At 47.2% G+C, this 60,948-nt stretch overlaps 2 protein-coding genes across 2 annotated transcripts; both read right to left on the bottom strand.

Annotated features, from left to right (window-relative positions):
- Window positions 1–3,428: 3,428 nt before the first annotated feature.
- On the bottom strand, window positions 3,429–7,917 carry BPIFA1 (BPI fold containing family A member 1; the record flags this gene model as incomplete). The annotated part of the gene is made up of 7 exons (XM_084888424.1): window positions 3,429–3,469; window positions 3,870–3,933; window positions 4,519–4,603; window positions 5,445–5,594; window positions 5,900–6,007; window positions 7,477–7,633; window positions 7,788–7,917. 7 exons carry the CDS (start codon window positions 7,915–7,917, stop codon window positions 3,429–3,431), a joined length of 735 nt encoding a protein of 244 aa, XP_084744550.1.
- Window positions 7,918–15,697: 7,780 nt separating this feature from the next.
- On the bottom strand, window positions 15,698–24,658 carry BPIFA3 (BPI fold containing family A member 3; the record flags this gene model as incomplete). Its single annotated transcript, XM_084888423.1, has 6 exons — window positions 15,698–15,811; window positions 16,256–16,340; window positions 17,559–17,711; window positions 18,805–18,912; window positions 21,278–21,431; window positions 24,535–24,658. 6 exons carry the CDS (start codon window positions 24,656–24,658, stop codon window positions 15,698–15,700), a joined length of 738 nt encoding a protein of 245 aa, XP_084744549.1.
- Between the last annotated feature and the right edge of the window lie 36,290 nt (window positions 24,659–60,948).

Below are 60,948 nucleotides of genomic sequence, written 5' to 3'. Positions count from 1 at the left end.
AGAATTCTGAAAAAGTTGGTTCTGACCATTTTTTGTTGTTGTTGCTGATTTTCTAATTGCTTTTATGTAGGAGATAATTTTTAGAGGTATTTTTAAAAAAATTTTTAAATTGATTTCAGAGAGGAAGGGAGAGGGAGAGAGAGATAGAAACATCAATAATAAGAGAGAATCATGGATCAACTGCCCATATTGGAGATCAAGCCTGCAACCTGGGCATGTGCCCGGACCGGGAATCAAACCTTGACCTCCTGACTCAAATGTTGATGCTCAACCACTGAGCCACACTAGCAAGCAAAAGATCTTTAGTCTGCCATTTTCACTGACATCCTTCTAGGTAGGTTTGGTTTTTTGTGTGTGTGTTAAAATGTTGTCACTCTTTAAAAGTAATGTGTTTTCATTAACCTGCCACCTCTCAGACTGTTTTGTATCTAGGGGAGTCTTAGACTAGTTAGTTACAAATTGAAATTGTCAGGGGAGGGGAAAGACCCATCGGTGAGCTATAGGAAGAAGTTCAGGGAGCAGTGGGAAAATGGTCCAAAATGGGCAGGGGAAGTGTGTCTAGGCAGGAATGCAATCTGGTGCCATGGTCATGGGGCAGCAAGACCAATTCTCATGATCCTACATGTGTGCACCTGCCCTTATTCACACTGATTTTTGGACCTTTGGCCAACAAAGACCCTCAGTCTTGACCTATGCCTGCCCCAAAGGAACATGAAGGTAGTTAATGCTTGGATCCTCCCTGAGCCCAATCAGGCCCTGATGGCTGTCTCTCATTCAGGAAGGTCCTCTGTACTTCAGGTCACTAAGTAGACATCCACTGTGTATGCAGAGTGTATGGAATTTACGCATCCTGAGCCCAAAGATTTCAGCGAGTGTGAAAGATGCCTCATCCTTTAAGTCCTCACCAGGAGACACATGCTGGTTTCCTACAATTGCAGTCCTAAACTCCGAACACTGGAACTGTCCTCTTATGGTGTCACGTTGGTTGGTGGCAATAGTAGGTGCAGACAGTGGTAGGTCTGGACATGGTGACAAATATTTGACAGGGACTGAGAAACACTATCCTGAATCTATGCGGTCTCCCAAAGAGAAAGGGACAAGATTTTCTGTGAAGTCTGGAATGTTTCAGTTCTTGATTTGCCTTTTTGTCACTCTCTGACCTTGTGCAAGTCATTCTTATAAACTGCAAGGCTCAGTACTCTCATGTGTGGAGTGAAAGTGTTGAGCAAGTCCAATAAGGATCTCAAACTATGGTAGCATAATTTATTTTTTATTTAAAGAGACAAACTTTCCCATCCTGGGTAGCCCTGTTCTTCATTCATGCATACAGTTTTTCATAAATCTTATCTACATTAACAGTCTCAATCTCCTTAAAACCTTCCTCTTCTTAGTTCCTTTAAGTCTTCTTCCTCCAAAACTATGGCACTCACCTGCGGCCTCAATCATCTTTTCATATGCAATTCCAATGCCCCTTTTCTATCCCTACCTTCCTCAAGCCTTTCAGCAATGAACACTTTGGACCAGTTTGTCCTTCTTCCTACACTTCTTTTTTTAATTCTAACCTGAGGATATGTTTTTATTGAATTGGAGAGAGAGAGAGAGAGAGAGAGAGAGAGAGAGAGAGAGAGAGAGAGAGAGAGAGAGAGATCCTGATAGGGTATCAAACTGCAACCTTTTGGTGTATGCGACAATTCTCCAACCAATAAGCCATCTGGCCAGGGTCCTATATTTCTCTCCCCCCCCCCCTTTTTTTTAAACCTTAACTTCCTCTTGCTGTGAGAACAGAAAAGAGACCAGTATGACTAGATGCAAGTAGCAAAGAGGAGTGATAGATGAACTGTGTATCTGTCAGTTTCCTGGACTCTCTCTTGGGGTCGCCCAAATACTTTTGAGCAGCGTGGCCACAGCTAAAGTCATAATCTTCTTGCTGGAATCAACTCACCCTCCTACATTTCCAGTTACCTTTGGGCTCCCCAACTTGAGACATGGACAGGAGTCCCTGTCCTCATCTACACCTATCCAAACCCACCTCCTGAACATTTCTCAAATCTGCCATTTTTACTTCTTGTGTGGTAATGTTGCCTGGAGGGTTACATCTACCCCTAACCTCCTGTCCTCCTATTCTAAGGGCCCCAGAGTAGCCACTCTGAAATTCACATTCATCTGAACATCTCTTGGTCCTGCTGAAGACCATAAAGAACTCCAAGGTAAGGTCCCAACTCAGTTCTATGGCTCCAAACACCCAGGCCTAGAGCCCTCCAGTGATGGTGAGGAATGACAAGGCACTCTGTGCAGACAAAGAGCAATTTTATTTGGTGAGGAATATGCAATGTAGTGGGAAAGGGGGGGGGGGAGCAGTTTCCTTGGAGAAAAGGCTGTTCTGGTCCCCAAACAGTGTCCAGGACATAGATAGCCTTCTGTGAGTCCTCAGAAGCATCAGGAAATGGTTCTGTTGGGAGAAGACCCTGATCAGAATGGTGTCACTGACTCTCATTGATATTGGTCATCGTCAAACCCTCCAGAGAAAGGTGGGGAGGTTGAGACTTTGGGGCTAGGGGTCTTGTTTCAGACACAAAGGGAGCCCAGGACTGGGATGATAAGGCTTTTTTGTGTATGTGTTTGAGTGAATGTGTGATGGTGTATCCATGGACACTTGTGTGTGGAAAGTTTGCATATGTATGCACATGTATGAGTGTGCTGGTGTGAAAGTGTGTGTCTTTGTCTGAGTGATCATGTGTTTGGTTATGAGTGTGCATCCATGATCATGCATGTTTTTGTTTGCAACTATGTCTCTCTATCTCTGTCAGCATTTATGTGGACTTTTCTGTGCAAATCTGTGCTTGTCAATTGCTTGGGGCTAATTCCAGCAGGTCATAAATGCAAGCAATTCATCAAAAGGTTGGTGAACCTTGAGGCTTCAGCAGGGCTGAAGATACATATTATTGCCTGCTGCTAGACAGCTGAGGGCTTTTCCCCAAACCTGAAAATCTACATGTTATTACCTGTGCTGGCCAAACAGCTTAACAGTTCCCCCAACCTGATACTTTACTGCTTACCAAACCTTACCTTTGATATGTGTGTTTGCTTTACGATAAGGAAAAATGTGGGAATAAAAAGCTTTGGGCCGGGAGATTTGGAGAACTCAGCACTAAAGCTAAGCTTCCCTGGCTCCCCCAAAATGTCTTCCAAATTTATATTTCATGTCTAGTATCTTTATTAATTTACTCACAACCCCTTATCAAGATTCCTGAACCCTTCTAGATGCAAAATAACACCCTGGCAGTCAATGTGAGTTGTTTGTCTCTCTCTTTGGATGTTACTGTCATAGCCCATGATGTCCCCAAGAGCAGAGCAGTAGCCCCCCAAATCCTGGGGAGTTGGGAGCAGCACTCACAGCTCAGCAGAGGCCAGGTCCTTTTCTGGAAGGCTTAGACCTTGACGACAAATTTCAGCCCATGGATCAGTTTATCTGGAAAATGAGAAAATAACCACTGAAGACCTGAGTGATCATCTCAGTGAGAAGGAGTCAGGGATATTCAGCATTCCTCCCAAGGCCTAAAGTCAGGGAACGGGAACTCTGGAAGTATGAGCAAACTCAGGCTGGACTTGGCAGGGACAACACCTTCTTCCACCAACCAGCTCACTTGTTCTCAGTGTCGGAGCTGATTCGGGGTATGAGGGGGGAGGAGGAGAGGAGAGACAAGGCTTATACTTCAACATTATCTGCATAATTCAAGGCAAAAAGAAACCATTTTTGGAGAAGTTGAGGTTGGAGGGATCTATTTGTCCCATGGTATGTGGAGACAGAGCTCCTCGGGGGCAGGCACTGGTCTTGCAGCAGGGGAGAGGGCTCGGAAGCAGGTACTTACCGGCAGTGTCATGCACCAGGGTCAGGTCCAAGTTTCTGAGAACTGAATTGAGCAGAGGGCACACCTGATCCAGGGTGAGAGAGGGGAGTTAGACAAAGTGGTACCTGGAGGGGGAATCTGGGAGCAACATTGTTTTAGGATGGATTCTCTGGGGGGTAGATTGTCTATTATTTCTCTGTGTCTGAGACTGTTTGTTTCCAAGCATTCCCACAGATTTTGCTTGCATTGGGCAGAAGGAGAAACCGAAGGCTTGTGTGTGAAGTGTCCAACCACACAGCGAGCCAGGGTTCATTCTGACATGACCTCTGTTTCTAACAAGGTGTACTGGTCTGAGAGGGCTGCACATCTGGCTAGAGGAGGTGCCCAAAGCCAGGCTGGAAGAGTGCTGTCTGCAGCCATAATGGGAGCTTCTATGGGCAGGCCAATCTATTTCAGCTATAGCATGGACATGCTCAGGGTCTCTCCCAGAGCAAGAACCAATTAATGCATTTGAAGGGTGGAAAGGAGAAACATGGATCAATGAACACATAGACACAAATGGAATTTACTTATCAAACTGAAGGGCTCAGAAAAGCTCACCCCTGAGGCCTCTTTCAGCTTGAGAAGCTCTAGGATCCCAGGGCTAGGAGCCCCTACTTTACCCACTTACCCGGTTCTGCACCAGATCAGGAAGGACCTTAGTCAAGACCCCGGTGAGGTTTTCCATAAAATTTTGAATGGGGCGGGAGTCAACTCTGAAAGAGAAAAGCCATGGGCAGTGCAGGGGCCTGGGGTTGGTATGGAGAAGCTTTCTGAGGGGTCACTGGGCCCATCATAGTCTCAGCATTAAGCTCCTGAAACTGGGCCTCATCCATCCACACCCACATACAGGCAAACACCAAGGGGCCGCTCAAAGGGAGTGACACTCTGCACAGCAATGCACACAGTGGTACATGCAGAATAAATATATAGTTCCATTACATAGCACATAATCAATGAGACTTTGTAGGGTCTATAAATGGATGAATAGTGCTTCGTGTGTAGTTGCCATGAAGATTTAATGAGATGATATATGTGAAGCACGATATATGTGTGTTCAGTAAATGTTAGCCATGATGGGGACAACTCCTGCCATATTGTGCATGACTCAATCTGGTGACAAGTAACTGAAGGAAGTAACCCAGGTAGGCTTTGTAGCTATTTTACCCCTTACCAGGACTCACACTTATTATGTTAGTGGGCTATCAATCCACAACTGCAATGTAGCTCGATATAGAGTTTGGGAAAATACTGCCAAGTTTATCCAGGAAGCCCTCCACCTCTCCTGATTCCTAAATGGAGTTTGACCTCATATTTAAAATTGGTCAGCCCAGCTAAAGAAGGGACAAGTCACTATTTATCCATCCATTTACTCCCATCCATCCATCTATCAATCCATCCATTTTCCTTCCCTCCTATCAACCTTCTCATCCTCTCATTCTCCCACCCTTCCATCCTCCCACTAGTACATTCTCCCATTTTTCTATCTTTCCAACCATTTATCCATCATCCCATCCTATTGTCTCTGGGCAGGTGAAGCCACCCCTCTGGCCTTACCCATCATGCAGGGAGAGTTCCAGTTTGACCTGGGAGTGAGTGCAGTCTCCAAGAACCAAGTGAATCCTCCCCTGTTCATTTCTCACAGCTAATACTTCTGCAGTGATGTTTAGCTTCACAGCCAGATTCACCAGATTTCCATAAAGGGGCCTGCAGAGGAGATAGTGGACCCACCACATCCAAGGAGGCAGAGGCTTTTCTCCTTGCCAGGAATGCCAGCCTCGCCCCTCCTTAGCTGTACTCATCTCATTCCCCAGTAGGGAAATCAAGGTTCAACGAGGTCAAGTAAGTTTCCCAAGTGACTCTGGGTCACTGACCTAACAGCAAACAAACTGAACTTGGAGGCATATGTCTGTTAGACTCCAGTGCTCCCCCTCCCCGCTTTTTGGCTACCCATGGTCGTCAAGGTCTCCTTTGGTGAGCTACCTTCCCATCCCTACTTGGAGCCTACTCACGTTTTCACATTGAGGACCAAACCCAGAGGGATAGTAAGGTAGAGACGATGGCCATCAGGGCTCTGCACAAGGCCAAGTTCCAGCAGCTGGGGATTAATGACCTTCACACTGCACAGGAGGTGAAGGGAGAAACATCAGCCCCAAACCTAGACATCACCTTTAACCCAATCATACCCATCCCAGAGGTGGAGCTAACCATGAGGTGGGATGGGGGAGATAGGAGAGGGGTCTTGTGGCAAAACCACACGGGTTCTTAGTTACATCAGTCCTCTCCAATCTCTGCACTGGGCCAGATCCTGACACACCCAGGGCCCTCTCCTCAACTTGAGTCTGTGAGGTGTTCTAGAATAGAGAGTGAATTATATTTTCATTATGTCTGGATTGCATGTGCATTCTATATGCCAGTCCAGAGCCTTACAAAGAAAGGAGCCACCCCATATTGGTTGACTTTATGGAATGATGAGCAGGTGAGTAGATAAATATATGAATGGATGCAGGAAAGAATAAGTGGTTAAATGGAAGGAAGAATGGACAAATAGATAGGTGGGTGGGTAAGTGGATGAGTGGATGCTGTATGGGCAACTGGAGTAAGTTTTTAACAAACATTTATAGTTGGAATCACTCATGCTGCCATGACTTTCAATGGCGGCTTAATTAACAGTGTTTGTCGTGGAGACTGAGAAGTAGGAAGTCAGGGAGAATGGAAAGATGATGGGAGGAAGCCTCTTCTCTGAGCCAGCCACTGTGCCAGGTGGTTGCATCTTTTCCAGTTCTCCAACAGTCTTCCTTTGTGGATACCATAGTATTTATCAATAGATAGAGAAACTGAGTGGGACTGAGAAACCCAGGGGGACTGAGTGCCTGGTCCCAGGTCTCCCAGCAAGTACACGGTACATTTTGAAATCAAACACAAGGCTATCTGACTGTCTCTAAGTCAAGGTCAAGCACCTGGTGGGTAAGAATCTTGGAAATTGCTTTAATCCAGCCCTATCAAGGACCCAGGCTCTGCCAGCTCATTGCATGAAGCTTCCCACTATTCCTTCTTGCTTAGTGAGCGCTCAAATGTCTCATGGGAAACCCATATGAAGTCATTCCATGGACATCACATTGACAATGTCATTGGGGAGAGTGGTTACACTTCCTTGCTTACATCAAAGGCCACCTGTGTTCTGAGAGATTCCAAAGGTGAGAAAAAATTTACCACCAGGAAGTGAGAAATGCCTTGACTTTAGAACTAAGTAAATTAGAGTTAGATCTCTCACTCTGCATCACTCTAGCTGTGTGAGCACAGGCACCTTTCTGTGTTTCAAATTTTCTCTCTGTGAAGTGGGGATTATTAAATCAACCTCAGAGGGTTGACATGAGGATTACAGATGACACTGGGGACTCAGGTTATGCTTCAGGACTGAGGGTAATTGCTGGTTCAGGAGGACTGGTCTTCCCTGCCAGACTATGAGAAGGGCCTCAGACCAAGTTCTGGCCTCGTATTCAGTCCACCCATCTCTCTGCCTGGGGAAAACAGATCTCCAACAGAGGTTCTCTGATGGGAACCAGGGCCCTACTTTAGGGCTACTCACTCAAGGATGTTCAGGAAGGAGATCGCGGAAGTCAGGTCATCAAGCAGGCCACCAACCAGGTTGCCAGGATTGTGTCCTCCAGCCTTCAGGATGTCATAAAGTGGAAGGTTTTTGAGAGTTTCCAACAGATCCCCAGAGAGGAGGGCATTGTTGAGAGCTGGAAATGGTTAGAGGGGTCCTTAGGGGTCAGATCTGACTATTGCAGATCCTCAGTCACTCTTCCCCATTCATCCCTGCCCTCCTTGGTTGGACACACACACACACACACACACACACACACCTGAAGGAGATTGTCACAGACTCTCACTTACCACTTGTCAGTCTTCCAGCAAGATCCGTGGGACCTGAGGGCAGGTCCTGACCCAAGGGCAGGGCTTCCAACAGGCCTGTAGTCTGGGTCAGCAGCCCACAGAAGACAATGAGGCCCCCAATTTGAAGCATCTTCTCTCCTTGGTTTCTGTGGATAGAAGGACAGGCCCACTGTGGCATGGATATCAGAGAGAAATTTATCCATTACCCACCCCTGGCCCTCAGAACACTAGGAAGAAAATAGCAAGAGCTAACACTATTCAGAATTTCCTGTGCCAGGCATCAGGCTGAGCTCTCCACACTCAGTAACTTTTTCCTCTTAACCACACCCTAAGATGTGGCTCTAATCACCTGCATTGCTCAGGTGAGGAAATGGGAGTCTAGTGAGTTTAGGTGACTTCTCCAAAGGTACATGTGAGGACAGGATTTGAAGTTAGATCTGTCTGACCCGGAGAATTCTGTTAAATTAAGTGTCCATCAGATTTACTCTCTAATTGGCTTGCTTGCAATGGCTTGAATCATTGTCACTAGTTCCTACTCTTTGGACAAAGCAAATGAAAAATTAAACAAGCCAAGTAGCTGAGGAACTGAACTGCTTTGCCATCATCCTCCTTAAATCTTTTGGTTGGGGTCTGCGACGGTTTGTGGAAGCCCTTGCGAGTCACAAAGATCAGAGAGTATATGGTCATAGCCACCATCTCATCCAGACCAGTGCTGGGGAAATCCTGGGCCAGTCAAAATCTTCATTTCACAAGAAGAATCAGGGGACCAGAGGAAGATAGTGAGAGCCTCAAGTTGGCACAGCAAATTGCTGAAAGAGCTGGGGTTAGAAGTATGTTTCTGAACCTGCCTCCTCCTCCTCTCTCTCTCTCTCTCTCTCTCTCTCTCTCTCTCTCTCTCTCTCTCAACCTAACCTGGATGGACTTCTGGGGAACCCTGACATCTGGCTGGCTGCCTCGTGCACCAGCCTCCTCCCAGATATCACCAACCCTCTCAGAGGCCTCTCTGGCAGCTGACAGAGGTGTCTAAAGCTGGAGCTGGTACCTATACTTTGGAAATGCCTGGCTACTTGGAACAAAATTTCATCAACTGGCCTATATGGCCAAAGCACCATCATTGCTGTGACCAACTGAAATTTAAAAAGCTTTGTGGTCCAAAGAGCCCATTGGGGCCTCACTGGGGATTGGGCCTTATGAATGTCTTTTGGGAAACAGACCTTTTAGGAGTCTACTAGTCCCAGAAAAAAAAAAAGTATCATTATGCATAAAATTGGGTGGATTTTAGGAGGCTTGTGGATGATGGTCTGAATCCACAATAGCAACCATAGTTGAAACTTGAACCGTAGAGATTTTGACTTGGGATCTGAAGAGCAAGCCCACGGGAGATTTCAGCAGTGCACACCTACAGTCACATGCTTCTCAACACCATCGAATTAATTTCCTTTTCTACATTCAAAAGCTTCCATATTGACATTACTGGTTTGGTTGGGAAGCAGAATGAATGGCCATCCTCGTGAAAATGGCAATCCTATTTCCTTTAAGAAGACACCCAATGAGTGATCCTTAGTGCAGCCAGCCAGTGCCCACCCCACAGCAAGGAGCCTGGCACCCCTGCCCCTCAGGGCTGCAGAGCAGGAGCAGAGCGGGCAGGTCTCACCTGGGCTTCTCAGAGGTTCTGGCGGCTGTCCTGGTCTCCGCTTCCCTCTGCTGGTTGCTCCTGCCAGGGAGGCAGCCCCGTTTTATAGTGTGGCAATAAGGAAACGTGCAATCGGATGATGGGTTTATAGAGAATACAGAATTATGAAATCTAGTGGTGTCTTCCAGGGCTCTCCAAAGTAAATAATTGCCAATCATATTAATAAGCCATTTGATTAACAAGTTAAACAGATCAAAACCTGAGATGGGGATGTTACTCAAGACTTCATGGTTTCCTGAGCGGGGCTGAGGCCGGGGACCCACTTTCCAAGGTGACCTGGATGATCAAATTTGGAACCCGGGGAGAAAGCACCAGCCTTCTCATTCATATCTAGGCCCTGTTCCATTGCTGGCCCAGTTCTTTTTCTCCAACTAGAGGCATCTTGTTCCTAAAGTGTCAAAAACGGTCAAATCGCCTCTGATTTCCCTTTATTTGCGGGCTCTCTGTCTCACCATAACCCTGAGAGAGAGGGGTTGCTGCTCCTCCTTTGCTGATGAGGAAACTGAGGCCCAGTGGGTATAAGTGCCCAAAGCCACACACTCATTGGAAAGTAGTAACAATAAGTCAGCGTCAACAGATAACACCCGCCGAGCCCTTGCTGTGTGCCAGGACCACATTGATTTTCACAGGCAGCATCTCAGGCATCCTCTCAGCTTGTGTGAGGTGGGAATGAGCACTCCCATTGTCCCGGGGGAATCTGAGGCTCAGGGCATGAGTTGACACGTGCAGAGTTGTGCAGTGGATGTGGGGCTGAGGCTGTCTCACTCCTAACCTTTCTCTGAGTCCCTGTGCTCCATGTTCACTGACTTGCTTTCCCACATCTGTGAATCTCATGCTGTTATGAAGGTTGATGGAAAGGTCTCATATCCTCAGAAAGTCTTTCCAGCTTCCCAGGCCTGAGGGATGCTGTGGCATCTTAGTTTTTACCTTTATCCTCTCTTCTTCCCTTCCCTGAATGAAGTATATAATGAGGCATTTGTCCCCACAGTTTGGACCTTGGCAACCTATTTGACAGATGAAAAAACTGAGGCATAGAGAGATCAAGTTCTTAGACCAGTGAGAGCATATCTTGCCCTGCAAAACCCAACACCTTATTAAGCAATAGAAAGAAAGGAGGAAATGCACATTTATTGAGCTCCTACTATGTGCTGGGTGCCCTCCATACTTTAACCTCGTCTTCCTCAGAAGTGGTTGGTATTGTTGTCCCTCAAATATTAGAGAGGGACACCAAGGTTCAGAAATGGTGACAAGGGGCACAAGAGTGAGCTGTGGATAAGTAGTGGGTCAGAACTTGTCCCCGGGTCTTGCCACTCCTGTCATCAGTGAACCACTCTGCTTTCCCTCCTGCCAAATCCTCCCAGGAATGGCTACCCCTTCCTGTGAGAGTCCAGCGAGGCCTCCATGGGGCCAGAGCCCTGGCTTGAGCTCAATTACCCATTCAAGCTAGATTATTTCCAGAGCTATGTCTTATTGATCATCCTTAAAGGGGTTCCATTTTTTTGTTTGTTTGTTTGTTTTTTGTTTGTTTTGTTTTGTTATCTTGGTACAACTCTCTGGGTTGGGTCTGATTGCTACTATCTGCGGGAAAATGAAGGCAGGTAAGTCAAGGGGACTGATTCAGGCTTTCCAGCCAGTTACTGAACAGGTGACAGACGTTGGTTTGAAGAAAGAGGCTGCATATGTCTGATGGCAGAAAGGGATGGATTTGGGCACAGATGTTCTCTGTCCTTGACACCTGCAACTTGGGGTATCTGTTGCCCCATGATGGGTTTTGCCTGGACAGTAGCAAGGGCACAAGACACTTTCCAGAACCCACCAGAACTATGTTCTCAATTTCTCTTGGACTCTCATACTCTACCAACATGGGGACTTTTCTAGATGTGGGGCAGGAAACCTGGCTTTAATTCATTATATATGTGTTATTCTTGATGTCTCCTGTGCCCTGAGTTTTGAAATGGAAAAACCCAGGTTTGAAAAAAATATAAAACAATCAACCCACAGTAAAATTGGCTTTTTATCCTTTGGTATGTAGCTCTATAAATTTTAATGCACATGTAGCTCTGTCACCACCATCATAACCAGGGAATCGAACATTTCCTTCACCCCCAAACACCTTCATGCTGCCTTTTTCTACTCATTCCACCCCCACCCCCTGGTGAGCACTGGTCTGTCCTATGTCACTACTGCTTTGTCAAAGGCCCGGTTGCTGGAAACTCAAGAGCCTTCTGCTTCCGAGATTGGCCTTCCTTAAAGCCAAGGTGCTGCCTGTTCCATTGCCCCAGGCAGGGCAAGGATCAGGGGCCATCAGGAAACATGGAAGGACAGGCTGCTGGCACTTCAAGTCAGTGCTTACCACGTTGGTGACTTCAACGCCTTCCCAGAGTATTTCTCAGAAGCTGTAGGCGGTGCCCTCTCCTTCCTAGGTATCTGACTGATTGTGGTTGGAGCCTTTCTTGTGGGTGCTTTGTGAACCGAGAGGCCCATTTCTAAAGGGCAGAGTTAATCTTCTCAAGGGGCCCTGACCCACCCACGGCCTATTCTCCAAAACCTGGGAGTGTCGGGACATTGGTTCTGTTCCCAGAGCAAGATCAGGTGGGGATCGAGTTTAAGGGGGGCTGAGTTTGGGGGCCTTGGAAACCCCAGTGGTTTTCTTGGGGGACAGAAGGCAAAAAGGGTTCACGGGGAGCTACATGCCCTAACTTCGATGAGAAAATATGTTTGCTTATGACAATTCCACTAACCTTGAAGATTAATCTTCCCTCTTATATTTACAGCTAATAAAAGCTTTTCATGGGACACTAGAGCTTTTCTAATAACTGTGGGGACACTGAGGCTCAGGAAGGACAGTCAGTTGCCCAGGCCACTTAGGCAGGAAGAAGTGAACTCAGACCGTCACTGGGGCTGTCTGGCTTTAGCGTTTGTAACTTCAAGAGCAAATTGGTGTCACAGAGTCTTCAGGTCAGAAAGTGCTGAGAAATCAGACAGCACTGAGTTCAAAACCCAGCTCAGCCGATGACCGCTGGCAAGATGCTTCTCCTCTTCCAGCCTCGGTATCCTTGCCTGCAACAGGGAGCTGGTGGCACCTAGCTCCCAGGGCTGCAGATAGGGTGAAATGGGGAAACAAATGCAGTGCACAGCCCAATAGCTGGCACAGTCAGACCTCTGCAAAGGGAGGGCATGAAGTTACGGGGCACAGATAATTTCTGAGCATTTGGGGCTGAATTTCTGCTTAAATCACCCTCCACTCCAGACCCCAGTCTCAATACAAAGGTCCATTGTGCAATGAGCTCTTCTAGGAGAACACAGTGTGTCCACAGCTCTGGGAACCTCACACTGAAACAATGCATGAAACGGGAGGAGGTCCCTTGAGGACGAAGGTCCCTTGGCCACCCCTGGAGGGGTCAGGAGGAAGGCAGACTAAAGCCAACTTGGCCAAGAGATCAGGCAACCTCATTGGAGGATGGGGCCCACCCTCCCATGTTTGCTCTTTCATCATGATCAGGAAGAACCCCACAACCTCAAGGCCGCCAAGGGGATTCATCTGGGTGAACATGGGCGTTTAGGGTTGCAAATCCCCGCTGAAGCATTTCGGATTAGGGAGTCTGAATTGAAAGATGGGGACATGAGTCTCTCTTGCCCCTGTTCTCAACTCTGAGATGTTGACACTTCCTTATTTGAGCTTCTTCTCAATTCAGCTGAACGCATATTTCATCACATTCGTGTGTGTATGTGTGTGTGTGTGTGTGTGTGTGTGTGTGTGTGTGTGTGTGTGTTGGGGGGGCTGATGTTAGAAGGGAGGGAGGGAAGATTGGATGGGGAATTCACAGTGGTCAGGAGTATGGGCTCCAGAGTCTGACTGCCTGAGTGCAGTCAACTTGGTCATTTCATCACTGTGTGACCTTGAGCAAGTAGCTTTCTCTCTATGAGTCTCTATGTCCTTATGGGGTAAAATAGAATAAAACTTCATGGGGTTGCTGTAAGAATTTGGTGAAATGCTGATGTGAGCCTCTGGCACCAGGCTTGGCACATGCCAAGAGCTTAATATGTGTGTGCTACTATTATTAATAGGTGTGTTATTTCCCCTTGAGTTCTCAATCGGCTTTCCCTACCCTCAGGTGGAGGAGGGTGAGAATTCCGATTTAATAATTGAATAGACATTAATTAAATAAAAATGAATTAAATGACACTAAGTAAGCGTACCCTATGGAAGAATTAATAGCCATTAATAAAAAAATAATTAACAGTGAATTAAATGACATTAAGTAAGCGTACCCTATGGACTTAGCATATGTTAAACATCCTTCAAGCTGCTTTTCATGTACTCTGACAAACGTCCTGCATGGTCAATATTTTTATTTATAGATTTTTTGTTAAATATAACCTAAACAAGAGAAATACGCATCAGTGAATAGCTCACTGAATGGTCACAAACCGAGCACCCTCCCCATAATCAGCGCTCCGATCCAGAAACAGGACGTTGCCTCGCCTGAGTCCCTCCCGGTTGCTCAGCCACTCCTCAGGGGTAACCTGTATCTTGGCCTTGAACAGCATGGATGAGTTCTGCTGTTTGGCTTCACGTACATGGGAGATGCAACATGAGCTCTTTTGTATCTGGTTTCCTTAGGTGTGTGTGAGATGCATCTATGTGGCCCTGTCATTTCTGTAGAGCATTCTGCTGGGTGACTACCCCCACAAGATCTCCTGTTTATGCATTCTTTTGATGGGCATTTAGGGTTTTCTTTTACTTTGGGGGCCAATATGACCACTGCTGCTATGAGCATCTTGTACACATCTTGTGGTGCCCATGCACACGTGTTTCTGTTGAGCACAGACCTAGAAGTGGTGGAATGGTCATGTTGCACGTTAGGAGGCGCTGCCACCCAGTTTTATAAAGTGGTGGCACAACCTCCTTCCCACCAGCATTGTGAAGGCTCCTATTGCTCCACACCCTGTAGGCTTTCTACTCCCAGTTTGCAAGTGAGGAAGACCAAGAGGTAAAGTGCCTTGTCCCAAACACAGCCAGTGAGTCCTAAGACCAGGACTCGCTCACTCATTTAACCCCAGATATTGGCTGAGCTTGCACTCTGTGTCAGCCCTCTGCTGGGAGCTGGGGGGTGGGGGTGGGGAGTCACTGGTCACCCTGCTGCACATGGTCCATACCCTCACGGAACTTCTCATTGGGCTGAATTAAATCTGAACTCAGATTTGTTCGATCCCAACAGATGTTTATGCTTTTCGGCTCTGTCACTCTTTCTCTATACTCCCTTGGAGCTCAGCAAAGTGCTTGGCACACAGTAGGTGCTCAGTAAATGTGGGTTTAAATGAATGAGGGTATGGGAGATCTCAGTAAGACCCTCCCTGCACTGAAGAGCACATCTGTGAATGGTCTTTTGGCTGCAAAATCCAGGAAAAGCGTGGTATCTCTGGTATTTCTGGGCTGATGAGCAAACCCAGGCCAATTTAGTCTCAGGATAAGCCTTCATCAGGTCTTTACTTCTGGAACCCAAACTCAGGGCCCTGTCAGGGGATCTCTGCACCCTTCAGAGCTACAATTTATTATGGGGGAGGACAGGATGTTCATGGAGTCTGTGGAAAGTTTTGGGGGCAGTGGAAGCCCCACTGTAAGGAAGACTTAAGGTTACAAGATGTGGAATCTCCTTGTGATCATCAGTAGGCAGCTGGACACTCAAGCCTGGCCTGGGAGGGTTGGCTGGGCACACGGCTGGTTGGGTTCACAAGCAGCAGGCTATTCTGTAAGAAGAGTTGGTGTCAGTCACGAGCTTGTCCACTCCTCCAACCTCCAGTGCACAGTGAAGAAAACTCATCCACCCATGCCAGCCAGCCAGGGCCTGTGCCCAGAGCATTCCCACTACAACTCTTTCCAAATGACATCTGATTATTTGTTCTTGTTGTCATTCATTCACTAGACTGTGAGCTTTGTGAGGGCAGGGATTGTATGTTATTTTTGCAACTGGAGTGGGTGGTCTCAGGTTTGGGGTAGGGCTAGTGCTCCCTCAAGGATTGAGTGGAAGAGCTACAGTCTCTGGTAATGTGGAGGTCTGGGTGACTTAGTGGGGCCCAGCCTGCTTGTAGGCGTGCCCTCTGCTGTCCCAGCTCTCTTGGGGGCAGTAATGTGGTCTCCTCTAAGTGTTCTCCAAGAGTGTGCAGACACTGCTCCCTCAACAGGCCTCACTGGGGGCCCCAGTGGGGCAGCTCTTCAGCCATTTTTCCATCCTGCGCCCTCCCTGGATGGATGCAGACACTCACCCATAAGGCTTTTCAGCAGTTTCACATCCAGCTGCCTGAGGATTTCACCAATTAGAGGACATACCTGCACCATCAGCACAGAGAGAAGGGTCAGATCTGGGACTGGGTAAAGAAAACGACAGGGTCTGTGGTGGAAGCTTAGACTTTACTGGATTTTCACATGGAATCGTAGCAAGAAAGTGGCTTAGCTTCCTTGTATTGAGTGCCAACTGCATGCTAGGTGCCATACCCAACACTTCCATGTTTTATCTCCCTGAATCCTCATGACATCTTTATGAAATAGAAACTGTGATATTTCCCATGTCACAGGTGGGAAACTGAGCTTCAGGGAGTCTAAGTCACTTGCCCAAGGATACACAGCCAGTAGATGGCAAGACTGAACATTTTAATTGAGATCTTCCAGGTTCTAAATCCCAAGATTTGAAACTCTTTGCTAAACTGCCAATATATGTGCCCAGGCCCTCAGACTGAAGAATGCCCAAGGCAAAAATATTTTTCTCAAACTTACCTGATCTTCTATTTGATGTGGGATAACTTTTTCTAGGTTTTGTCTAAAATTGCGGACAAAATGTTTTATCTTTGGTGAGAGATCTCTAGAAAGAGAGGCAGATGTACAGAATAGATAAATACAGGCAAAACATTACTTGGTGCAATATATTGAGTATACCTTTACACCATTATGTAATCTGTAGCTAGCCCTCCAAGAAGCATCATTGTCAGCAGCAAAGGGGTAATTCAGAGAGGTAACTTGTCCAAGTCACGCAGGTAGTAAGTGTTGGTTAGATTAGATTCAGGTCAGTAGAGCTCCAGAGTCCACAGTCTTTTTCCTGCCCTGTCCTCTCTGTGAATGTCTGGTATGGTCTAGGAACTCAGTGAATGTCTGATGAATAAATGAATGGACATGCACTGAGAACTTTGTTGCTTTCAGCATTCTGGACCCACTTAGAGAAATCAGAGGGAAATCTTGCCCTCGAGGGACTCATAGTCTGTTGAGGTTGACAGATTTGGCCAGCCATTGTATAGATCTTCCTTTAGCTTAGGTTTTTGTTTTGTTTTGTTTTTTAATGTCTTGTTCACTACTGTATCGCTAGCATGAAGCATGCTGTGCCCCTAGCAAATAGTAAGTCCTCAGAACATATTTGTTGAATGAATGCGTGGTGAAGAGGTGCTTTAGAAGGGCATCCCAGCAAAAGGATCCGCATGTGCAAAAGCACGGTGGTGTGAAAATATATGGTGTGTTCATGGAGGGGTGGGTCCTTGAGGGAGACTGTAGGGTAAAGGGCTGCAGGTTGGGTCAGGGGAGAGGACAAGTAGGGCCTTGAGTGACATCCAGGAGTTTGCTCTTCATACAGAGGCCATTGGAGAACCACTGGTAGGTCTGAGGCAGGGGCTTGGGAACATGACTAGATTCTTGTGCTAGAAAGGTACTTCTGCTGCAGGGGAGAATGGAGTGAAGGGGGTGAGGTGCATTCAAGGAAAGTCGGAGGGGGCTCCTGCAGTGATCCAGGAAGTGGACCATGAGCTGGCACAGTGAAGGATGGAGAGCAGGGAGCAAGTGGGGGCTGCCAGGAAGTCACTGAGGGGAGCCGGGGTGAAGATGGGTGGCAGGGAGTGAGGAGGAGGAAGAGTCTGGTTTCCTTCTGGGAAGGTGGCAAGGGCCATCACTCGGAGGGGACACAGGAGAAGGAACGGATCCTGGGAAAAGGGTAAGATCTGTTTGGGGTCAGTCTGGAAGGTGGTGGAGACATGTCAGGAAGCTAGGGCCAGTCAGGAAGGGGCCCAGCCCTGGGGAGGGGCAGCTAGGACCTTACTCAGTTACAGCTGTTGTATGGACGTTGCTGGGCTCCACGTGGCAATTGCCTATCACCAGATCCCTCCGGCCAAACTCATCCTTCTCCAGCCAGAACTCCACAGAGAGGTTCATGCGTGCATGTGTGGTTGCAGTCTTGTTTTTGAAGGGCCGCCTGAGGATGAGAGAGCAGAGGAAGAAGGCAAATGGCAGGAGACAGAGAAAAGGCAGGAGGTGGAAGCAGCCAACACGAAGAGTGGCTCTCTGTGTGGATGGCACTGTCTACACTCAGAGTCCTTTTCTTTTCTTCTTTTCTTTTCTTTTCTTTTCTTTTCTTTTCTTTTCTTTTTTCTTTTCTTTTCTTTTCTTTTCTTTTCTTTTCTTTTCTAATTATGTTCAATTTCTCTTAAACCCTAAGTATTCTCCCCGCCCCCTCCCCAAATATATTTTATTGATTTTTTAAAGAGAGGAAGGGAGAGGGATAGAGAGTTAGAAACATCGAGAAACATCAATCAGCTGCCACCTGCACACCCCCTACTGGGGATGTGCCTGCAAACAAGGTACACGCCCTTGACCCAAATTGAACCTGGGACCCTTGAATCTGCAGGCCGACGCTCTATCCCCTGAGCCAAACTGGTTAGGGACCGCTCTATCCCCTGAGCCAAACTGGTTAGGGACCGAGTCCTTTTCAACAAACCAGCACAGTGGGACTCCACATTGCCAGCATGTTAAATCCTGTACTCAGTGATTAAGGAGGACACTGCTATTAGCCAGAGTGGCTTCTGAAAATCCTCTTAATAGAGCAGATTAGGGGCCTTTGGAAATTCAAAGGTTGAGTTTATCTTAATTTTCATATTTTTTACTGTTGAGCTGTGGCCTCCCTTTCCTTGAGGCAGTAGATGTTAAAGGGTAGTTTGAACAGGAGGAGGGAAAGGTGATGAGACAGTGCTTCTCTTCTTTAAGTCAGTAGTGAACTCACAGAGATTTAAATGAGCAAATGATCTGCCTCTACCCACCAGTGATTGCCATCCACATTTCAGCTGAGGAAACCAAGGCTCAGAGACGTGAAGTGACTTGCCTACAGTCACTCTGTGAGTGAATTTGGAAACCAAGAGTAGAAACCAGGTTGGAGCCAGAATGATCTGGATTCCACAGGTTACCAAATTCCCTCCCCCTCTGAGGTGCCCCCACCTCTGTCCATGCCCACAGCTCCCAGGTTCCCCGTGAGGAGGAGGAGCACCTCTTACACCTGCTTCTGTATGACTTACACTCTTAAGTCAATGTCAAATTCAAGTGAGATGTTTGCTGAGAACCATTCCTTAGGGACAGACATCTGGATCCTGCCATAGTCCAGCTTAATGTTGGTGATGTTGGCGCTACACAAGGAAAGAACAGAGATCCGGTGAGGGTGAGGGACCTCAGACATCAAGGCCCCGGGCTGACAAACAAGGCTGATTGTCTATAAAAAGGACCTGGCAGTGCATTTGGAGTCAGAGTCTTTTATAGATGCTCCGAGGACAAGAGCCACCTACAGGAGCCCTAGGCTGCAAGCTGTCCCAGAGTGCCCTCACAGTGCCACGCTGTCATACTGGTTTGTGTAGCCCCGTGGTCAGCAAACTGAGACTAGCGGGCCACCTGCGGCTCTTTGGCCCCTTGAGTGTGGCTCTTCCACAAAATACCACAGCCTGGGTGAGTCTATTTTGAAAAAGAGGCATTAGAAGAAGTTTACATTTAAAAAACTTGGCTTTCAAAAGAATTTCAATCGTTGTACTGTTGTACTGACTAATGAGTTTGCTGACCACTGGTATAGCCCATAGCCAACTGCAGACCCAGACCCTAGGCCTGTTCTCACACCAAGCCTCCCTGCTCAGTAGATGGCCCCACAACCTACCCAGGTTGCCCAGGCCCAAACCCCAGGAACTGTCTTTGATTCTCTCCTCCCTCATTTGCACATTCACACCATCAGCAAGTCATGTTGCTGTCTTCTGCTTGCAAAATACATCCTGAGTTTTGCCACTTCTCACAAGACATTAAGGTACTTCTGCTGCAGGGGAGAATGGAGATTAAGATTTCACCCGGCCCAGGTCTTCCTGTCTGGAGAAACTCTAGTTTCTCTGAGATCCTGGTCATGATCTTGGCCTCTCAATGACCGTTCTCCATGTGGCAGCCAAAGGCGCCTAACTCCCCTCTCACTCTATATTCTCCACTGGTTTCTTGCTGTTTTTAGAATAAAATCCAAACTCCACACCACAGCCCCTTAGACCTTCAGTGCCTGGCCTCACCTGCCATCTTGCTCACCCAGCCACATGGGACTTTTTCTTTTTTTTTCAAACATCATTTCTTTCCTACTTCAGAGTCTTTCTACTTCCTGCTACCCATGTCCCTTATGTCACTTGCTTCTTAATTCAGGTTTCTATCTAAGGGTTATCTTTTTTTTTCTTTTTAAATTGATTTCAGAGAGGAAGGAAGGGGGAGTAAGGGAGGGAGGAATGGAGGGAGGGAGGGAGGGAGGGAGAGAGAGAGAGAGAGAGAGAGAGAGAGAGAGAGAGAGAGAGAGAGATGAATGATGAGATGAAATCATTGATCAGCTGCCTCCTGCATGCCCCATATTGGAGATGGAGCTCACAACCTCAATATGAGCCCTGACTGGGAACCAAACTATGACCTCCTGGTTCATATATTGTTGCTTAACCACTGAGCCACACCAGCTAGGCAGGATTACCTCTATAGACAGGTCCCCCTGTCACCATCTCTATAGACATGACCTCCCTCACTCTCACCCTTCACCTTAATAAATTTGTCTTCTCGACATCTTCTTTCACCTGAAATTAGTTATTTACTTTTGTGGCCTATCTCACTAACTAGGATTTGGATCCCAAAAGGCAGTGACAATATGTCTGGTTTATACGTGTATTTTCAGTACCAGCCTAGGTCCTGGTACATAGTAGGTGCTCAATGAATATTTATAACAGTTGTTTAAGGAATGGATGAAGGGAGGTGATCATGGCTGTGCCCATCAAGAGAAACCCTGCTGGGGAGTATTGGTGCTCATTAACATGGAGAGGAAGAGGGATTTGAGTCTGAGAGAAGGGAGCTCCAGGCACAGCAGGTGTATTTTAGCATCATTGAGACTGGGAAGCTGGGGAGGCCTGCATCCATCAAGAGAAAGGCATGAAAGTAGAGGTGAGCAGGACAGGCCCAGTTGTGTGACTTTAACTGTAGCTTTGATGGCTAGGCCTCCACCATGTGCAGCAGAGAAAACTCCCAAAACCCCCCAGCGGCAGGGACAATTATTCTGCCCCTTTCATTGATGAGGACTCAAGGGTGAAGCTTAGAGACCTCAAATGCCTTACCCAGAGTCACAAGGCTATCAAGCCATAGAGTGGGTTTCATATGTCTGATTCTCGTCCTCGGTCCCTTTGGCACCCCAAATGTTTATCCAGGCTGTGCTCTGGGTACCCAGGTTATAGATGAGGCCAGAGTGGTCCAGTAATTTCTCAAGGTTGGTGGCAGAGCCAGGGTTTAAATGAAGAAATGCTTACTCTCAAGCCTTCGCTTTTAATTACCCGGCTATGCTGCCTTCCCAAATACCCCCACTCCACCCTGCTCACCCTTCTCCTGGGCTTTACATCTCCCCCTCTTCCCTCTTCCCAGTCCTTGCACTTCCATTCTCTAGCCCTGCCTTCTGACCCGTAGCTCTATAAAGAATCCCAGGGCCAGGGATGGGGTTCAGTGTCTCACCTGCCTTCTTGCTGCTCATGGAGGCTCATGCTACCACCGATTAACCAGGCCACCATCCCTGCAGCCATATGTTTTGAGTTATTCAGACTGTCCAGGAGGCAGATGTTCTGAATTCGGCCCTCTGCATTGTGCTTCATGAGGCCCTGGGTAATAACTGGAAATGGATAAGGGGTGGGTGACATTGCACGATGTCAGGGAAAAGGTGGGGGATTTGGAGTCAGGAGGCCTGAGTTGCATCTCGTGCACCCACTTGCTGAGTGCTTGGTGCCTGTCATCCCCCTGTCCCCAACACTGAGATCCACATTCTGTGAAATTATGCTCTGCAGGGGTGATCTGAGATTCCTGCAGAAGGCCTGGTGGGTAACCGTGGCTCAAAGGAGATCTTTTGGCTGAAGGTTCACTCAGAGCTGCATCTCTGAGTCTGGAGCACAGAGTCTAACCTAGATGTAGGCCACAATCACAATAAACGTTGGTTGAAGATGAAAATAAGTGGGCAGATTGGTAGATGAGTGGATTAAAAAAAAGTTATGGGGGAGAGAAACAATGATGGCAGCATAGATAAACACCTGAACTGCTGACTCACACAGCTTCAAAACTACAACTAAAAGACAAAACAGACATCATCCAGAACCACAGGAAGGCTGGCTGAGTGGAAATTCTACAACTAGAAGGAAAGAGAAAAGCACACTGAGACTCAGAGGAGCTGCAGAAGTAAATGCAGAGGCAAGGAGGCATGAGCTTGTGGACAGGGCTAGCAACTGAGTATGCGGCTGGCTTTTTCAATCCACACGGAGACACAAGCTTCCTACTGCTTTGAATTCTAGTTCCCTCTTACATTGATTTTTCTCTCTCTCTCCTCCCTCTTCCTGTCTCTCTAAATCAGTGAGGATTAAAACAATACAAAAATAAACAGTGCTTCACATACTCACAACTGTAAACCTACTTTTGCCCCACCTGTATTTACTGTATCAAGAAAAACCCAAAACACTATACATTCTCTAGGAATCAATTTAACAAAGCTTTAGATGTTTATAGGACTTTAAAGTTCTATTAGTGAGACCAAATAAAATCTGAATAAAAATGGAAAGATATGCTAAGTTTGTGATGGGTGACCTAACATTGTAAAAATACCAATTCTCTCTAAATTGACAAAAAATTCAATGTAACCACAAACAAATTTTCAGATGACTTTTTAAAAAGGAACTCAACACGGTCTAAAATTCATTTGGAAGAATAAAGGCCTATTAAATAAAATAACATTCTACCAACATGTAGTATTTAAATTACTGGTACAGAAATAGTTACGCAGGCACAGAATACAGAACTTAAAGGGAATTCTAGTCTTTGGAAACTTGATCATTTAGTAGGTTGGTGAGAAAATGGACTCATTATATGGAGAGAGGTGAGGCTGAACTCTAACTTACATACATGCATATTCATCAAGATGACCTCCAGGTGGAGTAAAAGCCTACTTGTGAAAGGCAAAAGTATAAAGCTATTGGGGAAAAAAGCAAAGTCTGGTGTAAAGAGAATGGCTTAAACTCATCAAATACAAACCATAAGATGAACTTTAGTGACTTTGAAAATATTCCTGTTCAATGAAGGACCTCCCAACAACATTGATAGATGACAGTTTGGGAGAAATGTTAGCAACGTTTAGCCCTGACAAGGATAATGTCAAGGATAAATTAACATCTCAATTAATGAGGACAAGTTTAAAAATCCAGGAAAGCAAGTAATAAAATGAACAAAAGATAGAAGCAGGGGATTTTAAAAGGATAAAATGGTTAACAAAATTATGACAAGATGCTCACACTTCCCACTAATTAAGTCAAGCTGAAACAATGTGCTATCACTCAACTACCTATCAGACTGGCAAATATTAGAAAGACAGTGTTATGTACTAAATTATGTTCTCCTCCTCCCGGTTGCCCCCACAATGAAAATACTGATGCCTTAACCTCCAACGTGATTGTATTTGGAGATAAGGCCTTGAAGGAGGCAAGTAAGGTTAAATTCAGTCATAAGGGTGGGGCCCTAATCCAATAGGACTAGTGTCCTTACAAGAAGAGAGAGAGACAGTGCATTCTCTCTCTGTGCACACACAGAGGAAAGGCCATGTGAGGACATAGCAAGAAAGTGGCCATCTGCAAGCCAGGAAGAAAGGTTTCACCAAACCAACCCTGTGGGCACTTTGATCTTGGATTTTCAGTATCCATAACTGTGAGAAAGTATCTGTGTTTCTTTTTTTTGCTTTTTTGTTTTTTTTTGTTTTTTTAAATATATTTTATTGATTTTTTACAGAGAGGAAGGGAGAGAGATAGAGAGCTAGAAACGTCGATGAGAGAGAAACATTGACCAGCTGCTCCTTGCACACCCCCTACAGGGGATGTGCCCGCAACCAAGGTACATGCCGTTTACCAGAACTGAACCCGGGACCTTTCAGTCTGCAGACCGACGCTCTACCACTGTACCAAACCGGTTTCGGCAGTATCTGTTGTTTAAGCCACTTGGTCTGTGGCATCTTGCTATGGTACAGATGCATACTCTCCAGTGCTGGGAACCATAAAGAGACAAGTATGCTTGTTTATTACTGGAGTTAGTGTAGACTGGCATTGACATTCTACAGTGAAATCTGGCAATCTTTAGTTAAATTGAGTTTGCATCTGCCCTAGAGCCCAGCTATTTGTCTTTGGGTATATCTCAGAGACATTCTCCCAGGGACACACACAAGGATGTTTATCTCAGAGCAGTTTACAATGGTGGGGAGTTAGAGACAACTCAAGTGTCCATCCCTAGGGCAATGGCCAAGTGGTGGTGAAGTGGATGAATCTCTGTGCCAGTCGGTAACCACAGATATCCACAGTGTACAGTGAAACCAGTCAGGAGCAATGAGATCCATTGGGAAATATTATTATGTCAGGTAAAAACTCTGCATGCTTCATAAAGATCTAGAAATATTTAAACACATACACAGGGCAGTGCCTGCCAAGAAAGAGGGAATGAGAGTGAGGATAAGAGGTGAAAAGGAAAAGAACAAAAAATCAAATATAATTGGTGCCTTGTCATGACTCATGATAATGACAATGTGCTATGAATTGGTGTATGATCAAGTCAACCTCAGTTGTCTGTGCTTGAGGTCTAAGAAAAAAGGAAGAAAAGAGGGTAAGTGACTGACCCAAGGCCATACAGCAAGTCAGTAGTGAGGCCCAGATGGCGCCTTCCCCACCCATCCTGTGACAACAGGCTTAGCTTACTTCTCACCAGGGTGGATTTGCTATTTGCGTGGGCCTTGGTCAGGTCAGGCCAGGGCTGCTTGTGCAGTGCTGAGGGCAAGGACAGCAAACTGAGGAGGACCAGGAGCTTCCAAAGTGGATGCATCTTGGGTTCTGGGACCTGCAGGTGTCAAGAAGGATCTGATGGCTGTGGGGGTGGCCGTTGGGATAGATGGACTCAAGGTTTTCTGCGAGAAGATTACATCAGAGTTAGCCCCCAGAATGCTGTTGGGGAGGTGTTGTGAGGAGCTCTAGCAGCTGGTCGCATGATGAAGGAAGAAGGTAGAGCCTGGGGGGAGCCCAGGGCTCTAGCAGGGCCCTTGTTGCTGGGAGACGCCCACTAGAGCCCTCTGTTGGGTCATCCAGCAGGAGTTCTCTCCCAGATCCTGCACAGGCTGGATGTCGGTGACTTTGCAGTGAAAAAGTAAATGGATGAATGAATAGGCAAGGATGGCTAATCTCAGGCTTTCTAATTGGACTCAGACTTTCTTAAGGGCAAGATCATACTCAATGCCTACCATGATGCTTGTTTGCCAGAAACTAAGTGCTGCTGAAATGTTTGTTTAGTGACTACGTGACAATATATGAATGTGTGAGGATGGTTGGTCTCTGAATCCCTCGCCAGATTATCATTTTCTTGAGGGCAGGTGTGAGTCTAATTAATCCTCATATGTCCAGTGCCTCCCATGTTTATGACATTGTAGTTACTAGTGAATTCTCATGAAATGAAATGAATGCATGAATGACTGCTGGTTTGTGAATAAAATTTACAGGACAGGGAGAGAAAGGCTCCAAAGGATGAAGCCAAAGGATTAGGTTTACCTTATTGCTCTGGGGTTGGGAGTCAGAACAAATTTAGGTCAAGTCCCCCTGTCCTTGCCATCTCAAGACAATCCACCCAGTTGCTCCAGCCCCAGCCCTTGAAGTCCCCTTGAATCCTCTTCCAGCATCTCCCATAACCCATATGTTAGGAAATCCTGCCAACACTTTCAGAATTTGACCACATCTAACAACTCAGCCACCATCTTGGCCTGAACTATTGCAGGGGCATCCTGTGTGGTCTCACAGCTTCTTTCCTTGCACACTACAATCTCTTCCACACAGCAGCCTGAGTAATTATTTAAAGACAAGCCAGGCTGAGACTGGTTTGTCTCAGTGGATAGAACATTGGCCTGCGGACTGAAGGGTCCCAGATTCAATTCCAGTCAAGGGCATGTACCTTGGTTGCGGGCACATCCCCAGTAGGCATGGTGCAAGAGGCAGCTGATGGATGATTCTCTCTCACTGATGTTTCTGACTCTCTATCACTCTCTCTTCCTCTCTGTAAAAAATCAATAAAATATATTTTTAAAAAATTTAATAAAATTTATTAAAAAAATAAAAATAAAAATAAAAATAAAAATAAAGACAAGTCAGACCATAGACTCTTCTGCTCAAAACCCTCCAAACTTTCTCCTTGCAAACAGAGTGAAAGCCAAAATTTATGCTATTCCTGGGCCCTGCAGAGTCCCCTGTTACTCTCCCTGAACTCACCTGCCACTACTCTGTCCCTCTTCCCTTCCCCTGCACTACACAGTTTGGATCCCACAAACTGTGATCTCTAAGACAAAGGTACTTTTCCCTCCTCCAGGCTGTGGAGGATGTGTGAAGTCCTTTGCAAATTTCACAGCAGGCTGGAGGCCATCTTGGGCAGTCGACTTCTGGTTTGGTAAGAGATCATAACGACCCAGCATCACAAAACAGAGTAAACAGAAAGATGGATTTGGAACCAAGAGACAAAAGCTTAATTATGAACACATTTTATTTAAAAGAGTAAGTTACATAAGGCATATAAAATACACAGAAGATGCAATACAAGCACCAAGGTAGTGACAAGGAAGAAAAAGAGGAGGATGGGCAGTTGGAGAGTAGGTTGGAGTAGTCACGCAAAGTGTTAATTGCTCATGACTTGAGGAACATGAACTCTGACAATGGTTCACTCGTGTTGACCATGAAGGAGGTCATAGTTATTTTGAGGAGTTGGGGGATGGAGCCAGATGATCTAAAACTGAGCAGTAGATGAAAGTAGAGAAGTAGAGACAGTGAATAACAATATCTTTTGAGAAGTTTGGTGGTAAAGGGAATAAAAATGGGGTTACCGGGGTCAAGATAAGTTTTCCCCCATAAACCATAATTTTGTAGACTATTCTTGCCTGAAAGTGCTTAGTTGAGGAGACCAACATTCTCACTTCACAGCTGAGCTACCTCAGGTCACAGAAACACTTCAGAAAACATCTTATACAATACAGGAAGCCTTTGATCTTTAGCTGTTGGAAAACTCTCGACCAGAGTGTTCAGGTATCTTTGACATAAAGGCTAAGTTAAACCAGTCATCTTCCCCCACCTTTCAAATTTTGTCATTCTTACCATACTCACCACTGGCTATAGCTATTGTTGCCTCTGCCCACAGGGCGGTATGGAAGCAGGCCAGCCCACAGTTCAGAGATTCAAAATTTTATTGTGGGAAGATTATGTGGAATTATCACACGGATTCTGGTAATTTACAGGAAAACAGCCTCCATACTCAGAGAAGTAGGGATCTTTTGGACCAGGATGGGTAATGAACTTCCAGGCGGCAGCAATTAATATGAGCATCCACATAGGTGGTGGCTTGGATTGTGGAGGACATTCCAAAGAGGAGACCAGCAAACAGAACCTGAGTCTTTGTGAAAGAAACAAGATATTAATCAGCATTATATCCCTTCTAAGGAGGCTGTAAGCCAGAACACAGAGCCTTTCTTGGGCCCCTTCAGCATCACATTGATCCTGCTGTCCACTGTCCATGGTGCTGAACCATAATCCTCCCTGGACACCCATCCACCCCTATCCCTGGATAACAATTTCTTGCTGTTCCCTGGTCTCCCTCTCATCAACTAAGATGGATCTCCAATCTCACCTTGGCCTATTTCATGACACCAGGAGACAAAATATTTCTATGTGCCCTGGTTGATCAAAACACATATTTCTTACTTTTAATATTGGCAACTCATTCACATTCCACTTTTGGTGGAACTAAATAGGTCTGTAGAACTTCTGTGATAGATGGCAGCCTAGATGAATAGGTGGGGATAAAATAAGATGCCCTAGGTTGTTCAAGGTTTTACACAACTAGCAGTCAATTCGCTTTGTTAGAGCTGCACTATCCAATATGGCAGCCCCTAGCCACATGTGAATGATTATTGAGCACTTGAAATGCAGCTCGTCCAAATAGAACCATGCTATAAGTATAAAACACACATCAGACATCAAATACTTAGTACAAAAATAAAATGGAAAATATTTAATTGATAATTTTATATTGATTACATGTTGATATGGTAACACTTTCAATATATTTGGTAAATAGAACATTAATGTATTACTAAAATTAATATAATATGTCTTTTCCCTTTTAAAGTGTCATTACTAAGATCTCAAAATTACACGTGTTTCATGTTATATTTTTGTTGTATAGCATTAATTTCGAGTATTACATAACTAAACTAATCAACCCAAGGACATAGGTTCTATTATGGTGTCAGCCACTTAATGTTTTAAGTTCCCTGACATGAACTGTACCGTCCTGGTGGCTCAACCCATCACATGCACCCTTGTCCTCAGAAAGCATGTGTACAGTTCACTGCAAACTTATCCTCACCCCTTGGAGGAGGACTCCTCCATCCCCCATGATGTCTATGCCCAATCACACGGAGCTTCTCCCCCTCGCCTAGAGCACCGGCTTCCTTCCTACTTCTGTATATTTGCACATGCTGCACCCTCTCCTTTTCATGCCTTTTCTCACAAAGAAACTCTTAATGACCCTTCAACATCCCATTTAAATCCCGCCTTCTCTTGAAAGCCCGCGGAAAGCCTCTTGGCAGGGCTGCAGAGTCTTGCCTCTCTACACTCGCAGAACCTCAACCAGCACATATTGCTACACATAAAATTGCTCATTTACTTGCCTTATCCCTTAGTAGGCGGGGGGGCTCTTGAGGACAGGGGCCAGGTGTGATGCATCTTTGTAATCCTGGCTAGAACCAATTCAGCTCAGGTATTTGGTAAGTGATTTGGAGTGCCATAAGACTATTATGTACCTTAAAGATTTAAAGTTGTAAAGCTGTTTATACTTTTTCAATAATTTTAGGAATCTACAATAGGAAATGATTTTATTTTTGGGAAAACCTTCCTGTACCAAAAGGTTTAGGATTATTTATTAAAGCAAAAAAGTTCAGAAATAACCTAAATGTAAGCCAGTTCTCAAGGGATCCTGCTTTCTTTGTCCTCAGTGCTATTCGGTGAATGTTTTTTCATGTCAATGAAGTTATTCTCTTTATAATAAGCAAAAATTTTAATTAACATAAAGTCCTAACATAAAGTACACGTCCATGTGTACCCAAAAGGGTAGTTTTAAAGGTACATTTGGTGGGTAATATCTTTCAGGTGAAGCCTCCTTCATCATAACCAGCTGAACCCAGAGAGTGAGATGAGAACTTACAAGCTTTCAGATTGGATCTGTACAGTGTCAGGAAGGAGCCTACAATTTCTAAAGGTAAGTCGGTATCCTTTAGATCAGTGGTTCTCAACCTTCCTTTAATACAGTTCCTCATGTTGTGGTGACCCCCAAACATAAAATTATTTTTGTTGCTACTTCATAACTGTAATTTTACTACTGTTATGAATCGTAACGTAAACATCTGTGTTTTCCGATGGTCTTAGGCAACCCTGCTAGCGGTTCTCAACCTGTGGGTTGCGAAATGTACTGTAAAAATTTAAAGTTGTAAAACTACTTATTTTAGGAACCTACAATAGGACATACTTTTATTTTTAGGAACCTACAATAGGAAAACCTTCCTGTACCAAAAGGTTTAGGATAACTTATTAAAGCAAAAAAAAAAAGTTCAAAAATAACCTAATGTCAACCAATTCTCCAATTACTTCTAGAATGAAGGTTCCCTCGGTTTGCATAGATAATTTCCTCCCTTTTCAAAAGTGGTGATTCACGATTAGAGAATGGGATGGCCTTTCCGGGCCAGGCATCCAGCCGGTGGCTGAGCCAGATAGGTCTGCCTTCAGGGTGTATGTTTGACACCCACGACCTCTGGCTCAGGGGACACCTGGCTGCTTATCAAACCTGAGAAACTGTGGCCTTGAAAAGCACTCTTCTCAATGTCTCAAATTCCACTGCCTTGAGGGCCAGCTTGACATGGGCATGAATGCAGAAGACCAGGGGCTAGTTTCAGGGGCAGAGGGGAAGGCTATGATGAGCTTATATTTCAAAGTGCACATCATGAATGTCACCAAATGCAGAGGTGGAAAACATGGAGAAGCCTGAGCGTGCCAGGAGACTGTGCTCTCAGATGAGTGCCTCTCATTTCTCCGTGTCCTGCTTTGAACTGGCTTTGCCACCTGCAGACCCAGGCCAGTGACAGAGGAGGCCACTCAGTCTGCTCTGAGTGCAGGCGAGGGAGAGGGTGCCCTGGCATCCGTTCAGGAAGCCTTGCGTTCTAGCCTGGCTCTGCTTATTTTTTGCTGTTCGACACCAGACAGCGCCCACGTCCTTTCTGTGCATCAGTTTTTCCGACTATAATAATAGTCACATTACCTACTTTTGAAAGGCGTTGGAATCCTCAAAGCATCCTTGTGATATAAAAACTATCATTAGTCCTTATTTTACAGATGAGGAAACTAAGACTCAAGGTGAAAAAAACCTGTCCAGTGGGACATTTGTTAACGTTGATGAACCTATAACAACACATCACAGTCTCCCAAAGTCCATAATTCACATTAGGTTTCACTCTCAGTGTTGTACATTCAATGGGTTTGGACAAATGTATAACGATATGTATCTGCAATTAGAGTATCACAGAGAGGAGTTTCTATAGTGGCCCTATAGATCCCCCATGCTCTGCTTACTCACCCCTCCCTCATTCCTCACTCCTCATCCCTGCAACCACCAATCTTTTCACTGTCTCATAGTTTTGCCTTTTCCAGAATTGTCACGTAGTTGGAATCATATAGCATGAAGCCTTTTTTACATTGGCTTCTTTTACTTGGTAATATGCATTTAAAAATATATATTTTTTATTGATTTCAGAGAGGAAGGAAGAGGGAGAGATAGAAACATCGATGATAAGAGAGAATCATTGACTGGCTGTCTCCTGCACGACCCCTCTGGGGATGGAGCCCACAACTGAGGCAAGTGCCCTGACGGGGAATCGAACTGTGACCTTCTGGTTCATAGATTGAAACTCAACCACTGAGCCACACCTGCTGGGCAATAATATGCATTCAAGGCTCCTCTCCGTCAATACATGACTCAATAGCTCGTTTCCTTTTAGTGCTGAATAATATGCCATTGCCTGCATGGACCACAGTTTATTTACCCATCCACTTATTGAACTGCTCCGAGTTTTGATGATTATGAATAAAGCTGCCACAAACACCTGTGTGCAGGCTTTTTGTGTAGACATTTTCAACTTCCTTGGGCAATATCAATTGCTGGGTCGTGTGGTAACATTATCTGGATGTTTCCATAGCATTGTAATATCCAAATCCATAGGCACTGCTGTCAGTGGCTCCCATTAGCAGCCACGTCTGCAGGCAGAGGATGAGGTGGGGAGGCAAGCAAAGACGGGACCAAAGGGACAAATGTTGACTCTGCCTGCCAGCCTTGGATAGGAACCAAAGAGAATCGCTTTGTCCCCTCTTCTGGAAACAAAGGGGAGACCTTGCTGCCTCTTGCTTGCAATGCCCTCGCCTCCCTTCTCTCTTTGTCATCCTCTCAATTTCAGCTCAATTGGCACCTTCTCCAGGAAGCCTTCCTGACTGCCCCTTACCTACAGGCTGGGTCAGAGCCTCTCCTCTGAGTATTTTTCTCAGCACTTTTGTTTGTGTGTGTCTCTTCCTATAGGACCCTGTGGGCCTCTGTGACGGGTGCAGGTCCTTCCTCTCTCTAACCCCTCCCACCGTGTGGCACATCGTAGGAACACAATTCCTGCTGCACTGGGTTGGACAGGTACTGCCTCAGTCACTCCCAAACTGCCCAGGGCGGAGCCTGGCTCAGCTAGATATTTAATCACCTTTCTATTTTTTTTTAAAAAAGCATTTTTCCCCCTTGCTTAAACATTAGCACAGAAATGCATCACCCCCACAAACAAACTTTTGTCAAATCTCAGTATCCCTTTTCTATGTTTTCTCCTAGTTTCAGTTGTTTGCATTATTGTGATTCACCCAGCTATAAAACACAGTATTTCCAAACATTTTTTTAAAGAGTGTGCAAAAATAGACTGTTGAGCCCTAGCCAGTTTGGCTCAGTGGATTGAGTGTTGGCTGGTGGCCAGGTCAATTCCGATCAAGGGCACATACCTCTGTTGCAAGCTTGATCCCAGCCCTGGTGGGGGACCATTCTCAGGGCTCAATCAATATGTCTCTCTCACATCGATGTTTCCCTCTGTCTCTCCCCCTTCCTTCTACTTGCACCAAAAAATAATTAATGGAAAAATATCCTTGGGTGAGGATTAACAAACAAAAAATAGACTATTGAGTTGATGTAACAACTGACTTCTCTAACATGGGCCTATGGCTCTTCTAGGGCCTAATGATGTTTATTCTATCCTCCTTCAAGGAGCAAATAAGTGTTGATTTTCTTGCAAATATTTGGTGAAATGTATACACACTCTCCTCTGTAAATAGAAAGAATTAGTTTGGAAAATAATTTGGTGATGTGTTCCTTAGGTCATAAAATGTTCCAAGGCATAAATATGATCCTGAGATTGTCCAGGAGGAGTGTACAAACATTGGGACGATCCAGCATTTATATAATGGCGTGAAGCATTCAAAAGAGCTTGCATGAGAGTTTGGGGCTCTGGTTCCTAGATGATTTGGGGTCCACTCAGGTTTTGCCTTCCTTCTTCCCATATATTTCCTAGGACAGATGTCCCCTCAACCCCTCAGGGTCCTCCTCTTCCCTGAAGCCTCCTTCATGGGGTGTCACCACCTCCAAGAAGCCCTCAGCCCTCGTTGAGGTTGGGTTGAGTGGGTGAGGAGCTAGTCTGGGAAGTGCCAGGCTCACAATGGGGGAATGCCCCCTCACTTCTTCCCCTTGCCCCCTCCCCCTTCACTGGCCCCATCAGTCCTGGTGGGGCCAGTGGCCTTGGCCACACCTATTCTATGTCCTGGCTTGACTAATCTAGGAGCCTTGCATTTGGCCCATTTCTCCGTCTCAAATTTCAAGTATCTGGCCCTAGTTAATAGAAAATAATGACTAGTCTTCTATACACCTTCAATCCCAGGGTGCTAGAGTTTTCCTGTTTACCCTCCCACTCAGCTGTTCTGAAAATGGTGTTACCATCAAGAAAAGCTTCACCCATTCATTGACTCCACATGGGTAGTGCCTGCACTATATGTATCTGATTCTTCCCCGGGCCCGTGATCAGCAAACTGCGGCTTGCGAGCCACATGCGGCTCTTTGGCCCCTTGAGTGTGGCTCTTCCACAAAATACCACGGTCTGAGCGAATTTATGTTGAAGAAGTGGCATTAGAAGAAGTTTAAGTTTAAAAAAATGTGGCTCTCAAAAGAAATTTCAATCGTTGTACTGTTGATATTTGGCTCTGTTGACTAATGAGTTTACCTACCACTGCCCTGGGCTCTGGGGCTGCTGTGCAAAGGAAGATACCTGCCCTCAAGGATCTCACAGGCTCATGGGGCGGGCAGACAGATGAATTGAGTAAGAACTGAGAACGCCCTAACCGGTTTGGCTCAGTGGATAGAGCATCAGCCTGCGGAATAAGGGTTCCAGGTTCAATTCCAGTCAAGGGCATGTACTTTGGTTGTGGGCACATCCCCAGTGGGGAGTGTGCAGGAGGCAGCTGGTCGATGTTTCTCTCTCATCAATGTTTCTAAATCTCTATCCCTCTCCTTTCCTCTCTGTAAAAACATCACATATATATATATATTTTTTTTAAAGAAGAAGAAGGTGAGAACCATGGTAATGAGAACTAACGCGTCCTGAACATCCTCTCTAAATGGAACAGTAACAACCAGGGAACTTGGTGAGACCTGTAAGTTGGGAAGCAGTGTTTTTTTGTTTTTTTTTTAGGGAGCATTAAGGAAAGGCCTCCACTTTCCTGGGCAGAGTCTTGCAGCTGAGGAGAATTTAGCCAGCTGGAGCTGGAGAAGGAAAGGTGCCCAGGTAGATGGAACAGCGTGGACAAAGGCCTGCCACTGACTAAAACCGGTTACTGCCCAGTCAAATGGGGGCAAGAATGGTGTTTCAGTATAAGGGTGTGGTGAGGAATTAATGAGGTCCCCTGTGCCAGCAAAGGCAACACTCTATGATGGCTGTGGTCTTAGCATACCCAGTGACACTGACTGGACCACGGCCAGGCGCAGCTTGGGGACACTGAGTTCCGGGGCATGAATGGAGGGGCCCTGGGTGGAGAGAGGAGCTGGTCTCCATGGGACAATGGAACACCACTGGCCTCACCAGGCAGGCATGGCTTTGTGCAGCTTGCCAGGTGGGGGCACACAGGCTGTCAGGGGTGGCGACAGGAGCGATGGGTGAGCTCCAGGGCCTGGAGACCGTGGGCGCTCTCAGGCACTGCTTGAAGAGATCTCAGCTCCAGTGGAGCCCTCGCCCTTCCAGAGACATGGATGGGCAGGCTGGCACGTGGCCCAGGCATCTGAGCTCCTGAGTCCAGTCAGACCAGGTATCCCCTGATGCTGCACCAGTCCTCTCAGAGTCTCTGACCAGGAATGAAGAAAAGCACCAGGTGGGGCTGTCCCGGGAATGTGACTGTCCTCTTTCCACTGCCTGCTTACTCTAGAGTAAGTGCTCACTCTGCCCCCCTGAATGTGAGTAAGCGATGCAAGGGTCCCACCACTGCCACAGGCTGGCCATGTGACTTTAGGGCAGTTTCTTGCCCTCTGTGCCTCAGTATCCCTATTTGAAAAACAAGAAGTTGGGCTGGATAGTCACAGGTGTCCCTTCCAGTTCTTTTTATAATAATAATAATAATAATAATAATTATTATTATTATTATTATTGATTTCAGAGAGGAAGGGGGAGATAGTGAGAGAGAGATAGAGACAGACCGAAACATCAATGATGAGAGAGAATCACTGATAGGCTGCCTCCTGCATGCCCCCTACCGGGGATTGAGTCCACCACCTGGGCATGTGCCCTTGACCGGAATCAAACCTGGGACCCTTCAGTCCCCAAGCCGACACTCTATCCACTGAGCCAAACCATTGAGGGCCCTTCCAGTTCTTGATCCAGGTCTCTGCTGCCCTAGTTGCACCTCCTCCCCCAAATCCCAAATGGAAGGAATGCAACACGTCACACAGGATGATGCAGAAGGGACCTTTATTGCTGGGGGAGCAGGTGATGAGCATAGACTGCTGTCTCAACTGTGAAGGCAAGGAGTAGCTGAGAGGATTCCTTCTGGCCTCAGGCTTTCAGTCCAGTTGGATGGCGGCAGCATTTTCCCAGGGGGAGCCACTGCAAGGAAACACGGTCAAGCGACTGTGGAAAGAGAGAACAAGAGGAGTTCCAGGGGTCCTCAAACTTTTTAAAGTGGGGGCCAGATCACGGTCCCTCAGAGAGCTGGAGGGCCGGACTATATGAACTACTAATTCCTACTGTAACACCTCGGGTGCGCTCACTGCCCAAAAAACCTGGCGGGCCGGATCAGACTCCTCTGCGGGCCGCATGTGGCCCGCGGGCCGTAGTTTGAAAACCCCTGTGTTAGGTCATTGACGGCAAAAGGACCCTAACTGGCACCTGCTCTTCACCACATACTACTGCCCAGGCTCTTTCCCATAATACCTTGCAAGGGCCTAAGGTTTGGGGTCTTTCTCTGGCATCCTTATCCCCCCACTCTGCCCTCCTCTCACCTTAGGAACAGTGGCGGGTGTAAAGAGACTGACCAGAGCCCAGGACTAGGACTGTCAGGGTTCAGGGCTCTGTATATAATCAAGATCATGGATCAGTCTGAGGTCAGGGTCAATCTGTGACTAATTTTAGGGCTTAATCACTGGGGCCAAAGCTCAGCATGTGACTAGGATCCAGGCCTAGTTGAGGTATGTGATTAAGGCTTGAGATTTAGAATATGACCAGGATCATGGCTCAGCGTGGGACTAAGGTCAAGGCTCCGTCTAAGACCAAGATCAGCAAGATCAGGACTCAGTCTGCTGCAAGAGAAATAAGGGGACCCAATCTTTGCTTTGGCTTCACCATTGTCCCCTAAGGAGGAGCCTCATCCTCCCTTAGCATGGGCCACAGAGTCTGACTCCTCACCTATTGGGGCTTCACAGCAGTCCTCATCTGCCCTCTTCAGGCAATGAGTGGCACTTCTTGTCCCGGCTGACCGTTATCTGGAGGAACAAAATCAATAGGAAGCCTCATACTCCACCAAATAGAAAACAGACCCCAAGGACTTCCACTCTTCAGTGGATCAGCCTGACAGGGATGGGACCTCAAGCATGCCACTCCACCTCTCTGAGCCTCAGTCTGTTCATCTGTAAAATGGGTACAATGTCGGTACCACTTCCACAGGGCTACTGTGAGGATCCAATGAGATGGTGCATGCAGAGCACAGGGGGATTGCCCAAAGAACTGGACCTGTAACTATTTCAAGGAAGGGCTACCTCCAGAACCCTTACACATTCACTTGATCCATTTTTTACTGCTCCAGTGTCCCCAGCAACCCCAGATATGCCTGGAGATCTAAAAGCTAAAGAAAGCCCCCAGTGGCTAGAGGAGAAACCCCAGCTCCTCATAAGAAGGGAAAGAGGAGAGAACGTGCTGATTCGCAGTATCTGCTGAACATTAAGCTCTTCGGGCTTTTTCTTTTAATCCACTCACCAACCCTACAATATTAACAATCGTGTTTTCCTGGGAGAAACAGGCTGAGAGAGGCAGAGCCGCTTGACCAAGTACCCACAGTTGCTAAGTAGCAGAGCCAGGATTTGAACTCAGACCAGGCCCATGCTCTTCCTCACATCATCCTGCCAGGCAGCACCTGTGGGTTTTCCAAGGGCTGATAGTAGAGAGAACTCAGAGGCCCACAGAACTCCTTCCATTCAAGGACCCCTCCAGCCACACTCTCCCAACTTACTTAGGAGTGGGTCCTTCTGCTTCTCCAGGGTCCCCTGACCAGATCTGCCTGTGGGGCCGTATTCCTGCCCTGGGAAGGCAGCACAGGGAATGCCTCTGCTTCCCCAGGGCGTGACTTACCGATGATGTTCTGAATGAACTTCACATCAAAGGAGGAGGCTAAGAGGCGCATCAATGAGCATATCTGAGGGAGCGAGAGGGGGGAAGAAGAGGTGGAGAAGGAGATAAAAGGACAGATTCATCATCAACTGGGGGCGAACTGCTGGCCACCCACAAACAGGCTCTTCAGATGGAATCTTAGAACCCTTAGGATTCTAGGACACTGGAAAGGGAGAGGTCAAAAATCAGAGCACCATAGGATGCTAAGATCCTACCACCTACCGCCTTCAGTCCCAGAGCCTTAAGAATATAGGGTGTTCACTTCCCAGACGCCTGTAATCTTAGAAACCTTGAACTTTGGAACCCTGGAATTTTAGAGTCAAATGGGGCCCTGTGAACCCTACAGCAGCGTTTCTCGTGATTTTGTGTGCAGTTCCCTGAGGATCTGATTAAAATGAGATTCCAATTCTTCAGGCCTGAGGTGGGATCTGAGAGTTGGCGCTTCTCGCGAGACCTGTGCTGCAGCTGGAGTGGCGAGGCTCAAGCCCCGGGATTTGCCTTTTGTTGACCAAGATTCCTAGGCCCTTTCTAGAATCACTAATTCAGAGCCTCCAGACCTTTGGGCACATGCCAAATACAGTTTCGTATGAGGTACAGGGATCCTGCACATGGTACATATGGTTTTGAATGATGTGCTAAGTAAAATGCCTATGTTATTGTAGGTCTATGTTTATTTTTTAAGTTAATTGTGTTATAAGTGATATTAATTTCTATGAATGGCAGGGATGTAAAGTTTTCTTTTAAAAATAAGAGTGTTTAAATAAATTTAAGTAAGTGGAGTTGTGTCGATTAAAGGAACACAGTAGCTAAACACACATTATTACTATGTGGATATGAAAAATAGCTCAAGTTTGGGACCCAGTAATTTCAGCTTATGTTAGGCCTCTGCTCTCCTTCCTACACCCTCCAGACTGAGTAAAGAGGGGCAGGGTCCAGCTGACAGCCCAATGAAGCTTGGGCCTCAGAAGGAAGGGGGCCCAGAGAGCAGAGCCAGGCCTGCAAATGTGCTCTGGGCCCCCAGGAGTGGAGGACTCACCTGGTTCTGCACCACGAAGGCCACAGTTTTGCTCAGGGATTCGCTTAAACCTTCTGCGAATTTGTTGGCCAATGCGTTGTTCCTGGAAAAGAGAGAGAACTAATAAAACATGCTCGAGTGAGCAGAGCTGCCAAGCAGCGAGCAGTGGGGAGAGGGTGGGAGATGGCAGAGTACGTTGAAGGCAGGGAAACAAACTCCAGGGACACTAAGGTGCATTTCTAAGCACAGAGACAGCCTCCCTCTATCCAGGGAAATCCTCATTTATAATCCCACTAGAGGCCTGGTGCACGGATTTGTGCACCGGTGGGGTCCCTCTGGGTGGCCTGCGGGGATTGAGCTGAAACCCACAGTCCAAGGCTGCCTGCAGCTCTTTTTCCTGCCATTCCTGCTCATCCTCACCCCACTGTGCCTGCCGCAGGCTCGCACCCAATCAGTCCCTATGGAGAGGCTTGTGCTGCGGCAGCAGTGCTTGCCAACCATGAGCCCTATGTCTGGTGCTTTCCCGAAGGGAGTGGCCTGCAGGATCTGGCTGAAATCGGGCCTCCAACATCCCCCGATGGGTTCCGGATTGCAAGAGGGCACAAGCCAGGCTGAGGGAACTCACGGGTGCACAATTGGGGCCGGGTAGGGACGCGGGAAGTTCAACAGTTGGAAAGGGACCACGGGAGGGCTCCGGAGGCACGTCTGACCTGTCTTGCTCAATCCGGATCTGCCAGACCCCAGCAGCAAGCTAACCTACCGGTCGGAGCATCTGCCCCCTAGCGGTCAGTGCAAATCATAGCGAGCGTTGAGCAGCCTTAGCATATTATGCTTTGATTGGTTGTTTGGTTGTTCTGCCATTCAGTCTATTTGTATATTACCTGTTTTATATATAGGATGTCTGACCAGGACTCATCCCAATGCCTCATGAGAATCTCATCAAACCCCCTTCATTCAACAAATATTATAGTGCAGCCACCATGCCCAAGGACCAAGCTAGGCTGGGACATAGGATGAGCGAAGCACAAACAGCTCTTAACCTGGTACCCAAACATTAAGCAAGTCTTGCTAAGGCTGGCTCCTTCCCACCTTCAACTCTCAGAGTAACGGTCACCTCCTCAGGGCATCCCCCTCTGACTACTGCCCTAAGGGAGGGCTTTGTATTATGGTTCCCTGATAAGTGTGCTGCTCTGCTCAGGGCTTATGCCTTCTGACATCTTCCTTGAGAGCACTTTATTAAGGGGCCGAATGCTCGCCTCTCTGCCTTTCCCTCAGGACAAAAAGCACCACAAAAGCAGGTCCTCGTCTATTCTCATCAATAAGTTCACCAGAGCTCAGAACACTGCCTGTCTGGCACATGGTAGGTGCTCAATACATTTGTAGCTGAAAGAATGAAGTAAACATACAATTAAATGTATGATGACAACTTGTAATAAGTACTCTGAAGGGTGGGAGCAGGAACTTTTGAGAGGAGGAAACCTGTTTTAGATTCTAAAAAATGAGAGTCACCAAAACCGGTTTGGCTCAGTGGATAGAGCGTCGGCCTGCAGACTGAAGGGTCCCATGTTTGATTCCGGTCAAGGGCATGTATATTGGTTGTGGGCACGTCCCCAGTGGGGGGGAGTGCAGGAGGCAGCTGATCAATGTTTCTCTCTCATGGATGATTCTAACTCTCTATCTCTCACCCTTCCTCTCTGTAAAAAAAAATCAATAAAATATATATTAAAAAAAAAAAGAAGAAGAAGAATGAGAGTTGGTTGAGGTGCGGGGTGGGGAGGGGAAGGTAACAAGGACAGCCCTGCACGGGTCTGGAGGTGGGAAACAGGCACAGAGCAAAGTCCAGTGAGTTTGCCAGGGGAGAACAAGGAGCGAGTGAAGAGAGATGAGGATGGGGCAGGTCAGGCAGAGCCTAGAGGAAGGTTTGAGATTCCACCCAAAGCAGAAAAGAAAAGCCCTGAGTGGATATGGAGCAGCAGAGTGGAAAGCCATTCTATAGATCTGGACACTGAGATTCAGCGGGCAGAAGGAATTTCCTGGGGTGGCCGGCAAAGCAGTGTCCAGCAGGGCACAGAGCTCTGAATTTGCATCCCAGCTTTTCCAACTAACATAGGACCTTTGTTTGGTTTTAGGGGGTCTTTAGGCAGCCTGTGCTCAGATCCCCTGGTGGAGGTAAGGTGGTTTGGCCCTTATTCCCTGCCAAAGCCAACCTGCACCAGTCCTCAACTTCCAGAGCATTTCTCCTGCCCCAGCCACGGCCAGGGCCACCCATTCTCCCTCAGCCCTCTTCCAGAGACCAAACCTGCTCTTTCAATCACACAGTTTAAGATGTAGATTTTTGTGGGTTAACAGGGATCAGTGATTTAAATGAATATGATTAAGGTCTCAAGTTCTCATCTCAGGAATTTTCCAGTGGGTAGAGAACATTTTGGAGACAATCTGAAATCAGAGCCCATGATGAACATTTACTCCTCTTTCTCCTCCCAATCAGAAGCAAGAAGGTAAATACAATTGATGATGATTGAGATAACAATGAAGGGGTAATTCTTCAAGAAGTTATAGCAATCCTAAATATGCATGCCCCTTACAACAGAGCTTCAAAAATCAAGAAGCAAAACTCTGCTGGAGCTGAAAGGTAACGTAAGCAAATTTATTATTCTATAATAGTTGGAGAGATCAACACTCCTGCCTCAGTCATCATGGGGAGAACAAGGAGACACAAAACCAGCATGGATGCTATTATTACTGAGAGCTTAGTATGTGCCAGGCTCTATGCTAAACCCTTGTATTTTATCATTTGGTCAGCTCAGCAGCCAATAAGTAGGTGTTATTGTCATCTTCAGTTTCCATGTGTATATGAAAACTGAGGCTCCGAGAGGTTTAAGTTGATGGCGAAGTTACAAGTTAGTGACAGAGCTGGTATGTGAACCAAGGCCTGTCTGACTGCAGAGCCTAAACCCTTTTTCACCACATGGTGCCATCTCCCAGGGGTAGGAAGAGGGCTGAAATTAGGGTCCTTTGCTCCTCTGAGAGCCCAGCTCTCTCAAGATGGATGGTACTTACTGGCCCTTTAAGGACATTGAGATGCTGTTTGGGTCGCTGGTGCAATCTGTCATGACCACTCTGCTTTCACCACTCTTGCTATCAGTTTCAATTTCGAGTGTAGCCATGACGTCCAAGGAAGCATTCAGCTTGACAGTCTGCTTAATGACAGGCCTGCAGACAATAAGATTCACAGTGAGAAGAGGTCTAGAAGACCTTTCACATCGCCCACGTGGTTCCTCCACCTGTGTGAACGTTATTCAGGGTATCTATGGATAATGTCATCATTGCCCACATTCTTTATGGGATATAACCTATGTGCATTAGGGCTTCTTCTCCTGGTCTCCAAGGTTTGGTTCCTATGAAAATTTTGTATAGCAGCACACTAATAATTAAGAAAATAATATTAATTGGTAACATTTATTGAGCACAGATAATGTTAGGCACGTTTAGAAGGTACTTTACCGGGATTAGTCCATCTAATTATTACAGCAATACCATAAGGGAAACTACTATTATTATTGCCATTTCAGAATGAGGGAAGAATCGATATGGAAAGTTTTAGTAACTATCCTAAGATTTCATTGCTAATGAATGATGAATGGACAGTGTACTCAATTTATCAAGAATTTCCCACATCTATTTCTTTTAAAGTAATTAATGTACTTTAACATTATATTTTTCTACCATTTGATTTCATGTATTTGTGGGCTGCAATTAAAAAAAACGAAACAAACAAAATAGAAACAGACTCATAGAACAGACTGGCTGTCAGAGGGAAGGGGCTGGAGGGTTGGATAAAATAAGTGAAGGGATTAAGGAAAAAAAAAAAAAAAACACCCAAAACTCATGGACACAGATAACAGTGTGGTGATTACCAGGGAAAGGGGCTGGGGAGGGAAGGCAGAAGAGGGTAAAGAGAAGATAAATGGTGACGAACGGAGACTAGACTTTGGGTGGTGAGCGTGCCATGCAACGTGCAGATGATGTATTGCAGAATTGTACACTTGAAACCTATATAATTTTATTGGCCAATGTAACCCCGATAAGTTCAATAAAAAATAATTTTTAAAAATAAAATGTTATTTTTCACATATGCCCTTTATTATAAACTATACACTATTATATGCATTTATCTGTAATGGTCACTGTTATTTAAAAAGAATCTTGTGAGACAAAATAATGCTAGAAAAAATTTTGCCAAAGAGTTACTAATGTTTGACCTACTTATTTTTGCAAATTTTACTATTTGATAAATGTTATGATTTCAGAAACATATTTAATGGAGGATTCTTTTAAAAGAGACTTGGTTATGGCCAAAGTTTATTAGAACGTTAGGATTTTAGAGCTGGCAAAGCTCCCTTATTTACAGATAGGGAGACTGAGGCCCAAGGCCACTCAGCAGTGTGGAAAAATGCCTGTTTCTAGTTTGGAGAACCATGGCTGCTGCACTGCCTGCCCCAAATCCCATGTTCCCATGCATACTCACAGGATCAAGGTCACTTCAGCACCGGTGGAGATCCTTAGGAGAACGCCGTCGCCCTCGGGATTTTTTTGGGCATTCATCGCCAAGATGCGGACATTACTGATTTTCAACCTGTGCAAGAACCAAAATTCACCATTGTCACTTCCTGTGACAGCCATTTGCTGAGCACATCTCTGTGCAGCATCATGCTGGGCATTTGGGCCTCCTCAGCCTTGCCTGCTTTGCTCTTTCCCATACCCTCCTCAGAGGTGTGATTGCCTCCATGCTATGGCATGGCATACTGAGGGCCAGGCAGCGGCGATTCCTCCCGAGATACCAAGGAAGAGTAATTGCCTGAGTCAGAATTTGAACTCACAACTCTTTAACTCCAAAATTCTCTGTGTGGAGCCGGTGGGTGTGGATTTCAGTTTCCTCTCTCCTGAGGGGATTTGAGAGTTTATTCTCAGCTATAGTTGGGGAGGAAAGTCTTATTCCCTGGAAAAGGGAATCCGGGCACTGGCAAACAGGTGGAGGCGCGAGTGAGGGGAAGCTTCACCCTGACCCTGACATTACACAGTGTGGGAGCGGAAACCCATAAGATGCTCAGATTGGTCAGGTGGCCCCGCCTCTAATTTACTCAACCTCTGGTGGGCCTGGCCTCGGACCACGTAGGCTCTATGGGAAGAACAAGTTTTGTTGCCTTTCTGCCTTTAACTTTAAATTTACACCCCTCCCCAAAAGTCATGTATTTCCACCTACCCCCCACCCCCTTTATTTTTTTGAGCAAAGATCTCCACCATGAAGCATCAGCTCACCCTGATGCAGGCAGTTTTGAAGCAAGTTTACCAAGGGCTTTATTCAACACTTCTGGAATACTCCGTATCGCATCTGGAATATCCTGTACCACTTTTTCGATGGCTTTATAAGCCTCAGACCCCTTGGTTCCAAGGGCCTGTGCAGCGTCTAACAAAATACAAATGCCACTTAGTGTTATGTGCCACTTATGAAGCCGCGATTATGCACCAGCTACTAGATAAGACTGCCTGTGTTATTTCCTTTAATCTTCATGACAACTCAATGAGGTAGATATTGACATTATCTGCATTTTACAGATGAAATAAGAATGGAAAGTTTAAGAAATATGCCTGAAGACATACAGCTCCAGAGCCCCTCTTCCTTCCATGCTGCTTTCATACTAATATATACTCATTTTTTTAAATCAACAAACCAACCAATCAATTGACCAGAATATTGATAATGATTGTACACCTGCTTCTAGTAGAGATTAAGGGGAGGGGGGTGTCTATTGCTGTAATTGAGATGTCTACATAAGTTTGAAAAAGTAGGTCAAAGAAAATGAGAGAATAAACTAAGACATGGAAAACCTAGAATTAAGGAAAAAATATGACTCCGACCCATAAAAGTGAGTAATTGGAGTCCCAGGATGAGAGCATTGCAGCAGGACCAGAGAGCAATAAATCACACAGGCACAGGGAGACAAATAGGAGGTCTTAATAGGAGGTCTCTCGAGAAAAGCGGGATTAATAGAATACATGACATGGCAGAAATAGAATGCAGCGTATGAAAAGAGTTAAAGATATATGTGCAAAATATTTCAAGTGAAAAAGAGCAAGGCAATTACTAACTCAAGGAAAAACAAAAGAATATACTGGAGAAGGTATGTAATCATAGTACTTCAACTTGGCTCTGCAATGGACGGTATCTACCCAGTTATAATTATGCAAACAAAGAATGCCAATCTTGCCGAAACCGGTTTGGCTTAGTGAATAGAGCATCGGTCTGCGGACTGAAAGGTCCCGGGTTCGATTCCGGTCAAAGGCATGTACACTGGTTGCGGGCACATCTCCAGTAGGGGGTGTGCAAGAGGCAGCTGATTGATGATTCTCTCTCATCTATGTTTCTAACTCTCGATCCCTCTCCCTTTCTCTCTGTAAAAAATCAATAAAAAAAAATTTTAAAAAAAGAATGCCAATCTATAATAAATAAAACTATGGAGCTAAGGAGACTTAACTTGGGGTGGTGAACACACAACACAGTGGTTCAACACAAAGATGATGTGTTGTGGAACTGTGCACCTGAAACCTGTATAATCCCCATAAATAAATAAAATAAATTTTAAAAAACTATGTCTGGTCTTATAATGCACTAGGGGACCTTAACTCAGGCACTTCTGTTTCTGAGCTTAGTTTTCTCAGCAGTGAAATTATACATGGGGGTCCCTTCTATATCTTTGAAAATCGCCTGACAATATTTGAAAGGCAGCCATGTACAGAAGTTACTAACTCCTATAAAAATGTTTGTCAATGTGCTGTTAATTTTCCGGAAAATAAAAAGAAAGCCAAGTTATTTTAAGAAATCAGAATTAAAAGGAGATTCATAAAAATAGGCATATAGCTACCTATGCTAGGTAGAGTTAATACAAGTCAATGAGAAGAGTAAACAACCTACCAGAGTAATATGTGTAGGATATGAACAAAATACTTAAGTTAAAATATATGAAAAGGTTAAAATATGAAAAAAATGAGTGGATTCTTTTATAGAGAACTGTAAAGTAAAACGAGTTACAGTCTTTCATCTTATGAGACTGGCAAGACATTAAAGTTGTCCATACCAGTGCCATCAAGGGAACAAAGTGAAATATTCTTTGAACTTTTAAGATCTCAATTTTAGGAACTTATCCTATGTATATACTAGAGACATGATATAATATGTAAAGGGATATTCATTTAAGCATTGCTTGTTTATAGAAAAATAATAAGTGGCCTGGCCAGAGTGGTTCAGTGGTTGAGTATCAGCCTATGAACCAGGAGGTCACTGTTCCATTCCAGGTTGGGACACATGTCTGGGTTGTGGGCTTGATCCCCAGTAGGATGCATGCAGGAGGCAGCCAATCAATGATTCTTTCTCCTCATTGATGTTTCTCTCTCTCTCTCCCTCTCCATTCCTCTCTGAAATCAATAAGAATTTAAATAAATAAATAAATAAATTCTATATAATAAAAGGGCAATATGCAAATTAACCATCAGTCCATCGCAAAGATGGTGGCGCTCATAGCCACAAGATGGTGGTGTCCAGTCCTCTCAGCCCTGCAGGAGTCCCCCAAGTCCGGGGGGTGTGGGGGAGGCCACTGAGAGCAGACCGCTGAGAGCAGGCAGAAATGCTTGCCTTGTCGCCATGGCGCTCTGTGCCTGGCTGTGGATGGGCCTCTGGGCCACAGAGAGCCTCTTGGCAGCAGGCACAGAGCAGCCAGGCCCCATAGAGAGCTACTGGCGCACAGATTCCTGCGCAGCGCTACTAGGAAATAAATGCATAAATAAGTGAATGAGCCAGAAAGTGACTAACCACCTTTCCTGGTAAACCACCCATAAAGTGCATCCCCTGGTGGCAGTCCCTGGAAATGCAGCATAATGTTTAGGAAAGAGGCTCTCACCCTGAATATTCTTAAGTACACCTTGAACAAGATGATCTATGTCTTCTACACCATGCTTCATTCCATCGTTAAGTTTCTCCACCACATTCGCTGAGGCCCCAGTGAGCAGGCCACACAGGAGAACACATTTCCAAAGCTGAAACATCTTGTGCTGACACCTGGACATTCATAGGAGAAACAGGAGTGAGAATTACCCAGAGGGAGAAGGAGTTCTCAGTGAGCACCTTCCCCTCTTCCACTTCACCTTCCTTAAAGACAGAGGTGCCTAGCTCCTGTTTGACAGATGGGCAGCCCAGCTCAGAAAGCTAGAGCACAGAAACACACAGCCAGTGAGTGGATAAGCTGCAACTTGAAAAGTCACACTTGACTACAAATGCATGATCTTGACAAAAAGGTTTTTGCCATATGCTGGCTTCTTTGCCTGGAACATCGGTCCTCTTCTTTGCATTTTCAACCTATTGACTCTCTGGCTTCAGTAAGACAGCGTGTCCTCCCCGGGGCCTACTGTAGGCCCCGCTCCAGAGTCTAGGTTAGGGAGCTTCCCCCCACGACTTCTGCATCCGTTCTCTGATCAAAGTCCTGGGTGCCAATTACCCGATGACCTGTCTGCCTCTGTCACCAGCCTGTGAATGCTTTAGAGGAGGAGCGGTGACATCTCACTGTCGAATCCTCAGCCCCCAGTAAAATCCCTGTAGTCAGGACAGTTCAACGAATAACTCTTTGCTGAATAAAAGTATGAACAAATAAATGGGCCCTGTGTCATGACCCTGCATCGCCCATCAGTCTGACACCTCTCTGAATAAAATTATCTATCTCTTAATTTGCTATATTCAACATATTAGCTAACCCAAGCTGCCCTAGTCCTCTGTCTCTAGCCCCAAAGCCTTCTGAAGACCACCCTGTGGGGTGTGGTCAGAGGGAAGCCCACCACTCACAGGTTTGGAGGAGGACGATCACGAATCCTTGTTCTCCTGCACGGTCACCTGGGATCCTTCTGGGTGGTGGTGGCCCTTATATTGGTAGCTACAGAAAGGGAGGCTGTGCAGGGAAACAAGGCCTGTTTCCGGGGCCATCCGATGAGGCTCCAAAGAAAATAACCCCTGTCCGGGATGAGCAGAGAGCCTTCCGGCCCAAAGGTCACCCAGGATGCTGGAATGGACATGAGTGGCTACGGGAGGACTTTCTGCCAAGACTAAGACCAGGCTCTCATGGTGTCTCCAGCTGCCAAGACGATGGCCTTTGTGAGTGGGGGTTAAGGTGAAGACTGAGAATGGACAAATCAGAGAATGTGCTGGTGGGGAGAACCTAAAGTGATCATCAGCCTATTTCTGTCATCATTGGGAAACTGAGGCTCAGAAAGGGGAAGTAACCAGCCTGAGGTGACCCAGCAAGTCAGGGACAAAAATGGGACCAGAATTGTGGTCCACAGAAGGTCAGGGTCAGCAACCAGAAAGGCCATTCTACCCAATCCTCTGTGGTCGGAGAGCTTTCGTGGTGGAGCCAGCCTCAGTTCAAATGTCTGCAATGATGGGGGGCTCACTACCTCTTAAGATTGCCTGTTCCATCTAGTTAGAGATTCTCCTGAGAGTGAACAAAATCTGCCTCCCAGTACCCCCGTGAGTGGGCAACAGTGAAGCCCAGGAAGGGTAAGCACCTTGCCTGAGGTGGCACAGCCAGTGCCAGGAGACACACACACCAGCCTCCTCCCTGGAGCACTTGCTCCATCCACTCTACTCTCAGTGCAGCAGCAGGGTGTGTCACTCGGCGGAAACCCGAAGTCCCACCGTGCCCTGCAGGAGCCGGTGTCATCTGGTCACTCTCTCTGCCAAAGCCATCTGCCACCTGTGCCTGGTGCCCCCACGTCTTCCTTCTCTTCCCGAAGATTCCGGCCTCTTTCTTGCTTTGAGCTGTGCATCCTGTGTTCTCTCTGCCCATGATTCTCCTCTCCAGCTGCTCCCAGTTCTTGATGTCACCTCACCAGAACCTCCCTCACTGCCCACATGAGCTGGCTCCTCTTCATTGTCCCCAACCTCAGCTTCTTGACTGCTTCTTTCACAGAACAACACCACAATTTTATTTTATTTTTTAAAATCTGTTTTTATTGGTTTTTGAGTGAGATGAAGGGAGAGGGAGAGAGAAACATCAATGAGAGAGGAGTGCCCATGGACTGCCTCCTGCAAGCTGCCTACTATCTGGGCATGTGCCCCGACCGGGAATCGAACCTGCGACCTCTTGTTGCATGGGACGATGCTCAACCCACTGAGCTACACCGACAAGGCCACAATTTTATTTTGTTTAAGAACTTGTTCATTGCCCTCAGAAATGGTTACCACCCTGTGCTCTGAGGCTTTCCTCAAATGTGGGTTTCAAAGGCACTGACCTGTCTCCAGAACGCTCCAAACCTTTCTCTGGGGCATCCTGTAACATTAGGCCCTACCTGGGAAGGTGGCAAGGTCCGCATCACCTGAGATGTGCAGAAATTGGATGAGAGGACTACTGCGCTCTAGTGGGACGCCGCCTGACTGTAAACCGTATTCTAAATGTCCTTGGTCTATTGTTCAAAGACCATTGTCGCATGTTTTTAGTCTTTCCTACCTACGTCTAGCTGCCTCCACATGGGTATCTCTCCCTTGTGTTTCCTCTCTCTTTCCTTTTCTCACCCTCCCCACCTCCCAAGACCCCAACTACGGCTGGCTGTCGCTGTCACCTCGGGCTAGGTGCTGTTTCTCAGCATGAGCCACAGCCAGCTTTTCCCATGACCTTGGCCACCTTGCACTGCCGGGCTCTGAGGTGACAGCGACTTGTCCCCTGGGTGTGGGGCTGGGGCATGGCACAAAGGCAAGAGGGTGAGCAGAGGAGCCTGCTGAGGAGCCATATTCTCAGGGTCCCGCACCCTCTGCCGCTTCACGGCCCCAGCACGCATGAGGGCGGGACTTTGCCGCAGCCTTTGAGGGCCCCTGTCTGCTAGAGCATTTGGAGGCCCCCAAGTCTGACCTACACTAGGCTACGTCTCCCCAGGTGGAGAGAAGCCATGCCCCCTTCTTCCCGCAGTCCTCCAGATCCTAGTTCCAATAGTGTATGTACAACTCTTAAAGAAGCATGTAGATACCTACACATATGTACGAGTTCATGTCCGCACACATACAGCACACATGTGCATACGTGCACATGTGCATGACAGTGCAAGCCAGACTCAGATGAAGATGCATCTTGCTGCCTAAGGGAGCGGAACTTTGCACAGAATCATGGAGGCTAGGCTGCCACTCTGCTGAATGAAAGCGCTCATGGCCGGCAAAGGTGGGTTTGGGTCTCCCCAGATTGCCGACTCTGGTTTTTTCTCCACCCCCCCTTAAAGACTTTAGACACAATTATCTAAAGACCACCGGAGAACAAAGCCAACACTAAGGAAATGAGAAAATATATCGTTTGTGTGCCCAGATCTAGCTGTGCCTGAAGTCCTATATCCCCCAGACTTTTCAGTTAAAATGCATTTCTCCCCGCACCCTCTTTTTCCATTTTTCCGTAGGCCCTTTATGAGTTGAATTCCTGCCGCTGAAACCCACAGCAGTCCTTACGCATTCATTTGAACACTCACTTGGCCTCCTCCCTCCTGGTGGCTGCTGGGGAGCCACACACTGCATGCGAAAGGTCACAGACATCCAAGCCAGAGGGGCGCTGAGCGCTCGCTCACTAACCTCACTCCTTGCTGGGCAGACTGAGGAGCCTGCGCCCGGAGACAGCAGAGGAACCATCGAAGACCACACAGCAACATCGAACCCCACTGACTTTCCTCTCTTATTGCATATCTTGTCGTTTTGTTGGAATTTTTTTGCTCTAGGTAATAAGCTTTAAAAATGACAGGGGCTTGAGCCCCATCCCTAGATAACTTGGGTGAGGTGTTTTGGCAACCCAAGAGTGGCCTATGTCCAGTGTCTCGGATTGCTGAGTGGAAATGGGAACGACTGCACTAGATGACGCAAAGGTGTCTTCTACCCTGGATTCTATGAGCTGTGACTCCCCCTCTACCCCCACACCAACCTCTGAATCCCAGCTCAGCCCAGGCATGACCCTCATAACCCTGCAGCTCGTGTGGACAGCACTCTGCAGTGCAGCCTGATGGGCCTGCGGAAGCTCAGAGCCATCGAGCAGACTATTGATAATTGCCATTTTTTGGCATTTGCTATGGACCAGATGTTTTCTTTTTCCTTCTACATCTGGTTTCATCCCCTCACAACCTTGCGTGGGGCGTTACTGCTCCTCTTGTTCTAATGAGGAGCATAAGGTTTAAAAGAGAAGGACAACTTGCTCAAGGTCATGCAGACAGGAAAGGGCAGAGTTGGGAAGAAAACCTAAGTGTCTATGTATCTTCGCAGATTGAGAACGGCTGTTCCAGCTCCTGCCTCCTGGGGGCAGCAGCGAGTCGCATTCTTCTGCTCTTGCTGGGCACCTGGCAGCTGCTGTGTCCCTGGCACTGGGCTGGGTGCTTCAGGTACACTTTCACCAGTTGTCCTCACGTCAATCCTGTGAGGTGGTTTTGGGCCCCATTTGCCAGGTGAGGAAACAGGTTCCGAGAGGGCGGGTGGCTTGCCCAGGACTCACAAGGACAGGATCTGAGGCTTTGGTTTCCAGGGGAAGCCCTTCGGCCAACATCACATTGAGGCAGGCTGTCAGGGCAGAACAGACCTTGGGCTTGGATATCCTGTTTCTCCCTCAGCCTCTGCTGTTTGAGTTGGTGGTAACGCCTGGTGCACTGGCCCGTGTCAGCCTGGAACCGGCCACAGGAACTCAGCCTCTTGCCAACAGACACACTGGTAGAGAGCCCAGGGGCACCCCGTGGCAGTGTCCTCTGTCCCCCCCAAGCTCAGCAGGGACCAGGTGGGCCTCTTCTCTGTGTGAACGTGGCCAGGGCCAAGGGTGAGACAGGTCAGGGAGCTAGCTTTCCTCACACAGACCAGGGGTCCCCCATCAGAGCACAGAGCAGGGAGGAGGCGGCAGCCTACACCCCTACACCTGGGCTGGGACCTGGGGGAACCCAGGCCACCAGAGTCTAGCTGGGTGGCCTTGGGACAGTCGGCAATCCCTCTTCCCGGGCTGCCTGGCATCCAGTCCCACAGATATCCGAGGCCCCTCTTCCTCCAGGCGTGAGGGAGAGACCCGAGGGCTGTGCTGAAATCTCTTTTCCCACCCCAGGAACACGGCCCAGGGAGCTGAGTGTCATGTGGTGACCTGAGACCTAGTGTTGGCCCCAGGCCTCAGTTGCTCCATCAGTGAAATGGGACGAACACACCTGTGCCCGGATCCCAGTGCCAGCATGCAAATCACAAGGGTGCCACGGCGGCTCTCAGGATGTGGGTCACAGCCTGGCTCTGGGGTGGGGTCCACTCCTCTCTCTCCACCTGTTGTTGACTGTGTGATCTCTATGAGGCACGCCATCTCACGGACCCTCAGGGTCCTTACCTGTGAAATGGGAAGGGCACCCGGACTTACCTGCCAGGTGTGCTGTGAGGATAAGGTGGGATAATGCGTGTGACAAGGTGAGCACCGGGTAGTCCCTTGATACATGATAACAGGACGGTGATGATTATAATTATTCTTGGTTTCTGGTCACTTCGCTCCTCCCTGCCTCCATGTTCCCATCTAAAAGTGAAGGTGAAATGAGACAGTGCATCCAGTATGCTTGGTGCTCAGTGAAGGCCCGCGTGGCAGGTGCATGCCCCTATTGAGCCCAAGTTCCCCCTCGGGGCCAAGTCTGGGAAGTCTGAGACCTGTGGTCTCAGGGCGACTATGATTCATCACAGGGAGGACTGGATGGACAAATGTTGACTCTGCCTGCCAGCCTTGGATAGGAACCAAAGAGAATCGCTTTGTCCCCTCTTCTGGAACCAAAGGGGAGGCCTAGCTGCCTCTTGCTTGCAATGCCCTCGCCTCCCTTCTCTCTTTGTCATCCTCTCAATTTTAGCTCAATTGGCACCTTCTCCAGGAAGCCTTTCTGACTGCCCCTTACCTACAGGCTGGGTCAGAGCCTCTCCTCTGAGTATTTTTCTCAGCACTTTTGTTTGTGTGTGTCTCTTCCTATAGGACCCTGTGGGCCTCTGTGACAGGTGCAGGTCCTTCCTCTCTCTAACCCCTCCCACCGTGTGGCACATCGTAGGAACACAATCCCTGCTGCACTGGGTTGGACAGGTACTGCCTCAGTCACTCCCAAACTGCCCAGGGCGGAGCCTGGCTCAGCTAGATATTTAATCACCTTTCTATTTTTTTTTAAAGCATTTTTCCCCCTTGCTTAAACATTAACACAGAAATGCATCACCCCCACAAACAAACTTTTGTCAAATCTCAGTGTCCCTTTTCTATGTTTTCTCCTAGTTTCAGTTGTTTGCATTATTGTGATTCACCCAGCTATAAAACACAGTATTTCCAAACATTTTTTTAAAGAGTGTGCAAAAATAGACTGTTGAGCCCTAGCCAGTTTGGCTCAGTGGATTGAGTGTTGGCTTGTGGCCAGGTCAATTCCGATCAAGGGCACATACCTCTGTTGCAAGCTTGATCCCAGCCCTGGTGGGGGACCATTCTCAGGGCTCAATCGATATGTCTCTCTCACATCGATGTTTCCCTCTGTCTCTCCCCCTTCCTTCCACTTGCTCCAAAAAATAATTAATGGAAAAATATCCTTGGGTGAGGATTAACAAACAAAAAATAGACGATTGAGTTGATGTAACAACTGACTTCTCTAACATGGGCCTATGGCTCTTCTAGGGCCTAATGATGTTTATTCTATCCTCCTTCAAGGAGCAAATAAGTGTTGATTTTCTTGCAAATATTTGGTGAAATGTATACACACTCTCCTCTGTAAATAGAAAGAATTAGTTTGGCAAATAATTTGGTGATGTGTTCCTGAGGTCATAAAATGTTCCAAGGCATAAATATGATCCTGAGATTGTCCTGGAGGAGTGTACGAACATTGGGACGATCCAGCATTTATATAACGGCGTGAAGCATTCAAAAGAGCTTGCATGAGAGTTTGGGGCTCTGGTTCCTAGATGATTTGGGGTCCACTCAGGTTTTGCCTTCCTTCTTCCCATATATTCCCTAGGACAGATGTCCCCTCAACCCCTCAGGGTCCTCCTCTTCCCTGAAGCCTCCTTCATGGGGTGTCACCACCTCCAAGAAGCCCTCAGCCCTCGTTGAGGTTGGGTTGAGTGGGTGAGGAGCTAGTCTGGGAAGTGCCAGGCTCACAATGGGGGAATGCCCCCTCACTTCTTCCCCTTGCCCCCTCCCCCTTCACTGGCCCCATCAGTCCTGGTGGGGCCAGTGGCCTTGGCCACACCTATTCTATGTCCTGGCTTGACTAATCTAGGAGCCTTGCATTTGGCCCATCTCTCTGTCTCAAATGTCAAGTATCTGGCCCTAGTTAATAGAAAATAATGACTAGTCTTCTATACACCTTCAATCCCAGGGAGCTAGAGTTTTCCTGTTTACCCACCCAATCAGCTGTTCTGAAAATGGTGTTACCGTCAAGAAAAGCTTCACCCATTCATTGACTCCACATGGGTAGTGCCTGCACTGTATGTATCTGATTCCTCCCTGGGCCCGTGGTCGGCAAACTGCGGATTGCGAGCCACATGCGGCTCTTTGGCCCCTTGAGTGTGGCTCTTCCACAAAATACCACGGCCTGAGCGAATTTATGTTGAAGAAGTGGCATTAGAAGAAGTTTAAGTTTAAAAAAATGTGGCTCTCAAAAGAAATTTCAATCGTTGTACTGTTGATATTTGGCTTTGTTGAAGAATGAGTTTGCCGACTAATGCCCTGGGCTCTGGGGCTGCTGTGCAAAGGAAGATACCTGCCCTCAAGGATCTCACAGGCTCCTGGGGCAGACAGATGAATTGAGTAAGAACTGAGAACGCCCTAATCGGTTTGGCTCAGTGGATAGAGCATCAGCCTGCGGAATAAGGGTTCCAGGTTCAATTCCAGTCAAGGGCATGTACTTTGGTTGCGGGCACATCCCCAGTGGGGAGTGTGCAGGAGGCAGCTGGTCGATGTTTCTCTCTCATCAATGTTTCTAACTCTCTATCCCTCTCCTTTCCTCTCTGTAAAAACATCAAATATATATATATATATATATATATATATATATATATATATATATATATATATATATTTTTTTTTTTTTTTTTAAAGAAGAAGAAGGTGAGATCCATGGTAATGAGAACTAACGCGTCCTGAACATCCTCTCTAAATGGAACAGTAACAACCAGGGAACTTGGTGAGACCTGTAAGTTGGGAAGCAGTGTTTTTTGTTTTTTTTTTTTTAGGGAGCATTAAGAAAAGGCCTCCACTTTCTTGGGCAGAGTCTTGCAGCTGAGGAGAATTTAGCCAGCTGGAGCTGGAGAAGGAAAGGTGCCCAGGTAGATGGAATAGCGTGGACAAAGGCCTGCCACTGACTAAAACCGGTTACTGCCCAGTCAAATGGGGGCAAGAATGGTGTTTCAGTATAAGGGTGTGGTGAGGAATTAATGAGGTCCCCTGTGCCAGCAAAGGCAACCCTCCATGATGGCTGTGGTCTTAGCATAACCAGTGACACTGACTGGACCACAGCCAGGCGCAGCTTGGGGACACTGAGTTCCGGGGCATGAATGGAGGGGCCCTGGGTGGAGAGAGGAGCTGGTCTCCATGGGACAATAGAACACCACTGGCCTCACCAGGCAGGCATGGCTTTGTGCAGCTTGCCAGGTGGGGGCACACAGGCTCTCAGGGGTGGCGACAGGAGCGATGGGTGAGCTCCAGGGCCTGGAGACCGTGGGCGCTCTCAGGCACTGCTTGAAGAGATCTCAGCTCCAGTGGAGCCCTCGCCCTTCCAGAGACATGGATGGGCAGGCTGGCACGTGGCCCAGGCCTCTGAGCTCCTGAGTCCAGTCAGACCAGGTATCCCCTGATGCTGCACCAGTCCTCTCAGAGTCTCTGACCAGGAATGAAGAAAAGCACCCGGTGGGGTTGTCCCGGGAATGTGACTGTCCTCTTTCCACTGCCTGCTTACTCTAGAGTAAGTGCTCACTCTGCCCCCCTGAATGTGAGTAAGCGAGGCAAGGGTCCCACCACTGCCACAGGCTGGCCATGTGACTTTAGGGCAGTTTCTTGCCCTCTGTGCCTCAGTATCCCTATTTGAAAAACAAGAAGTTGGGCTGGATAGTCACAGGTGTCCCTTCCAGTTCTTTTTATTATTATTATTATTATTATTATTATTATTATTATTGATTTCAGAGAGGAAGGGGGAGATAGTGAGAGAGAGATAGAGACAGACCGAAACATCAATGATGAGAGAGAATCACTGATCGGCTGCCTCCTGCATGCCCCCTACCGGGGATTGAGTCCACCACCCGGGCATGTGCCCTAGACCGGAATCAAACCTGGGACCCTTCAGTCCCCAAGCCGACACTCTATCCACTGAGCCAAACCATTGAGGGCCCTTTCAGTTCTTGATCCAGGTCTCTTGATCCAGGTCTAGTTGCACCTCCTCCCCCAAATCCCAAATGGAAGGAATGCAACACGTCACACAGGATGATGCAGAAGGGACCTTTATTGCTGGGGGAGCAGGTGATGAGCATAGTCTGCTGTCTCAACTGTGAAGGCAAGGAGCAGCTGAGAGGATTCCTTCTGGCCTCAGGCTTTCAGTCCAGTTGGATGGCGGCAGCATTTTCCCAGGGGGAGCCACTGCAAGGAAACACGGTCAAGCAACTGTGGAAAGAGAGAACAAGAGGAGTTCCAGGGGTCCTCAAACTTTTTAAAGTGGGGGCCAGATCACGGTCCCTCAGAGAGCTGGAGGGCCGGACTATATGAACTACTAATTCCTACTGTAACACCTCGGGTGCGCTCACTGCCCAAAAAACCTGGCGGGCCGGATCAAACTCCTCTGCGGGCAGCATGTGGCCCGCGGGCCGTAGTTTGAAAACCCCTGAGTTAGGTCATTGACGGCAAAAGGACCCTAACTGGCACCTGCACTTCACCACATACTACTGCCCAGGCTCTTTCCCATAATACCTTGCAAGGGCCTAAGGTTTGGGGTCTTTCTCTGGCATCCTTTTCCCCCCACTCTGCCCTCCTCTTCACCTTAGGAACAGTGGCGGGTGTAAAGAGACTGACCAGAGCCCAGGACTAGGACTGTCAGGGTTCAGGGCTCTGTATATAATCAAGATCATGGATCAGTCTGAGGTCAGGGTCAATCTGTGACTAATTTTAGGGCTTAATTACTGGGGCCAACGCTCAGCATGTGACTAGGATCCAGGCTCAGTCGAGGTATGTGATTAAGGCTTGAGATTTAGAATATGACCAGGATCATGGCTCAGCGTGGGACTAAGGTCAAGGCTCAGTCTAAGACCAAGATCAGCAAGATCAGGACTCAGTCTGCTGCAAGAGAAATAAGGGGACCCAATCTTTGCTTTGGCTTCACCATTGTCCCCTAAGGAGGAGCCTCATCCTCCCTTAGCATGGGCCACAGAGTCTGACTCCTCACCTATTGGGGCTTCACAGCAGTCCTCATCTGCCCTCTTCAGGCAATGAGTGGCACTTCTTGTCCCGGCTGACCGTTATCTGGAGGAACAAAATCAATAGGAAGCCTCATACTCCACCAAATAGAAAACAGACCCCAATGACTTCCACTCTTCAGTGGATCAGCCTGACAGGGATGGGACCTCAAGCATGCCACTGCACCTCTCTGAGCCTCAGTCTGTTCATCTGTAAAATGGGTACAATGTCGGTACCACTTCCGCAGGGCTATTGTGAGGATCCAATGAGATGGTGCATGCAGAGCACAGAGGGATTGCCCAAAGAACTGGGCCTGTAACTATTTCAAGGAAGGGCTACCTCCAGAACCCTTACACATTCACTTGATCCATTTTTTACTGCTCCAGTGTCCCCAGCAACCCCAGATATGCCTGGAGATCTAAAAGCTAAAGAAAGCCCCCAGTGGCTAGAGGAGAAACCCCAGCTCCTCATAAGAAGGGAAAGAGGAGGGAACATGCTGATTCGCAGTATCTGCTGAACGTTAAGCTCTTCGGGCTTTTTCTTTTAATCCACTCACCAACCCTACAATATTAACAATCGTGTTTTCCTGGGAGAAACAGAGGCTGAGAGAGGCAGAGCCTCTTGACCAAGTACCCACAGTTGCTAAGTAGCAGAGCCAGGATTTGAACTCAGACCTGGCCCATGCTCTTCCTCACATCATCCAGCCAGGCAGCACCTGTGGGTTTTCCAAGGGCTGATAGTAGAGAGAACTCAGAGGCCCACAGAACTCCTTCCATTCAAGGACCCCTCCAGCCACACTCTCCCAACTCACTTAGGAGTGGGTCCTTCTGCTTCTCCAGGGTCCCCTGACCAGATCTGCCTGTGGGGCTGGCTCAGGGCCGTATGCCTGCCCTGGGAAGGCAGCACAGGGAATGCCTCTGCTTCCCCAGGGCGTGACTTACCGATGATGTTCTGAATGAACTTCACATCAAAGGAGGAGGCTAAGAGGCGCATCAAAGAGCATATCTGAGGGAAGAAGAGGTGGAGAAGGAGATAAAAGGACAGATTCATCATCAACTGGGGGCGAACTGCTGGCCACCCACAAACAGGCTCATCAGATGGAATCTTAGAACCCTTAGGATTCTAGGACACTGGAAAGGGAGAGGTCAAAAATCAGAGCACCATAGGATGCTAAGATCCTACCACCTACCGCCTTCAGTCCCAGAGCCTTAAGAATATAGGGTGTTCACTTCCCAGACGCCTGTAATCTTAGAAACCTTGAACTTTGGAACCCTGGAATTTTAGAGTCAAATGGGGCCCTGTGAACCCTACAGCAGCGTTTCTCGTGATTTTGTGTGCAGTTCCCTGAGGATCTGATTAAAATGAGATTCCAATTCTTCAGGCCTGAGGTGGGATCTGAGAGTTGGCGCTTCTAGCAAGACCTGTGTTACAGCTGGAGTGGCGAGGCTCAAGCCCTGGGATTTGCCTTTCGTTGACCAAGATTCCTAGGCCCTTTCTAGAATCACTAATTCAGAGCCTCCAGACCTTTGGGCACATGCCAAATACAGTTTCGTATGAGGTACAGGGATCCTGCACATGGTACATATGGTTTTGAATGATGTGCTAAGTAAAATGCCTATGTTATTGTAGGTCTATGTTTATTTTTTAAGTTAATTGTGTTATAAGTGATATTAATTTCTATGAATGGCAGGGATGTAAAGTTTTCTTTTAAAAATAAGTGTGTTTAAATAAATTTAAGTAAGTGGAGTTGTATCGATTAAAGGAACACAGTAGCTAAACACACATTATTACTATGTGGATATGAAAAATAGCTCAAGTTTGGGACCCAGTAATTTCAGCTGATGTTAGGCCTCTGCTCTCCTTCCTACACCCTCCAGACTGAGTAAAGAGGGGCAGGGTCCAGCTGACAGCCCAATGAAGCTTGGGCCTCAGAAGGAAGGGGGCCCAGAGAGCAGAGCCAGGCCTGCAAATGTGCTCTGGGCCCCCAGGAGTGGAGGACTCACCTGGTTCTGCACCACGAAGGCCACAGTTTTGCTCAGGGATTCGCTTAAACCTTCTGCGAATTTGTTGGCCAATGCGTTGTTCCTGGAAAAGAGAGAGAACTAATAAAACATGCTCGAGTGAGCAGAGCTGCCAAGCAGCGAGCAGTGGGGAGAGGGTGGGAGATGGCAGAGTACGTTGAAGGCAGGGAAACAAACTCCAGGGACACTAAGGTGCATTTCTAAGCACAGAGACAGCCTCCCTCTATCCAGGGAAATCCTCATTTATAATCCCACTAGAGGCCTGGTGCACGGATTTGTGCACCGGTGGGGTCCCTCTGGGTGGCCTGCGGGGATTGAGCTGAAACCCACAGTCCAAGGCTGCCTGCAGCTCTTTTTCCTGCCATTCCTGCTCATCCTCACCCCACTGTGCCTGCCGCAGGCTCGCACCCAATCAGTCCCTATGGAGAGGCTTGTGCTGCGGCAGCAGTGCTTGCCAACCATGAGCCCTATGTCTGGTGCTTTCCCGAAGGGAGTGGCCTGCAGGATCTGGCTGAAATCGGGCCTCCAACATCCCCCGATGGGTTCCGGATTGCAAGAGGGCACAAGCCAGGCTGAGGGAACTCACGGGTGCACAATTGGGGCCGGGTAGGGATGCGGGAGGTTCAACAGTTGGAAAGGGACCACGGGAGGGCTCCGGAGGCATGTCTGACCTGTCTTGCTCAATCCGGATCTGCCAGACCCCAGCAGCAAGCTAACCTACCGGTCGGAGCATCTGCCCCCTAGCGGTTAGTGCAAATCATAGCGAGCGTTGAGCAGCCTTAGCATATTATGCTTTGATTGGTTGTGTGGTTGTTCTGCCATTCGGTCTATTTGTATATTACCTGTTTTATATATAGGAAGTCTGACCAGGACTCATCCCAATGCCTCATGAGAATCTCATCACAACCCCCTTCATTCAACAAATATTATAGTGCAGCCACCATGTCCAAGGACCAAGCTAGGCTGGGACATAGGATGAGCGAAGCACAAACAGCTCTTAACCTGGTACCCAAACATTAAGCAAGTCTTGCTAAGGCTGGCTCCTTCCCACCTTCAACTCTCAGAGTAACGGTCACCTCCTCAGGGCATCCCCCTCTGACTACTGCCCTAAGGGAGGGCTTTGTATTATGGTTCCCTGATAAGTGTGCTGCTCTGCTCAGGGCTTATGCCTTCTGACATCTTCCTTGAGAGCACTTTATTAAGGGGCCGAATGCTCGCCTCTCTGCCTTTCCCTCAGGACAAAAAGCACCACAAAAGCAGGTCCTCGTCTATTCTCATCAATAAGTTCACCAGAGCTCAGAACACTGCCTGTCTGGCACATGGTAGGTGCTCAATACATTTGTAGCTGAAAGAATGAAGTAAACATACAATTAAATGTATGATGACAACTTGTAATAAGTACTCTGAAGGGTGGGAGCAGGAACTTTTGAGGGGAGGAAACCTGTTTTAGATTCTAAAAAATGAGAGTCACCGAAACCGGTTTGGCTCAGTGGATAGAGCGTCGGCCTGCAGACTGAAGGGTCCCATGTTTGATTCCGGTCAAGGGCATGTATATTGGTTGTGGGCACGTCCCCAGTGGGGGGGAGTGCAGGAGGCAGCTGATCAATGTTTCTCTCTCATGGATGATTCTAACTCTCTATCTCTCACCCTTCCTCTCTGTAAAAAAAAAATCAATAAAATATATATTAAAAAAAAAAGAAGAAGAAGAATGAGAGTTGGTTGAGGTGCGGGGTGGGGAGGGGAAGGTAACAAGGACAGCCCTGCACGGGTCTGGAGGTGGGAAACAGGCACAGAGCAAAGTCCAGTGAGTTTGCCAGGGGAGAACAAGGAGCGAGTGAAGAGAGATGAGGATGGGGCAGGTCAGGCAGAGCCTAGAGGAAGGTTTGAGATTCCACCCAAAGCAGAAAAGAAAAGCCCTGAGTGGATATGGAGCAGCAGAGTGGAAAGCCATTCTATAGATCTGGACACTGAGATTCAGCGGGCAGAAGGAATTTCCTGGGGTGGCCGGCAAAGCAGTGTCCAGCAGGGCACAGAGCTCTGAATTTGCATCCCAGCTTTTCCAACTAACATAGGACCTTTGTTTGGTTTTAGGGGGTCTTTAGGCAGCCTGTGCTCAGATCCCCTGGTGGAGGTAAGGTGGTTTGGCCCTTATTCCCTGCCAAAGCCAACCTGCACCAGTCCTCAACTTCCAGAGCATTTCTCCTGCCCCAGCCACGGCCAGGGCCACCCATTCTCCCTCAGCCCTCTTCCAGAGACCAAACCTGCTCTTTCAATCACACAGTTTAAGATGTAGATTTTTGTGGGTTAACAGGGATCAGTGATTTAAATGAATATGAGTAAGGTCTCAAGTTCTCATCTCAGGAATTTTCCAGTGGGTAGAGAACATTTTGGAGACAATCTGAAATCAGAGCCCATGATGAACATTTACTCCTCTTTCTCCTCCCAATCAGAAGCAAGAAGGTAAATACAATTGATGATGATTGAGATAACAATGAAGGGGTAATTCTTCAAGAAGTTATAGCAATCCTAAATATGCATGCCCCTTACAACAGAGCTTCAAAAATCAAGAAGCAAAACTCTGCTGGAGCTGAAAG

Source organism: Pipistrellus hanaki (genome assembly GCF_964339955.1).
Source record: "Pipistrellus hanaki genome assembly, chromosome: 6".
NCBI lineage: Eukaryota > Metazoa > Chordata > Mammalia > Chiroptera > Vespertilionidae > Pipistrellus > Pipistrellus hanaki.
The sequence above is the reverse complement of the archived record's forward strand: the minus strand, read 5'-3'. Positions and strand labels throughout refer to the sequence as shown.